A 72,089-nucleotide genomic window follows, 5' to 3' on the forward strand; every position below is an offset into this window, starting at 1 on the left:
AACTACTTATGGGGGTGGAATGATTAAAAGATAATGTTAGAAAATAAATTGATAGTAGTGATATAGTTTAAGGGAGTAAAGTGATAATAATCCTTAAAAATACTCCAAAGTTTTTAAAATATACACCCAAAATACCCCAAAGCATACAAAAAAGTCTTTTCCTTCTTTCCTTTCTTCCCCCCACCTCAACCTGCTATCACCACCATCGACCACCTCAGCCTCTCCTTTTTTTTTAATTCTCTCATTCTCTCTCCCTCACCTCCTCCCCCTCACTTGTCCTCTCCTAGTCTCGGGAAGGGGGGAGGGGGATGGGGTCAGGGAGAGGAGGGAGAGAGAGTGGCAGGGGAAAGGGAGAGGGAAGGTGAGGGTGGCGGTTGCACTAGGGAGGGTGGGAGAAGGAGAGCGATGGTGGTGTGGGGAAGGAAGAAGAAAGAGAAACAAAAGGAAAAAAAAAAGAAAGAAAAGGAAAAGAAAAAAAAGAAAGTTTTTAATTTTTCAAACTCTCAAATATACAAAGTTTTTTTACGAGTTCTACATTAAGTTTTATGATAAAATTTTATATAGACACCACAAAATACACCATCCAGGTGAACCCATTGTTTTTCTTGATCCTTCCCATTGAAATGGTTATTCTCATTTTTGTGCATCTAAATATATTTGTCATATTCAAAAAGTAAGAACATAATGTTTACTCTTTTTATGCTCCAAATCATTGTCTTTTTGTGGAAGACATGCATGTCGTTCCATTCAGATGTTCAATTCGAGAGCATAAACTTCGAAAAAGTTTAGCTAATTGTCTCTACCAAAAAGCAACAAAACACTAGCACGAAGTAATTGATGGGCTTGTATGGATGGAATTTATATATGAAGATAGCAAGATGTGTAACATGTGCATCTAATACAAGAATTAAATGAATTTAAGAGGTAATAAGACACCACATCACTACTACTGGATAGTCAAACTGGTTTTGCTTTACCACGCACTAACAGATGTCTGCCATTTACTGGTAAATTTACTAATCAAGAATGGAACATGAATTTTAAAGAAGAAAGAAAGCTATGGAAGTCAAAATTTCACGCACCATTTATTTATTGAAGTTATTGACAGATATCAGCAGTTTCGATCAAAGGAAATTAAGATCATATGCTGAACGAATTCTTGCAAAATTAATGTATGTTAGGTCTTGTCCTAGAAAATTGAACAAGAAGAACAAAAAGACTCTTGACAACCCAACAAAGGCAACTGCACAACAAATAAATCAAACAGAGAGATATCAAAATTTAAGTGGTTCAATAGAATTGGCCTACATCCACGGGTGAAAGAGAAACATAATATTACTACAAACTAGAGAGTACAAAAGAGAGAAAGTACAAAATCATAGAAAATCATTCTAAAATCTAAAGGCACCTAAAACTAAAAATACAAAAGAGACTAAATAGCACAAAAAAGTTTAATGGTCCAAAGGTTCACTAACTTGCTCTTTTAGTTTGACGCATAAACAAAATCTCTCTCGACTTGGGGCATGAGACCCCAAAAAACTTCTCTTGAATGGAGCCTTGAAACTTGGATTGGTACGCTTAATATATTTTAACTCATTAAGTCCATTGTATTTAGAACCACCAAGAGAGAGATTTCTTTGTAAATTTTTTGATAAGGGATACAAAGATAAACTCAACAAATCTCCACCTTGGCATGTATCCAACATCAACAAATGACAGACAAGTGGCAAATATGCTACACTTCCCCACAAAAGTTCCTACAGAACCCAATGAGTCACAAAAATCCCAAAAGATCCCAACGCACCATCAAAAAATCAAAATACAAAAGACTCAACGGATTCCAACTGGCAAAACACGCAAAGGATTCAACAGATCCCAAAGGGTTAAAAACATGAATATGATAATTTTGCTTTTCAAGTTCACTATGTAGGACGACTCCCAAATTGTCCTCTCTCGTGCTCAGGAAAGACCAATTTTTTTTTTATCATAGAAAAAAAGTGGGAATATGATATGGTGACAATTGAGATGGCATCTAGTAGGGCTCGTGGTCAATTTGGTGGTGGAAGTGCATCACCAAACTCGAAAAGTTGCTTTCATTCTTGCTGAATAACTGAACATCAATCTTTCCAAGATTAGAAACTCAATTTCCTCACGTTTGCTGCTACTGGAATTTTAATTTTCTTTGCATTTGTTGCTGCTGAAAATTGGGCTTCGCCAAACTTTAGTCGTTGGTGTTTGAATTCATTAGTGTAGCCTTGCACCTCAATTGTTTGTCAATTTGCCTCAACGAATTTTATGCCAAAATAGACATCAGCTCTACGTCCCTACTTGCCGGAGATGGCGGCCTGTGGGCCGTCTGACAAGCTTCCGGACAGTGGGACTTCAGTTTTGAGGTCCTTTGCATCAGTACTAGCAGATGGTACGAAACAAACTGATGCCTTAGCCTTGGGAGAGGTCTCAACCTTTAGAGGAGAGCCAGCCTTGCGCATCTCTCGCAGGGAAATAGAGCAGCTTTCTGTTCCATTTCAGAACTCTTTGGTGGGGCGCTTCTTGTTCAACAGACCACCCATGGAAGTTATTAGGAAATTCTTTCTTTCGCTGGGTTTACGAGGTGCTGTAAGGTTGGGCTCCTTGACCAGAAACATGTTCTGATCCGTCCGGTGTTGGAGGAAGACTACACCCGTCTTTTTGCACGTAGAATCTGGTATGTTAGCAGCTCGCCAATGTCAATTTCCAAGTGGTCGCTACATAAGCTTGTCAATTAAACTCATCTGTACACTCAATTGAAGATTTTTTTTTGTTTTTTGGTATTTTCCCCTCTTTGGCTAAATACATTGGGGAATAAAGGGAAGTGGTGAGTGAGAATGGAAGTGAGATATTTGCCTAAAAAATTAATGGTACTTCTGGCATTGGTCCAGCCATTGCTTTCTTGAACATCCTAATTGAACTTATTTGATGGGTGCTTGTCTGTGGTATGGTTTATTTCAACAAGTCTGTATTGAAATCAGTTTGAAGAGTTTGAAATTGCTGCAGGTTGTGATTGGGATGGATGTGGCTGCTTCTGAGTTTTCTGGTAAAGACAAGACTTATGATCTAAACTTCAAAGAAGAGGTATTGTTTTTTCACATTTTCTCTCCAGATTGTTATGTCAAACGTTCGAATTCATTGCTAAGCCAAAGGATAAAATTACATCTAGATTCATAAATTCTAGTCTTCTAAAGGGGGGTAATTTCAATCATGACATCTATCTTTTTGGTCATTCTTCTTCTTTATTTAGTATGTTTGCTGCTTTAGTAGTATGTTTGGTGATAGCAAGTAGAAATTTCAGTGCAATGATGGCAACTGGATCAGTGTGTTATTCCAAAACCTTTTGATATACAAGAAAATATAACTTGCGTTATCACCTTTGCTTTTGCCAGTTAAGTTTTGCAAACCTGCTTGGTACCAAAATTTGGCTATTCAGCAATCAACTTTATTTCGAATGAAATGAATCCTGTTTGGTATCGTTACTTTACATTAGAACATAATTACTAGGTGCTGATATCTTTAATTTATTTTTTTATTTCTGGTCTTTCTTTGCAGAATAATGATGGCTCACAAAAGATATCAGGTTATGACTGAAGGCTCTCATTTCATTGGAAAGTTTGGAAGCTACTGCAAGTTCTTTCTACTTGCTAGGGATGAGAATATTTTAGTTTGTGCACAAGAGAATCTTTTAAGTTTGTGCACATGAGAATCTTTCAAGTTTGTATTTGTTAGGGATTTGTTATGTTAGTACTTGTTACTGACTTTTAGTTCAACAAATTATATTTGAGTATTGACTTTTGCTTTTAGATTACTATATGGATTCTGTTCTTTGGGATAATTTTACAAGTCCTTTGGGTTTCTGATTGACGGAATGTATTGCAGGGAGCACTACCTGCAGGTTGCTTCTATATAAAAAAAAAAGAACAAAAAACTCCTGGCAGTTAAAAGTGTCAGCATAGAATTCGATATTCTAATGTTGTACTATACCTATCCTGACACTTTCAATTATCAAGAAAAGGGATTTTTGTTGGCAGATGGGATGTTATAATAGCATAGTTTTCCTGACATGTTGAATAGTATGAGTCAATCCCCACATTGGAAGGGACAACACTCGCCCTAGGTGTGAGGATAGATAAAGTGTCAGGTTAGATTATCTATACTGACGCTTTTAAATGCCGTTAAAGGCCATTTTTGTTGTAGTGCGGCCACTTTGTAAGCCAACTAACTATTGTCATATTCTGCTGTATTTCTTTTATTGGTCTAAATTACTGTCACTCTTGCCTACTTGGCAAGATTAAGAAGACAAGGCACACTATTATCCCAGAATTGGAATAGATATGATTGAGTTACGTCACAGTTAGGCATGGTTATTGTACTTTTTTCATAATTTAGTGTATATTTATTGACATGATTATATTTATGTGTTGAATTGATGTATATGAATAAATTTTGAATACAACAAAGTTATATAAAAGTATACCATATTATGGAGAAAGTACAAAATCGGACAATTGCACCAAAATTTCAATAGCACTTGTCCCTGGTCCCTATTATCCCAATAGTTTTCACAATTTGATCGATGTCTAAGAAACCACCCATGTAAAAGAAAAAATAATACTTCCTTCATTCTATTGGAAATGTCACTTCCCATTTTTTTCACAGCCCAAAATATTTGTCAAGTCCAAAAAGTTAAAACATAATTTTTGCTTTTTTTTTCTACTTTTATTCATTATCTTTTTGTGGAAGATGTTGCCAATTCAGGTTTTACTTCGGGAGAATAAAGTTGAGAAAGTTTAAACAATTATCAGTATCAGACCACTTTTATTGAAAGTTGGATTGCCAAAAAGTGACAAAAGTAGTAATTGCCAGACTTATATTGGAACTTTATATGATGATACAAAGATGAAATTGGTCCTGCTGCCAAAGCAATAACTGCCAAGCTATTTTTCAAAAAAAAAAAACACCAAACTATGGTAGATTACGCCTGGCATTTATTGGTAAATCTACCAGACCCTTATGGAATACTAGACGTTTAAGAACAAAAGAAAATTATGGGACATCTTTGTGATAGAAATTTTCCGCATGAATTATTTCTTGAAATTATTTATTGGTTACAGACATGAGAATGGCTACCAAAATGGACATTGAGATTTACTTTGAATATGTTCTTGCTAAATGAATATAAATATATATATATGTTGGATTTGTGGGCCAGCTTATTTATGGGACAAACTACAAAAACAAACCTTAGGATTCCATTCTTGTGAAGAAGGAAAAAAGTCAGCCATCACTTTTGCCTTTGGAGGAAAAACGAAGAGAGAGAAAGTGTGAAGAAGCTAGAGAAAGAGAAACTTCAAAGTCTTGATTGGAGGGTGATTCAAAATCCAATTGAGATGAAATTTTACACACGCGATCCTCTCATCAAGCCCTACTCATCTACCTATTCAGATTTTGGATTTTCTCTTTGTTTGGTAATACTTTTTCAAACTCACTTCTTTGACAATTGTAGTTTTTGGGAGTGATTTTGTAGCGATTTGACTTGATTGATATTGGCAATATTATTGTCATCTAGATGTTTCAAATAGACCTGTGTATTCCCATTATTATGATAGTGAAGATTTTTGACTGGATTAGGTCCCGTGATTTTTTTCAATTTGAATTTTTCACGTAAAAATCTTGGTGTTCTGTGTCTTTTATTTTTCTTGCATTCTATTTTTACTGTTGGCATCGTTGCTTGGTGATTTGATTTATTCCTATTTTAATTGGTACTTGGGAAAAGAAAAATTTATTCTACGCTAATTCTAATATTGTGTGCCTGTACCGGTACTCCTTTCCCAAAAAAGAGTATCAGAGCAGTCAGGTTAGGTTGCTTTTTCATACTAGTTAAAAATGGATGATTCAAATAGTGGTTGCATGACAAAATTGGATTCTAATAATTATTCGATTTGAAAGTCTAGAATGAAAAGCTACCTGTATTGAAGAGATTTGTTTGAATCTGTTTTATGGTATAAGGGTAGACCAAGTGATATGAGTGATAAAAAATGGGATGTTATGCACAGAAAAATTGTTGGTAATATTAGAAAATGAATTAGTCAGAGTATATGCTAATGACACCAGAACTGATATATTATGAAAAAAGCTTGAGAGTATGTATGAACGGAAGACCAGTTTGAACAAGGCTAGTTGTCTGAAGCAGATTACTCGGATGAGATATAAAGATGGGAAATATATGACTGAATATCTGAATAATTTTCAGGAATTGATAAACCAGACAACTACGTTAAATTCGAATTTGGATGATGAAGTGTAGGCTCTATTATTATTCAGTTCACTATCGAATAGTTGAAAAATCATGGTGGTCTCTAACAGCAATTCAGTTCCGAATGATGTGTTGACCATGGCTATTGCAAAGGAGGCCATGATGAATGAAGTGTTCAGGAGGAAGGAACGAGAAATTATCTATGAGTCACAGGCCCTGATGACAGAAAAAAAAGGAAAGAAGAGGGAGGAGCAAAAGTAGAGGACTCTACAATAGGAATGACAAATCCAGATGCAAGTTTGAGTCACGAAAAAATTTGCATGCAAATATTGTAAAAAAAATGGGCATTATATGAAGGAATGCAAAATTTTAAAATGGGAACAAGATGAGAAAAAGGGTAAGAGGAAAGAAAAAGGTGATAAAGAGACTACAACAGTTGTGGTAGCTCATAATGATATGTTTGTATTCTGTGATGATGGTCAGGTGAATATTATTCATTATGATAGTGATAGGGTAGTTGATTCGAGTGCATCCTACCATATTACTGCTCATAGGCATTTCTTCTCAATTTACACCGAAGAAGATTTTGGATACATTAGGATAGGAAATGAGGTCTCATTCAAAGTTATTGACACGGAAAACATATATTTGGATACAGATGTCGGGTGTCAGCTGATATTAAGAAATGCTTGACATGTCTATGATATTCGTCTTAATCTTATTTCTACAAGAAAACTTGACGATGAGGGTTATCATAACTTGCAAGGTGGATGCAAATGAAAACTCAACAAAGAAAATCTTGTTATTGCTAGAGGAAAGAAGCAGAGTACCCTCTACTTGATGCAAGCCAAGTTGGGGAAGGGAGAAGTGAATGCAATTCGTGATTCATCAATTGACCTTTGGCATAGGCGACTTGGACACATTGGTGAAAAGGAAATTCAGACACTTGTTCGCAAATAGTTTCTACTTGAAGTTACAGGTAATGTACTTAAACCTTGTGTTGATTGCATTTATGGAAAACAACACAGAGTTGCATTTTAAAATTTTTCTCGAAGTAGAAAACTGAATCCGTTAGAATTGGTGCACACTGATATTTACTATATGAAAGATAAGTCTCTTGATGGTGTTGTTTATTTTATAAGTTTTATTGATAACTTTGCTAGAAAGGTTTGGTGTTTTGTTTTGAAATCTAAAAATCAGGTTTTGGATGTATTTAAAGATTTTCATAACAAAATTGAAAGAGAAACTAGTAAGCAGTTAAAGTGTGTGCGTACTGATAATGGTGGTGAGTACAGAGGACCATTTGAAATCTATCACAAGTTCCGTGAGATTAGATTAGAGAAAACTATACCAAAAACTCCTCAAGAGAATGGAGTAGCAGAGAGGATGAATAGATCCATTACTGAGCGGATTAGATGTATGCTCTCTAATTCTAAGTTGCCAAAATCCTTTTGGAGTGAGGCAATGAGGACTGCAGTTGATTTGATTAATCTTTCTCCATTAGTTTCTCTAGATGATGATATCCCAGAGAAAATATGGACGGGAAAAGATATATCCTTCAAGCATTTGAGAGTTTTTGGTTGCAGGACATTTGTTCATATTCCTAAAAATGAGAGGTCAAAACTTGGTGTAAAATCAAAGTAGTGTATTTTTTTGAGTTATGGACATGAAGATTTTGGCTATAGGTTGTATAATCTTGATAAGAAGGTGATTAGGAGCAAAGATATTGTTTTCTTTAAAGATCAAACTATTGAAGACATTGATAAAGGTGACAATCCAAAATCCTCATATGACATTCCTGCTAGTTCAAATCTAGATCCAAATCTAGTTCTAGTACCTACTGATTTTAATCAATGGGGAGTTGAGACAGAGTAGAAAGAGGATGTTGATGATGGTAAAATCCTGCTGCTAATGAACCTGAGCATGAGGCGCCACCTACTCCACCACCTCCACCACAAGATGAGTTTAGGAGATCTACTAGAGAGAGGAGACCTTCTAACAGATATAATCCCCATGAATATGTGTTATTGACAGATAGAGGAGAGCCAAAGTCCTACTGTGAGGCTCTAGAGCATGAGAACAAAGAAGATTGGTTGCGAGTCATGCAAGAGGAGATGGTGTCCCTGCATGAGAATCACACTTATAAGTTAGTGATACTGCCTAAGGACAAGAGAGTTCTGAAAAACAAATAGATCTACAAGTTGACGATTCAAGAGTATAGCTCACAAGCAAAGTACAAAGAAATATTGGTTGTGAAGGGATTTAGTCAAAAGAAGGGTATAGATTTTGAAAAAACTTTCTCTCCTGTTGTAAAGATGTCATCAATTCAAATTGTTCTGGGTATTGCAGCCAATTTAAATTTAGAGATTGAATAATTTGATGTAAAGACAGCCTTCCTGCATGGTGATTTGGAAGAGGAAATCTACATGGAACAGCCAGAGGTGTTTAAAGAAAGTGGAAAGGAAAATCTTATATGTCGTCTCAAGAACAGCTTGTATAGTCTATAACAGACACGAGACAATGATACAAGAAGTTTGATTCCTTCATGATAGACCACAAGTACCACAGGACTACATTTGATCACTGTATTTATGTGAAAAATTTTTCAGATAGTGATTTTATTATTCTCTTGTTGTATGTTGATGACATGTTGATTGTTGGCCATGATACTATAAAAATTGATAGGTTGAAAAAGGAGTTAAGTAAATCCTTTGAAATGAAGGATTTGGGTCCGGTTAGACAGATATTGGAGATGAAAATCTCACGAGATGGGCAAAATGAAAAGTTTTGGTTGTCTCAAGAAAATACATTGAGAAAGTATTCAACAAATTTAACATGAACAAGGCTAAGTAAGGCTCAACTCCACTTGCGGGTCATTTTAATTTGAACATCAAGCAGTTGCTCATGCAGTTGGAATAGTCAGTCGGTATCTCTCTAATCCTAGTAAGGAGCATTGGAATGCTATCAAATAGATTCTCAGATATCTCAAGAGAACTTCCAAATTGTGTTTGTATTTCAACAATGGTAAAATTATGCTAGATGGGTACATCGATGCAGATGTGGCAAGTGATATTGATAATAGAAAATCCACATTTGGGTACTTGATGATTTTTGTAAGGGGAACAATGTCATGGCAAAATAAATTACAGAAATGTATTGCTCTTTCCAGTATAGAGGCAAAGTATATCGCAACCACTAAAGTATGCAAGAAGAATTTTTGATTGCAAAAATTCCTTCAAGAGTTAGGTATAAAACAAGAGAAGTATAGTCTTTACTGTAACAGTAAGAGCGCTATTCATTTGTATAAAAACTCTACATTTCACTCTTGGTACAAACACATTGATGTGAGATATCATTGGATTCAGAAAATAATGGATAACAAGTTGTTGACACTTGAGAAGATTCATACAAATGATAATGGTGCTGACATGTTGACCAAGGTATTGCCTAAGGAGAAAATCTTGTTTTTTAGATAGGAAGTAGGTTTGACTATACCCTCAAATGAGTTGGAGAGGGAAATTGTTGAATTTTTGGGCCAAACCACAAAAACAAATCGTAGGTTTTCATTCTTGTGAAGAAAGAAAAAAGTTTACCGTCACTTTTGTCTTTGGAGAAAAAATGAAGAGAGAAAGGGTGAAGAAACTAGAGAGAGAGAAACTTCAAGGTTTTGATTGGAGGGTGATTCAAAACCCAGTTGAGGTGAAATTTTACACACATGATCCTCTCATTAAACACTACTTATCTACCTATTCAGATTTTAGATTTCCTTTTCATTTAGTAGCATTTTTCCAAACCCACTTCTTTGACAGTTGTAGTTTTTGGGGGTGATTTTGTAGTGATTTGACTTTGTTGATATTGGTAATATTATTATCATCTGAATGTTTTAGATAGACTTGTTTTTTTCCATTATTGTAATAGTGGAGATTTTTAATTGGACTAGGTCGCCTGATTTTTCCCAATTTGAGTTTTTCACGTAAAAATCTTGGTGTCCTGTGCCTTTTATTTTTCTTGCATTCTATTATTACTATTGGCATCGTTGTTTAGTGATTTGGTTTATTCCTCTTTTAACTGGTACTTGGAAAAAGAGAAATTTGTTCTGGACTAATTCTAATATTGTGTGTCTGTACCGGTACCCCTTTCCTAACAATATATAATAGATTTGTAAGAAAATTTTCTTATAGTTATGTCATGTAATTTTATTTGCCCTTTTCGATTTCTTTATAGGTCTTTGTTGATCATCCCTGTGTGGCATTAAAGATGATAGGAAGCATCATGCAGTCACCTGCTGCTTCAGAATAGGGGTGGCTTTCCAATTTAGCCAATATAAAAGACCAACGCTGAAGATACATGAACAGAAGAATAACATAGAAGTCTCTTTTGATTGTGAAAGAACTATCACAGGAATGTGAATTATTAAGAGAAAATTGAAAATTAATCTTTAGTATATTCGTCTTGTGGTGTCATTATGACATTTTCTTTTATAGAAAAAAGAGAATTTTCATTACTAAATTTGCTAAAATCATCCAGCACAATTTATTTAATAAAGTTAGGAGGTCAATTGTTATTGGACTTAACATGATTTAATTTGCATGTCCTTATATTTGATGGATTATTCGAGACTTGATATTTGATTAGCTAGTGATGCATCAGGTCAAGGGATACAAACTAGAGGTACTCAAACCATTTCATTAGCAGGGTTAAGTTAGGTGATAGGATGAGAGGAATTGTAAATATAAGATATTGGGTACAAGACCTCCCACTTAAGAAAAAACGTTTCCATTACTGTTGCGATTGAAGCAGAATCAAAAGCCTCAAAATAACTCTTTACATTCAATTTGCCATAACACATGTAACTGGATGCATCCTAAACACTTGGGCTAATTCCTATGATTAAGATTTGAGGGAAAAAATTACAGAAAAAAGTAGTATTGTAAAACTAATTAACCATACCATCCAAATTCTACACGTTAGGGACAAAATATAAAATTAAATTTTTTACTAATGTAAATTTGATTTCGACTATTTGCCAAGCTTTTCTTCTATCTAAACAAGAAAATTTTATTGCCACATTTGTTTTGCATGAAACTTTAGAAATTAATTTTGCTCATAGTCCAAACATTAGGAACCAAAAATACATTTCTCCATTTTCTAGAAAAGGAAAGCAAAACTTCCTTCCGTTCAATTTTATGAACTTGTACTGGTGGACTTTGGTTGAATTGAATGTTGGTTTATGGTTGGACATTTGAGACAGTTTGGTCAGTTTCATTATGGTTGTATAATTGTCTTTTGGAATGAAAACTTCATTTGTTGTTTTAAATTCATTGTTGGATTGAGGATTTCTTAAATTAGGTTGCAAATATTGTGTGTTGGTAATAGGGTTTTGAATGGGATTAAACATAGGTTTAAATTTTAGACTAGCAGTACCAGTTTGAAAACTAGAAAAATGAGTTAAACCAAACTCGAGTTGGTTTGTCGAACTCACACAAATTGAACTTCATTGAGCCAAGCTCAAGCATAGGAATTTTTTTGCTGAATCAAACTCGAGCCTCATTTTTCTTGGCTCAGCAAGTTCAAGTTTGAGCTTGACCGCACACAAAATAATGTCAAGTTTGGCTCGATTAACAAAATGTTTGATTTGATGTGGATCATTTGCACCCCTATGTATGATTATGCAAGGGTAATTTGGAAAGAAAATCATTTTAGCATTTTATGTGAATTTTTTTGGATATATGGCCGATTTTGTTGCATTGAAATTCAAGATAAGGAAGCTAAGGAGTTAAGCATAATATTCCCAACCCCAGGGGAGCCAAGTGAAATTTTTAGAAGCTGAAGGAGGTTTTTGTATTTATCTCTGAAAAGAAGTACTGAGGAAATGAAGAATGGGGTTTATATTTAGGATTAACTATTTATGCACTACCATTGTAGTGATTTTTTCACATTAGTAGTTATGGATGTCTGCTATATGTTCATGATTTGAATTTCAAATTTGAATTCATGTTATGTGATAATTTAAACATGCTAGTGTAAAAAAAAAAGTACAATGATAGTATAAAAAAAACTTATCTTATATCTAAGGGCAAATTACATATAACCTTCCTATAGTTTTGCATAATTCTAGATGACCCCTCTAAAATTTTAAAATAGTCATATAACCTCCTGTAATTTTATGTAAAGCGAACAATGGATGGAATGCATAATCAATTATAACAATTAAACCACACACACTCTAGAAGTGCATGTCATGAAATCATAATATCCATTTACGCTATGATTTGTATAAATATCCACTTTATTCTCCTGTAATTATTACATTTATCCACATAATTCTCTTATGGCTTTATACAAGGTAGTATAAGTCATCATTTGATTTAGCATTTAAATAAGGGCACTGTTGGTATTTCAAATAATAACATTATATAGGTTATTTTCAATTAAAATTTTAGTTTACTAAAATCATAAGGGGTAAAGTGAATATTTTGAAATTTTATGGGAGTTATGTGGCAATAAATAAAATCATAAAGGGTTATTACTAGTTTACCCTATATTTAATAGGTGACAACTTAACCAAAAAAAGACCCTTATAATTATTTAGATAATTTATCACATTTCCTTCGTCCATTCTTGAAGTAGCTAGCTAACTAGGATGTATAATCGAACTTTCCTAGCCTTTGACTTTAATTAATCCCTGCTCACAAATTCTTAAAGTCTGTTTGTTAGGAACATGTTTATCTATCTTTTGCTTCTGTTGAAGTGGTATTTCCTTCCAACGAGCTAAACTAGATAAGTAAGGCGAGAGCTCAATCACATAAAGGCAGAACTCTCTAAAAAACCTATAAGGAATGGACCAATTTATGAGGAGTCTCGAGGTCAACCCCTCAAGGTCATTCCACATTCAAGTTAGTTTTTGACTTGAGGAGAAGGATATCCTTCTCGGTGGGTGTTAGGTATTTCTATATATAGGTTTTCGTACAAGAGAGTGATAAAGAAATTAAGAGATACTGAGATAAAGAGATAAAGATTACCTCTTTTTGTTTGGTACGATAGACATTAGTTCAAATGATGATATTTCATCATTTTTAAGATAAAGATAGTCACTATCATTAACCAACTAAGATCAACCGTATCTTCAGGTAGTCAAAATCTTATCCTATCCCCAAGGTTCGAGTTCAAGATCAACTCGATCTATCACTACAAGAAAATTGGTCATCAGTGACAACTTTTCTCTGTGACGAAAAAAAGTTGTCACAAAAGTGGATCCTTTATTGACGACTTTCTAACTCGTCACAAACCTCTAATGGGAGCCAACTCATTTGTGACGACTTTTCTAAGTCGTCACTAGTAAATTCCCGCCAAGTTTTAGCAAGAGCGCGGGAGTGTTTAGAACACACAATAGTGACGACATTAAGAACATCATCACTATTGCTTGGCCTATTTACGGACGACTTTTTGTTGTCGTCACTGATCACTAAAAAAAAAATTTATTAGTGACAACATTTTTTAGTGATGACAATAAGTCGTCACAAAAGGAGTTTCTTTAGTCGCGACACCTAAAGTTGTCATAATTGCATCAAAGCAACTAAATGTTTAGTGACGACCCGTTATTTTCGTCACAAACTACACTGCAAGAAATATGGTCATTAGTGACAACATTTTTTAGTGACGACAAAAGTCGTCACAAAACGTGGTTGTTTAGTGACGACAAGGAAAGTTGTCATAATTGCTCAAAGCAACTAAGTCTTCAGTGACGACCTTGAAAAAGTTGTCACTAAAATGATCTATATAGTGACAACTTCTAATATCGTCACTGTCACTCTACCGATTTGGATTTAGTGACAAGAATTAATCGTCACTGTTTAAAGTACTTATTTCTAAGTCACTTTCTGTAATTCTACTGTGCCACCCTAACTTTTGCGATTTAGCCCCAAATGTTGTAAAAAATTCCATTAATTCGATTATAATACCTTAACTTTTACAATTTAGCCCCATATGTAGTGCACCGATTTCTTTAATTCTATTATTACTCCCTAACTTTTGTAATTTAGCCCCATATGTAATTCACCAATTTTATTAATTCTACTATGGCACTCTAACTTTTGCAATTTAACCCCCATATGTAATACACCGATTTTATTATTTCTATTATGGCACCCTAGCTTTTACAATTTAGCCCCTATTTTTTTATTAGGAAATTGCGAATGGTATCTTGATAAACTATGCATAAATATTTTATAATTTTCTCAAACTTAAGTAATAATTTGTTATAAACTCTAAAGATATATCTTTCATTACAATAGTTATAAGGCAGGCATGTCTTTTTATCAATGGAATAAGAAATTTATGCCAGATTTATCCTTTGTACTACATGCCAAGTAGTATTAGCAAAGGAATAACAAAGTACTACAAAATAATTAACAAAATAGCCTTTAGGGAGTGTAGTTTATGGGCAAATGAGCATTATCTATTTAAAGTACCAACTTTTTATGGGCATTTTACTCTCAAACATATAATTTATGATAAATTTATAAATGTTTGTAAGTAAAATTCAAAAAGTATTACACTGATTTCTTACAAAACGAAAACTGGCAGGTTATCTTTTCAACATAAATTAAATTTTTTTAAAAAAAGAAATGGCCCATAAAGTACCAACTCTTTGTGGGTTTCCTCCATTACATGAATAAATATTCTGCTATTTATGGGCATTTCACTCTGAATCATTTAATTTACGTTAAATACATAAATGTTTGTAAGTAAAATTCAAAAAGTGTTGCACTAATATTTTTATGAAAGGGAAACTGGTAGGTTTTGTATTTAACATAAATTAAATATGTGAAAGCAAAAAAAAAAAAATTACCCATAAATCTATGTCTTGCAAATCTATACTAGTAAAATAGTTTCAAACAAAATTAAATATTAAAATAAACTGTAATTTATACACATTAAAATATCTGTAATTTATACACATTTTGCAACTACTACTTTGTGTTTTCTCTGTAATGAATTTTTTAACTATTGAGAACTTAAGTTTTGTTTTGCAAATCTATACTAGTACAATAGTTTTAAACAAAATTAAACATTAAAATAAATGTTTGAAAAAGAACAAAAGTACATTTATCACTTGCAGTAATGTAACAAAAATTTCTCAACCATTATCAATATTTTCACAAAAGTATTAAAAACTAGCAATTGACAATATTAAAAACTAGCAATTTAATTAGTGACGACTTTTCTTGTCATTATAATCTTGAATAAATCAGTGATAACATTATGTCATCACTAAATTTTCTTTGATTTTGACTTAACAATAATGTCTTATTAATAGCATTTGATTATTTTTAATGAAAGTCTGTTATAACCATAGAATTTGACTTTCGTTATTTTCAATTAATGATGTACTTTAGTGCTGCAATTATAAAAAATTGCAGGGCTAAAATATTTGCAAATTATAAAAGTATATTTTCACTTATATGTAATTAACAAATTTTGCCACCTATATTGATGAAAATTTGTGTTTTTGTACTAAAAAATAAAGAATAATACTATAGCAATAAAATCTATGCTTCAAACCAAATTAAAAATAAAAAAAGCATGATGATTGGTCTCAAATGTTGGGAAAATGATTATTTTTATTGAAACTATGTTATAACCATATAATTTGAGTTTAATTATTTTCAATTACATGATGTTCTTTAGTGCTGCAATTATAAGAAATTAGTATAAAATATTAGCAAATTATAAAAGTACATTTTCAATTATATGAAATTAACAAATTTTGCCACCTATGTTGATGAAAATTTTTACTTTTTTGCTAAAAAATAAAGAATAATACTATAGCATTAAAATCTATGGTTCAAACCATATTACAAATCCAGAAAAAAACATGATTTTTGGTATCAAATGGAGGGAAAATGAGCGAAGTCAAAATTTTGATCAAATCACAGTGGAAGTGCCGCGCAACAAAAACAATATCCAAAGCAAAGCAAAGACCAAAGCAGCGGAACACATTCTGAAAAGAAAAGCAACGGAACACTTGGTCTGAGTTAAAGCAACGGAACACTTGAGCAACACAAACTTTCACCGAGCTGAAACAAACAAGCTTCTGCACTGAGCACAAAACAGAGCTTCCGCACGGCACCTGATACCTTCACCCACACAACAAATCCGTTCTCTGGCTTCTCACTAGCATCACCATGGCTGTCCAGCATTAAAGGGCAAGGTTTTCATTGGAAAGGTTCGTTTTTCTCTCTCCTATACATTTTCCCCAATTATTCCAAATCCCTAATATTCTACAATATTTTTTGCAAATTTCTGCCCAAAATCTTTTAGCTGTCGAGGAAGAAAAGGGGGACGTCGGCAGGGGAACGAAGGAAAAGACTAAAGTTTCATTTGGGGGCTGGTGATTGAGGAAGTGAAACCAGAAACAGAGAAAGGTCTTGGCCTAGAGGGGACACAAAGAAAATACAGAGCAACAGCCGCTCATCGGCCATCACAGCGCGCAATCTCCATAGCTGCCGTCACTCTGCTCTCATCCAATTTCCGCCGCCTTCAAGTTCCGCCACGGCACCTCCATTTCGTGCGCCGCCTAGCTGCCTGACGCATCTCCCCTTCCCGCACGGCCTTTCTCTCTCACTGTCGCTCCTCGATTTCATGTTGCCACCCACCACTGGCGCCCAGCTCCAGCGCGGCTACCATGGCAGCTACAGCCGCCTGATCATTCGCACCTTCCTTCGACCATCACCATCGCCTGCAGACTTCGCCAAGCAAACGCTGTAAGCCGTCTGCCTTCTTTGAATTTTAGTTTTCCATTTTTAGTATGAACATTGAAAAGTCTCAAAGCATGTTTGCCGTGCGTTTGTTCAGTGCCAACTTCATGTTGATTGCTAACGATTTTAGATTGTATGCTATTGTATGTTGTTTGGACTGAAATCTCTTGTGTTTTGACAAATTTTGGGGGGCTAATTACAGTCCCAATTGAGCAAAAATTGCTGGATCCTTCTATGCCCATGTACTGTTTGTTAAAATGCCCGAGTGAAGGTCTAAATAGAAGATTGATGCGTAATCTGCTTGGGGAAGACGATCGTTTGCTTAAATTTGCAATTCTGGTCATTCCATTTTCTTTTTTGTAATTTAGCCCCAGAGTTCCTGAACTAATTTTAGGATTCCCAGTTTTGGAGGATGAAGTATGAGAAGACTTGTATGCAAAACAAAGGTCTCGTTCTTTCTTTATCTTACATCTATTCATATTCAAATATTTATAACCCATTGATATGCACATAACACGCTCATAAAAATATAGCTGGTTAGATGCTCTGAATTTCATTAGCCATAATGTTGACCGTCTGCCTGATGCATTGGATTGTAAATATTGTGAAGTGAAAAAATTCTACTTAGAGACAGCGAACTTTTACTATTCTGATGGCAAGGTGGTGCTCAATGAAAATAAGCTGCCTGATTATTCGATTCAGTGACTGTCTGCCTGATTATTGTTTTTGCCTGTTAATGTGCTAGATTATCACTGTATAGGCAGAAACTCTGGTAAAACAAGATTACACATCTGATATTATGCCTGTTGATGTTACAACAAAAAAAGCTCTCATAATTTCTTGATATTATGTCTGTTGATAGTCAAACAACTATAGCTCATTGATCAGCATTGGCCTAATTTTCAATGATAGAAGAACACATTTTTTTTACTAGCCATTGATGTCTATTTTCATTGTTTTTGTGCTATTATTTTTTCTATTTCATTTTCATAAATGAAATTTTTTTTATCTGTAAATTGGTTGGAAATGATTCAAATTAGTTCTCTCCAATTAAGCCAAAAAGTATATCAATTCGAAATGAGCCAAAAAACAAAGAGTTATTATCTGCCACGCCCTCCTCACGTAGCAAGTGACTAAAGATTTTTAGAATAACTATTATAGGATCTTCTTTAAACTAACTCAGTTCGCTAATTTGATAGGTACTATTTGATACTTTCAAAGCCATTTTTTAGCAAGGAAGGATTGGGAAGGAAGAAAAAAGGGAGATGGGAAAAAAAACCATTAACCACTAGGCTATCTATCAGATTGTTCTTCGCAGTTCATATCCTTCTTCTGTTCCTGCACTGTTTGTTAGTTTGATACTTGATGTTCATTTCATTTTCTTGAAATTAAATGAGTTCTTATTTTTTCCACTTGTTCTTGGGATGGTCACCACAATGTTTGAGCAAGCTGACGGGATTTTTTTTATCAATGCAAGTTTAATTCCGATTTTACACCCGTTGGACTGCAAGTATACAGGTCGCAATTGTAGTACAAGATGTGTATCGGGTCGATCCCACGAGGAGCAATTAAAACAATTATTAGATACTAATTTACTCTATTATTTAGACTTACAATTAATTTGAGCAGAAACTTCAGATTTTAATTCAACTACAAAAATTCTTAAATAGATAAATGCAATTTCACAATAGGAGTAGAATTCACTAAATATTAAGATCTAGGGATGTAGATTCCACTTATGACACAAAAGATCTAAAATGAATTAATTCAACACTTGTTACTGCTCTTGTTTAACCAAGGATTCATTTCCAGAAATACCAAAATCACATTCTCATGATAATAATGGGTTAAAACAGATTAGTTTTTCCTAATCTCTTGGTAAATACTAAATCTGTTCTTATTCACACATGAAATGCAGATTTCATCCACTTGAATGTATTTCTATTCTCATGAATATACTACTCAAGCTCTATTTATGTCATTCCATTATTTTTACCATTTCTCAATGAGTAAAAACAACTATAAACCTGCTATTGGCGATCAACCAACAACAAGTAATCCAACATACACAAGTAGATAAGTTAATACAAGACATAACAAGCATAAATCACAATCACTTCATATCATTTGGCCATAAGCTTCATCTACTCCCTAGATAAAGGAAATTAGCTACTCATGAATGATGAAACACTCATAACTTCATTAATGTAAATCATCATGAATTACAAATACAAACAGAGTAAAGAAAGTCTTAGCCAAGATATGGTGAAGCCTTCCAAAAATCTCCTTTGTCTTGAACTTAGATGATTACAAGATGAAACCTCAATTGTCCTTTGCAAGTACCTAGCTAGAGAGACTATGTTTTTCTGTCAGAAACTAAGCTACGAATGGTCCTCAGATCTCTCCCCATATCTCTGCATAAAAAACACTCAAATGCTCCATTTTTCCAAGTCAAATTCTATCCTTTGATTCCCAAATCTCCACTTTGTTAGCATAGTCAAAAACCAATATTTTTGACTTGAAAATAAGCCACTTTTCTTGCCCTTTTGTCTTCTGAAGCATGTGCACCGAATTCCCTTGCATCTTATAGCTGGAAAGTGGTATGAACACAAGAGAATTGGCTGAGTCAAATTGCAGAATTTCGGCTATAAAACGCGCCTACACAAAACGCGGTTACAAGTCACGTTTTGTGTACTCGCGTATTCACTTTAGCCTTACTTCATCTGCGATTTTCCCTATCATAAAGGCCGAACTAGCTTTTGTGCAAAACACAAAAGTTGTAGCCCTTTGAGTTAGCTTTCCAATGCTTCAAGAATCATCCAAATCGGAGCTTTGTAGCCTGAGATATGATCGAAATACTGTCACCTGTTCAAACCTCTATTTTAACTTCCGACCACAGGGTGCAGCTTCTGTATTCCAACGTTTTGCCCATGAAGATGGCAGAAATGGATTTCGATGTCTTCATACGAATTGTAGGTCTCTTTCTTAGCTTTAAAATGGTATAAAAATCACCTCAATCCGATAAGTGTAGCTCCAGATATGGTCAAAATACTGAAAAGTGTCAAAACTGACTTGTATTGCATTTCCTCACTTGAACGTTTTTCACTTCATTCTTCTTGTTGCCACTTAAATTCATCACCAAATCTCTATTTTTCACCTCAATTGACCTCCTTTGGTGATTGATTCATTATTCCTGCATAAAAATGAAGTTTTTACTATTAAAATCAATAGAAATGCAATATTATCCACTTTTACCAAAAATATATAATTTTACCAAAAACCTCTTTATTTTAATTATAAAACTAAATAATCAACTCAAAATTAACTAATAAAATGCACTTAAAAATACGTAAAATAAACTCTTATCAAATACCCCCACACTTGAATCATTGCTTGTCCTCAAGCAATATAAAATTCCAACCATCAATGATCCAAAAATTTAAAATAAACATATGTAGTATTTCAACTCCATTTCCTTGAATCAAGGTAAATAACCCTTATGTGATCTTTCCATTAAGTTCAAGTACTCATAATATCAAGCAAAGAAGAGCCAAGTATACCATAATTTTACCAATTCAACTCAACTTCTTATTTTTATCCAATTTCGCAAGCAAGCAACTCCTATAGTCAATAAAGATGCTAACTAATCTCATGATCAACTTCTTATTTTTCTTAAAGAGGGATTTAATTTACTTTTATATATATATATATATATATATATATATATATATATATATATATATATATATATATATATATATATTTTAAGGATTAAATATTACTTAAGTTGTGAAAAATGCCTTTTGACGCGAAGATCAACATTTTTAGATGCAGATCCCCGGTTACTCAACATTTCACATACTCAAGTTGCTTTGCATACTCTTAATTCAAGTACCTTTTTACGCGAATGTCGACATTTGTAGATGCCAACCCCCGGTTACTCGGTACGAGAATCATTGGAGCAGAATAACCATTTTTTTTTTTTTTTTTTAACAATATATAATAAAATTCCATCTAAGAGTAATCATGAGAAGAGTATGACACTTATTAACCATATTAATTTCTTATCTTATAAAATTAGATAAAAAGAAGAATTTTCATCAAATATACAAAATGTAGGCATAATTTTCTCCACTTTACTAGATATACTTTCCTATAGATGTAAAAATTATAATCACATAAAAATCATTTCCAAATTTCATGAGAAAAGAAGTATCAAAACCGCATATATTTATTTCAAAAGGATAAGTGACAAAATTTTATTTATTTATTATAGTTAATAACATATATATGTATAAGGTTTTGGAAAAATTTTGACAGAGTCTCCCCTTAAAAGTGGACTAAATCTCCCTGCCAGCAACCACAAGAAACACCATTTAAGCACAAGAATTATATCAAACACAACTAAAATCACAAGTACCACACATTTCTTCCCCCACACTTAGAATACACATTGTCCTCAATGTGTAGGGAAAGAAAAGAAAAGAAACAGAAGAAAGGAACAAGTGACTCCCCAAGTGAGATGACTGCGGTCCAGTGAAGCCTTGAATCATGAGTCATCGACCGCTCAACCATCCACAGGCAACGATCTACTAGTTACTGCCACAAGTTCCAATATTCAAAATAAGGAATGTAAGTTAACATTTTTCAAACAAAAGATAAAAATAACAAGCAAACAAGCAAACAAAAGAAAAGCCAGCCAAAGGGGCAGCCTCAATCATCCCCTTCATCGTCATCTTCATCATCATTGACAGGAGGTGGATGTACGCCCAGATGATGTTCAATGTGGTCTAGGCGAGTATCCAGTCGGGCTAAATGATGGTCGATGTCGTCCAAGCGACCGAAAAGCCGCTGCCAGTTGGTCTGTGGCGGAGGAGGAGGTGGTGCTGCAGTAGATGGTCCAGCTCCATCGCGACCATGTCTAGCCTTTTGTCTCCGCTCCTGAACAGGGCGTGGAATGTCTCCCGTGCCAATACCAAGGCGGCGAAGAGTAGTGATAGTCATCTCAGCACGTGGTGGAACATACTCCCGCCTCATTCCTTCCAACTGAACCTCAAAACGGGGAAAGATTAAAGTCAGTAGACGAGGAAATGATAGTTTGAAGGAAGTCGTCTTACGCCTCGCCGTAGACCGAATGTGGCTAATGATGATATTAGGCAGCGAAATACGAGCATATGGAGATGTCCGGTTATGGAACATGTAATCCAAGAAGTAGATATCGCTCTTGCGAACCTCCGTGTGCCCCGTCTTCTTTGGGATGACATTGTGAGCCATCATGTAAATGATAAGCCGATGACGAGGTTCGAAGACATTCGCCAAAATGGTCTCCTTCCTTGTAGAGCGAAAGGGTTGGTACTCGAGACCAAACCTAGCCATGGCCAATGATGGATCCCACCTCCTATTCGGGGGAACAAACTCCTTCTTCAAATCTACTGGACGTCCATCATCCATACACCCCAAAATAGCAGCCAAATCTTGCCGTGACAAGATGATTCGTCTTCCACGCACCCAGGACTCAACTATTTCTCCACTATGGCGCGCCTTACTTTCAATGTTGGCGTAAAACTCGCGCACCAGGTCTGGGTAGTAATGATTTGGAAGGGTGAGAATCGGAGCCCATCCAAGTTGAGCAAAAGCGTCCGAGATATTATACATCATTTCAACTGTCGGATTCACGTGCATCTCAAACAGGAATTCCAAATTAGCACGCGCCTCATGCCACTCCTGATTCCTGCGAGTGTTGAACCGAGCACTGTCAAATACAGACATTCCCGCTCCACGAGAAGTGCCCTCACCAGGTTGACGACTCACTGGCGGAGGAGAAGGTGAACTCTCCTCTTCAGATACTTCCATTTGTTCATTTTCCTCCCTCTCCTCACTGCTAGAGGACGAGGTTATTACACGTCTTCCCCTTGGCATAGTACCTATTGGAAAATATTGCAATTAAACTCATGTAATTGGACACAATTAAAAATTTAGCCATGAATATCCGAAAATGATCCAAATAATCTCTAATTGATTCCTTCAAGTGATAACACGTCCAATAACTAATATATAGGACCAAATAAGAGAACAAAAATTTATGCCCAAAAATTACTCAAAATCACCAATTGAAACAAGATATGCAATAATTATAACCCAATCGGTGAAATTAGCAACAATTATGATTATAACTATTGAGAATTAACAATAATAATATGCTTTTAGTTATAATCATGCTTAGGCAAAAATTAAGCTAACTAACTCACCAAATCAACCAAATTACTCACTATACACAATGCACATGCTTAAACATCATCAACTAACCCTTTTTAACCATAATTTAACATCACCAATGGCTCAAAAACATCCTAGTTCCTTTTTCCAATTTCATCTAAATATAGCAATTGTGAATTTTAAAGTACTTGAAAACCAATAAATTGCTACATTTAAACATTTAAACATGCTTAAACAATCATAATAATCATGAATAAAATCAAAAATAGCCCTGAACCTCATCAAATTTTCGAAATTAAAAGATGTCAGATAGCTCAGGATAAAAAATATGAACTTCTAAAATCAAAAGATTTGATGAAGAAACTTACCTCAATCACGTAGAAGGATGTTTGGTGATGCTAAAAATGCAAAAAGCCCTATGAAACAACCTCCAATTGACCTCCAATTGAAGAAATTAGAGTTTAAGAACCCTAACCTTCAATCCCTCAAAAACCTGATTTTAGGTGTTTTTCTTGGATTTTAATCGGTTAAAAAGGTTGTATGAAGCTCAAAAGGTGTTGGGGTGATGATTTCTAGCAAGATTATGGAGTATAAATGAAAATTTGTGAGTTGGGTAGAAGGAAGAGGGAAAAACGCGGCTGGAAAAATTGGAGAAGTGAAGAAGAAAGGCTGAAATCGCGTTTCTGAAGGCTATATTCAGATACGGAAAACGCGACTAAAAACGCGCCTTCAACTCGCGTTTTTGAAGTCGCGTTTCCTGCACAAATCTTGCAGGAATGAAAACGCGACTGTGATGGAAAACGCGACTTCGAGTCGCGTTTCTGAAGTCGCGTTTTTGAGTCTTGATCCAGGCTTGAAAACGCGAATTCCATTAAAACGCGACTTTGGGTCGCGTTTTGAAGGCGCGTTTTCTTTTCTGCAGGTGCAGAATTGAAAACGCGATTCCTAGAAACGCGACTTGTAGTCGCGTTTGCTTTGAAAACGCGTTTTCTGCTTCGATTTTTAGCAGAATTTCAACTTTTGAAAAATTACAAAAGGTACCCCAATGACTCAAAATGCATCATAGATCATTTGTTTGCCAATTTTAATGGCTGGAACAAATGTAAAACATTAAAAACATGCATTTTACCCCTTTATAATGAATCAAAAACACCTTTAACGCAAATCGAGGGGTTGAGTTGTTTGATCAAAGTTCGCCTTTTTTGTACTCAATTGGTCTTCCTTGCCTTCAATTGCCAACCCTACATTACAAAAACAACAATTTAGCTAAAACATTGATTCAAACCGCAAAATCACACCAAGTTAACAAATATAACCTAAATATTGGGTTGCCTCCCAATTAGCGCTTTTGTTTATAGTCGTTGGCTCGACTGAAAAAGTTGAATCACTTTAGAGCATTAGAGAGAGATTTTCTCCCCATGGGTCGAAACTCCCGAACCAATCCACCATGTGGTGAACCATGCATTGATCTTCATAGTCCAATTTCCTCAAATGCCAAGGAGGAATATTAGACTTGTCATAGAGAGGCTCAACTTCACCTTGGAGTGGATTTTGCTTGTCTTTTCTGAATTGGCTCAACTTTTCACCATTTTCTTCATGGAATGGAGAATTTATTAAGCCAACTTCCATCCTTATCTTCTCCTCCTTTGTTCCTACACCATGAAAGTTAGTACCAAGGACATTTATAAATTTAACTTCTTCGGTCCTTTCTTGGTTGACCTTTTCATCATATGGCATATTAGAAACAAGAGCAGTAGGCTCTATATTCCCTTCTTTATTTTCCAAATTGAATTCCAATTCCTCACCATTAACCCGTAATATAAGCTTACCTTTTTCTACATCAATTATAGTTCGTGCAGTGGCTAAAAACGGTCGTCCTAGAATAATTGGCATTCTCACATCTTCTTCAATATCTAAGACAACAAAATCCACAGGTATTATAGATTGTCTTACCTTTATGAGCACATTTTCCAAAATACCCGTGGGACGTGTGATTGACCGATCCGCCAATTGCAATGTAATATTGGTAGCTTTTAGCTCTTGAAGTCCCAATCTCCGGGCAACCGATAACGGCATAAGTGACACACTTGCACCTAAATCACATAAAGCATTAGAAAAATGCAATTGACCAATAGTGCAAGGAATAGAAAAACTTCCCGGATCTTTCAATTTAGGAGGGAGTTTATTCTTAATCAATGCACTACACTCTTCCGTTAATGCTATCATCTCATTATCTACAATTTTCCTCTTCTTTGACATGATGTCTTTCAAGAAACGTGCATAAGAGGGAATCTGTGTTATAGCATCAATGAAAGGAATGTTAATGTGCAATTGTTTAAACATTTTGAAGAACTTTTCAAACTCCCGATCCTGTCCATCTTTCTTCAACCTGTGAGGAAAAGGTATCACATTAGAATTTAAATGAGAATTTAATTTGGGATGAAGTGCATCAATATCAATGATAACATGATCATTTTGACTTTCTTGCTCCCCTTCAATTGCTTGCTTCTTGTCTTTTTCACCACCTGAATTTTCAAAATCGAATCCCTCAACCGTTTTACCGCTTCTAAGAATGATTGCATTGACATGCTCTCTCGGATTCACTTCGGTTTTACTTGGTAATTCACCAGGGTTTCTATTGTTAATCACATTGGCAATTTGACCAATTTGAACCTCCACATTCCTGTACATTGTAGTGAGTTGATCCAGTTTCCCTTCTACTCGTTCAAATCTGTCCGAAGTCACCTTAGCAAGTTTTTCCACCGCGATCTCCCAACTTGGTTTAGTTTCAGCCTGTGGTTGCCTTGGTTGAAATCCCGGCGGATTGGTTGGCCTTTGTTGATTGCCTTGATCTTTCCATCCAAAGTTTGGATGATTTCTCCACCCCGGATTGTAAGTATTCGAGTAGGGATTATTTGGAGCATTTCGGTTGTAATTATTGACAAATTGTACCTGCTCAGAATCAACACACTCATTAATATCATGTTCACCTCCACAGAAAGAACAACAAGCTACGTGAGCATTAGATGAACTTGGGCTAACTCCACCTTGTCTACTCAATAACTTCATCACGTTATTCATTTGGGCACTCAACATATTGAGAGTGTCCATTTCGATCATACCTGCGTGACGTCTCGTATTACCTCTTTCATTGGCCCATTGGTAGTTATTTGCGGCCATTTCTTCTATCAAATTTTGAGCTTCTTGGGGTGATTTACCCATTAAAGCTCCACCTGCGGCTGCATCAATAATAGTTTTAGTGGAGAAAGATAAACCATTATAAAAGGTTTGTATAATCAGCCATTCGGGTAGTCCATGGTGTGGACATTTCCGTAACAAATCTCTAAACCTTTCCCATGCTTCATATAATGATTCTCCTTCCATTTGACTAAAACCAGTGATATCCATTCTTAGCTTAGCAGTCTTACCAGGTGGAAAATACTTATTCAAAAATGCTCTTGATAGTTCATCCCATCCAGTGAAAGTATTAGGAGCATGAGAGTGTAGCCAAAGTTTGGCCTTATCTCTCAATGAAAATGGGAACAATCTTAACCTTATAGCATCATCACTAACTCCATTCATTTTAATTGTATCACATATTTCTAAGAATGTAGCTAAGTGTGTATTAGGATCTTCTGCTGCATTACCTCCAAATTGAGACTGTTGAACCATTTGGATAAGTGATGGTTTAATCTCAAAGTTGTTAGCATTTACCGTAGGCCTTGCTATGCTCGTTTGAGATCCTTGTGTTCCTGGTAGAGCAAAATCTCGTAGAACTCGCCTATTTGCTTCATTTTCAGCCATTTCTTCTTCAAATGGTAGTTCTATCAAAATTTCCTCTATAGGTTGCCAAATCTCTTGTTCCTCTTGCTGTGGTGGATGCCTCCTTTGTCTACGTAGTGTCCTCTCAATTTCTGAATCGAAAGGTGCGACTTCTCGAGACTCCCGGTGCATACACTACAAACAGAAATAAGGGATATTATGCAACTTCAATGGTAAAAAAACTGATTACAATATAAAATAAAGCTGTCTAAATTAATAAAGATGATTAGGCTCTAATATTGCCGCTCCCCGGCAACGGCGCCAAAAACTTGACGGGATTTTTTTTATCAATGCAAGTTTAATTCCGATTTTACACCCGTTGGACTGCAAGTATACAGGTCGCAATTGTAGTACAAGATGTGTATCGGGTCGATCCCACGAGGAGCAATTAAAACAATTATTAGATACTAATTTACTCTATTATTTAGACTTACAATTAATTTGAGCAGAAACTTCAGATTTTAATTCAACTACAAAAATTCTTAAATAGATAAATGCAATTTCACAATAGGAGTAGAATTCACTAAATATTAAGATCTAGGGATGTAGATTCCACTTATGACACAAAAGATCTAAAATGAATTAATTCAACACTTGTTACTGCTCTTGTTTAACCAAGGATTCATTTCCAGAAATACCAAAATCACATTCTCATGATAATAATGGGTTAAAACAGATTAGTTTTTCCTAATCTCTTGGTAAATACTAAATCTGTTCTTATTCACACATGAAATGCAGATTTCATCCACTTGAATGTATTTCTATTCTCATGAATATACTACTCAAGCTCTATTTATGTCATTCCATTATTTTTACCATTTCTCAATGAGTAAAAACAACTATAAACCTGCTATTGGTGATCAAGCAACAACAAGTAATCCAACATACACAAGTAGATAAGTTAATACAAGACATAACAAGCATAAATCACAATCACTTCATATCATTTGGCCATAAGCTTCATCTACTCCCTAGATAAAGGAAATTAGCTACTCATGAATGATGAAACACTCATAACTTCATTAATGTAAATCATCATGAATTACAAATACAAACAGAGTAAAGAAAGTCTTAGCCAAGATATGGTGAAACCTTCCAAAAATCTCCTTTGTCTTGAACTTAGATGATTACAAGATGAAACCTCAATTGTCCTTTGCAAGTACCTAGCTAGAGAGACTATGTTTTTCTGTCAGAAACTAAGCTACGAATGGTCCTCAGATCTCTCCCCATATCTCTGCATAAAAAACACTCAAATGCTCCATTTTTCCAAGTCAAATTCTATCCTTTGATTCCCAAATCTCCACTTTGTTAGCATAGTCAAAAACCAATATTTTTGACTTGAAAATAAGCCACTTTTCTTGCCCTTTTGTCTTCTGAAGCATGTGCACCGAATTCCCTTGCATCTTATAGCTGGAAAGTGGTATGAACACAAGAGAATTGGCTGAGTCAAATTGCAGAATTTCGGCTATAAAACGCGCCTACACAAAACGCGGTTACAAGTCACGTTTTGTGTACTCGCGTATTCACTTTAGCCTTACTTCATCTGCGATTTTCCCTATCATAAAGGCCGAACTAGATTTTGTGCAAAACACAAAAGTTGTAGCCCTTTGAGTTAGCTTTCCAATGCTTCAAGAATCATCCAAATCGGAGCTTTGTAGCCTGAGATATGATCGAAATACTGTCACCTGTTCAAACCTCTGTTTTAACTTCCGACCACAGGGTGCAGCTTCTGTATTCCAACGTTTTGCCCATGAAGATGGCAGAAATGGATTTCGATGTCTTCATACGAATTGTAGGTCTCTTTCTTAGCTTTAAAATGGTATAAAAATCACCTCAATCCGATAAGTGTAGCTCCAGATATGGTCAAAATACTGAAAAGTGTCAAAACTGACTTGTATTGCATTTCCTCACTTGAACGTTTTTCACTTCATTCTTCTTGTTGCCACTTAAATTCATCACCAAATCTCTATTTTTCACCTCAATTGACCTCCTTTGGTGATTGATTCATTATTCCTGCATAAAAATGAAGTTTTTACTATTAAAATCAATAGAAATGCAATATTATCCACTTTTACCAAAAATATATAATTTTACCAAAAACCTCTTTATTTTAATTATAAAACTAAATAATCAACTCAAAATTAACTAATAAAATGCACTTAAAAATACGTAAAATAAACTCTTATCACAAGCTCTTCAAACTCTTCAATCCCACGGTTGCTCGAGTAATTGTGGATTTCATCATGAGTGTGGAATTGCTTCATCCTGCAGTGTTTTAGTTTTTTTCTCTCAAAAACTATACATAAGAGTTTTACTTTTTCCAATAATATTTTTCGGTGCAAAAGGCTGTCTATCTACAATTTCCATCACCAAAGAATAAGCTGTAAAATTGGGAATAGTCATTGGAATAGATCTTGGAACTACCTATTCATGTGCTCATATTTACAAAAATGGTCATGTTGAAATCACAGCAAATGACCAAGGAATCGTATTAAGCCATCATGGATTGCATTTGCTGGTAGCGAAAGACTGATTCGATGTTAATGTTGAAAGAACTATCTTTGATGTCAAGAGACTTATTGGATGAAAGTAAGGCACACTCGTGTATTTATCATTTTTGCTGGAACATTTTGGTGTGTATACATATGCTCACTGAAGTCTTAACTGTTATATAACAGGATTGAGACTAATGAAGTTTAGACGTTCCTTGTAAGATTGTGAACAAGGATGGAAAACCTTATATCTAGGTGAAAATTAAGGATAGTAAGGTTAAAGTCTTCAGTCTTGAGGAAATTAGTGTAATGGTTTTAACTAAGATGAAAGAAGCAGCTGAAGCTTTCCTTGCAAAGAAAATTAAGGATGTTGTGGTAACTGTTCCCGGTATAGTTCAATTTCTAGAGTTATTCGTTGAATCATATTTTACTTCAATGATGCCCAGAGGCAGGCAACAAAGAATGCAGGTATTATTGCTGGGCTGAATGTTGCTAGGACTATCAATGAACCCAGAGCAGCAGCAGTTGCCTGTCTAACTACGAATTAAAAAAGTTTATCTAACTACACTAATTAACTGTTGATTTTGCAAAATATTGAACAATGATTAAAGCAACCAATTTCTTGTATAAGTTTTATTAGTTACATTTCTTATAAAAAGCTTTCATATGGTTCTAATTGCTCTATTTTATTGTAGGCAAAGGCTTTCATCAAAGGATTATAGAATATTTCATCAAGTTGATTAACAAGAAACATGGAAAGAACATCAGCAACCACAATAGACCACTTGGAAAACTGAGGGAAGCTGAACGTGCCAAAAGAGCTTTAAGCAGCCAGCAGCAAGTTAGGACTCATGCTTGATTTGACGAGTTGAACAATGACCTCTTTAGCAAAAACATGGGACTTGTCAAGAAGGCTATGGGGGATGCTGGTTTGGAGAACCACCAGATGCATGAAATTGTTCCTGTTAGTGGGGCTACCAGGATCCCAAAAGTCCAATAACTTCTCAAGGACTACTTTGATGGAAAGGAACCCAACAAGAGTGTAAAACCAGGTGAAGCAGTGGCTTATGGGGGTGGTGTTCCAGGAGGTATTCTAAGCCGGAAAGGTGGTGATGAAAGCAAAGGTACTTTTTAAAATTTTTAATGGACATGTAAAACTTGATATTTTGCAAACTTAAGATGCAACTTGATTGTCTCAAGAAAGTTGAAACTGTTGGTATTGAAACTGTTGCTGTGGTAATGACCAAGTGATTGGTACTTGTGAATTTATTTTGCTGCTTCATAATTTATAAATTCATTCCTTGTGAACCCAGAACAAAAAAAAAATTTGCATGTGACCAAGTTGTAGCAATATCTTGCTACTTCCATTAACTGTTACTGCAGTAATGACCAAGTGATTGGTACTTGTGAATTTATTTCATTGTCATCTGAGTTGTTGTTACATGTTAATGGAATGTATTTGAATGTCAAAGGAGCCTCTTTCTTTTGAATCATCTATACTAAATTACTGCTGTATATGTAAATATCATGCTTTCCTTTTTCTTGTGAATCATCATTACTGCATTGGCTGTATCCTTTGTATTAGTACATGACTACTCTTTGAACTAATATATTTTTGACTAATACTCCTTTTCACTCCCAGCCCAAGTTCACGATACACACCACATCACTCTTTTCATCACCTAAAATATTAAAAATATTACAATAACAAATACAACCTTACTAACAGGTCTAAAGTTCCCACGCCTTGCGTGGGAAGCAATCACCTAGTTTTAATATATAAACAACCAAAAGCATAAACATTAAACAATAATTACTGTGGGAGTCCAATTTAATTGTTCAATAAGTTGAGCTATTTAAAGAAGAAGAAAGAAAATTAAAAAAAACTGTTTTAGAGAGCTCTTTAGTTGAGCTTATGCAGTGTTGTATTTGTATAGATTGGACTGTGATTTCTAACTTCTTGCTGGTGTTGTAATATGTGGGCCCAAATTATATGAGGTTCTTAATGAATTGTAATTTTTGTCTTAATAATCTAAGTCTCATTACTTGTTCTTTATTATTGTACTCCTCCCCTTACCTACTTCTTTTACTCTTTTATGACAGATAAATGCTATTCATACTAGCTTTTGGAAGATATCTATGGTTATGGTTGAAGAATGTTGAAGACAAAATTGCCTTTTGCTCATGGAGTGGTTCATTTAGATGTTCTTCAATTTCTTAAACTGTGATTGCTTTTGTAAATGTACCTTATGTACAAGTGATATTTTGGACAAATGTTATTTTTGTAGGCATTAGTTGGGCAATGTACACTTGAATTTGGCATTTGAGAATGCTATATTATTACCATGTAATCTAATGCAAATACTTTTGGTTATCAATCGTTTATGTTTATTTGTATGGTTTGTTCAAAATCAATGATTTAGCAATGATTACAGGCCAAATTATGACTATTAAGCTATTATGAAATTATCTAATGACAAAAAAAAGTTGTCACAAAATAGAAAATAAAAACTCCTTGTCACAACAGAGACTGTCACTAAATCTAAGTTACATTTGTGACGACAATTGTTGTCAGTAAAATAGTTATATACAATGGCTTTCGGTGCTTTTTAGTGACGACTTTAAGTAGAGCATTTTTGACAAAAGGTCAATTCGTCAATAAAACACTTCCAGATTGTCGTCACTAATGACAACTATTTAGTGACGACCAAATAGTTGTCACTAAATAGTTGTCATTAGTGACGACAATCTGGAAGTGTTTTATTGACGAATTGATCTTTTGTAAAAAATGCTCTACTTAAAGTCGTCACTAATGAGAACTATTTAGTGACGACATTTTAGGTCGTCACTGTTTACTTTTATCGACGGGGATTTAGTGACGACTTTGTGACGATCAAAAAGTCGTCAATAAAAGGTATTTGTGACGATATTTGTATGTTCTGTGATGACTTTGTGTTGTCACTGATGAACAATTTTCTTGTAGTGTATACCAAGTTGGGATAGTTTGGGTGGCCACATGGCATACATGCAATGCATAGCCCTGAAGTCAAATTTTATTCTTATCTGAATAAATCTTACCTTTAATGAACTAGATACGTAGCAATCTATCATTAGCCAAGCTAGATCACCATTATTTCCTCGATGCCTGAATCGACATTCCAACCACCACTTCGCTAAGAAATTGTGTCCACCAATCATGTCATCCCTAGAAATTCATAATCCTTTTCAAATTTTACATGCAACTACCTTTATTGAATTTTCAAAAGTCCAGAAAAGTCCATATTCTTCCCCCATCTTCGTTCTATAAATAGAAGACTTCTCATATCTATTTTACTCTTTTTTGCTTCCAATATTCTTCTTCCAGTTTTAGGTTTTCAATTTCGAAAAACCATCTATCTAGGAAATTTTGTCTTTTCTCCTCCAGTGAATACTCCCTTCTATAATTTTTTTAGGCAATCTTATTTCTGCATCTTAATCAGTAAGTCTCTCTTCCGATTTATTTATCGCTGATCACTCCAATATCTCTATATCTTTATTGAAGCATAGGTAGATTCCTGTGATTATTAGAGTAGAAATCGTTTCTTCTTCTTCCTCTTCTTCATCGTCGCCCTTTTCTTCATTTGGTCAAAATTTTGGTCCTAAGTATCTCCCAGAACTATTGGAACCCATAGAAGTTATGAGTTCTCATACTTCTTCTAGAACCCCATCTACTAACCTTCGAGTAGATCCTGTAGAGCAGGCTAACCCTTCCGAGTAGCTCCCTATTGTATAACATGCTTCTTCAGAAAAGTTTGGTACCAAGTAAGGAGAAGGTGAGGTCAGTGTTAGTGACCAATGTCACCACCCATATGCTCAGGTTTACCTACCTGACCATGGCTTCAGTGACTTTAGCTACATCCCCAATTTCTCCTTTACTCTTTCTCAAGGGGACATGGACGAGTTAGCTACCACTTATTCCATCTCAGAATCCTTTGAAGCCCAAGCAGCTAGCCTTAACAAAAGGGTCAATTGACTTTCTCCTAACTATGTTGCCATTTATAGGGAACAGGTTCTCTCGGGTATAAGACTTCCTACTTCTATGGCCCTTTTCAACATCTTGGCCTACAAGAGGATTAGGATTATTTTACTTTAACTCCATTAAAACCACTATAGGCTTCCTAATCTACTGTAGTCTTTGTGTAATTTCTTATTCTCTTTCCTTATTCTGAGCATACCATATGCGTAAGACTTCTCAGCTTGGGTGGTTCTACTTTGCTAGGCGTTCCTCTAGTAAAGATAGTAAGGGCACCCGTGATATTTCAATTGAGTTCTTTATTTCATTAAAAGGTGAAAGAATGAATTCTTTTTTGTAAAAATCGACTTCTCTCCTCCTAATTTTTGGAAGGTAGGGGAAGTCAAAACTGATCCATATCATGTCGATCTAGACATGGATGCCTTTTGACTTACTCTTGAGACCTATAGCCAAATTACTTACCAAGAATTTCTCCTCTAGTCAAATTGCAACAGTCGGACTAGTCAATCCTCTATCCAGTGACTAGGATTGGGATTTACACTAAGAGGAATACAAGAATTGTAATTTTTCCTTTCTCTTCCTTCCTCTCTCTCTCTTTACGTAGAGCTCTAACCCTTATTTTTCTTCTTTATAGTGAGATAATTCTCTCAACTCTTATCCTTTGAGACTTCTGCTCAACTCTTCAGAGGCTAGTAGTAGGGTGGTTCTCTTACTCAATAGGTCAGCTCTCCTCCTACCTAGACCCCTACGGACACCAAGCAAAGTAAAGGGGCAAATTAAGGGCAAAAAGGCGGCACCTAAGAGGGATCGTTGTGCGAAGTTCTGATGCAAGGGAGACAGTCCATTGTGGGCTTAATTCGGCTGAGCAGCAGGCAGACCATGTATCACCACTATTAACATGGAATTTCAGATATGCAGTGCCACTGAAACCTAGCCAATATCACACTATCCATGACCCCTATTACTTTTATTCATAATAGGGTCTTTTCATCAATGATCAAGCTCAGTATCCATATGTTGTCCACGAGTTGACCCGCAGTTCACTGTTGCCAAGGGATAAGAGATTCATGGAGTTGGCTTCCAACTTCAAGTTGTTAGACGTCTTTTATTCTTTCTAAGCTCAGGTAGGAAGCCAAAGCCTTTGAACCTCATCTTTTTTTTTTAAGCAAGTTTCCCTTTAAGAAGAGTGTTTTCTTTTTTTACTAATTTAATCACCATGTTTCTCTTCTAAGGAAAATGAATCAGGTATGGAGGTGGCCTACCACTTTGAAAAGCTAATGCTTGATCTAGAGAAGGCAACCAAGAGGAATCAGACCCTTGAAAAGTAGCTCAACACTGCATAAAAAGAGCTTGATTCTCTTTAGGCTCAGCTCCAGAAAGCACAGGATTGGCTACTTAAGTTGCCTTGCTTCAAATTAGCTTGCAAGAGATTCAAAAGAGTCATGCCAAACTAGAAGGGAAACACAATGTCAAGTTGATTAAGTCTTTCCAAAAAGGGGAGAGTAAAGCCGTCAGAGAGTTCATTTGCTCCCCCAAATTTGAGGAAAACTTAGTCACACTCAGTAGACCAACCTTCCAGTATGGCTATTCTAGCGCTTTACCTAAAGTCGAGGCAATGAACCTCCTTGGAATCAACTTGTCAAAATTTTTGGTTTACGATATCAAGGCTAATAAACAGATCAACAAGTTGGTTGATGGTTACATCAAAAGCTACAAACTGGAGGAGGTTATTGCCAACCTTGAGCTAGAGCTAGTTGAGCAACCGGAGCATAATTCAGAGAAATAAGCTGACCAGGACAGCACTATCTCCAAGAAAGAGATTACTAACAACGCTAATAACAAACAAACTATAGTCTAGGGCCTTCTTCCTTTGTACTCAACAGTTTTTTGTATAAAATATTTCACATTTTAATGAAAATCTTTCAATGAATTCCTCACATTGCTGTCTTCTTTCAATGAATTCCTCATATTGCTAGCTTTTTTCAATGAATTTGTCATATTTTTGTAATATGTCTTGATATATCTTGCCCCCTAATGTACTTAGAAAATTTTTTAAAGTATACTAAGTTAAAAGCATAGCGTCACCTATTTATTGGATAATTAAAAATTATCCAATTTAAATGACGAGTGTTCAAATACAATAAGAATTTAGGCCAAAAAAATATTTTTATTTCAAACACATAGAAAGTACAAAATCAAAGTTCCGATTACTTATTACTGGATAAAGAGTTTCAAATTAGTTGTGTGCCAGGGGTGCGGGATCTCTTCTCTACTGAGATGAGATAGTTTATAATATCCAACTTGTCTAGCCTCTATAATTGTGTACGGACCATCCTAATTAAGATCTAATTTATTAGTTGCATGTGCGTGGCTAATTAAATTTTTTTCTTAGGACAAGACCTCTTACCTTAAATCTCCTTTGCAGAACTTTAATGCTATAGTACTGAGCTACTTGTTCTTTATATTTTGCCATTCTTATTGTGGCTTACTCCCTCTTTTTGCTCTATCATATCCAAGTTATATTTTATTTCTTTATTATTGACTTCTGAAATAAAATTCTGAGTCCTAGATAAGGGGACACCCACTTTTGTTGGTATAACTGGTCTTACCCCGAAAGTCTGTGCAAATGGAGTTCCCTGAGTTGTTGTCCTTTGAGTAGTTGTTTGATAGGCCCATAGGATGTTAGGCAATTCATCCAATCATTCCGATTGTACTTGCTTCATCTTGGTTTTCAACTTGTGCAAAACCGCCATATTCATATTTTTCACCTGCCCATTAACTTACGGATGTTCTACTAAAGTGAAATGCTATTTTACTTTCAACTCTTCATACCACTTCTTAAAGGGATTTTTCACAAACTACTTTCCATTATCCGATATCAGTACATATGGTATCCTAAAGCGACACATGTGAGAACTCGAGAATTTATAGTTATACCTTGAATTTATTTTTTTATTTTGTTTTTAGAAATAATACATATATTATACAATTGATTAAATTAAGTGTTTAATTGATTTCTTATAAATTGAAAATAAAAAAAATCCCAGAATGGTGTAGAAAAAATTCTTATAGGGGTATGTAAATTGGAACAAACTAAAGTTTGGGGCAATATTTGAAGTTGATAGAATAACAAATTCTTAACTAGTAAATAAACCAAAGCTAAAAGACCAATTTAACCCTAAAACTTCAGCAATCAACCGTGTAACCAAGAGGACCACCTTCTGGAATAGAACCGAAAGAAAAATGATAGGTTCTGCCAATGCATTTGGGCGGTGAATTGAGATAGCTGCCAGGAAGGAAATGTTACTAAGCCAGCTGAGTAAGCAATAACCAAATAGAGAGCAGCTTAAAAGAAACAAAAACTGGGCGGTGGCCGAAAGGAAACAATCTAATCTCCTTAATCAATAAGGCCGAGAGAGTTGAGAAGAAAAGTTGTCTTCCTTTCTTGCTTCTTCCTAAAGCAGACTCGAGTGAGTGAGATGGAGTGTGAGGGAAAAGAAAGTGTAAGCTTCACCAACAGCTAACTATGCGAACGAAAACAGAAGGGAGGTCGAGTGAGGAGTTGTGATAGCAAACTTGAGCAGCCTGCAACATCGAACTTTAAGGGAACAGGTAAGAGCTATAACCACTCTCTGTTTAGTTGATTTAATCCATTAAACATAAGCCTTATACGTTGAATTTAGCTAGAGGCTTAGTTCTGGTTCAAGAAAATGTTATGCAGAATTTGTAACTAAGAGCAGAAATGAGGTATGGTTTTGTTTAGTTCTTGAATTTAGTCTAACATTTGTTAAGGACAACCTGTAACCGAAGAGATGTTCCCTGCATGCTAACTGGAACCTGAGATTGAAGGGGGATCCTAAGGAACTAACAAATGATACCTTGTTGCTATACGCATGTGAAAGCATTCAAATCTGATGCATGCTGCAATGCACCAGATTTGCAGCTAGCTGCAGAAACGAAGCAGAACTCAGTCTTTTTTCCTTTGAACCCTGGTCATGAACGACCTTGTTTAGCTTAGAGTAACCCGCAGTAGGTTAAGTGTCCTCTGCATAAATGATTGAGACCAAAACTCAGGAAGCTTAACTAGTTGATGCAACCTGCTGTGAATCCGAGAGGGAGGAAATTAACCTTGGAAAGAAAAGCTGCAAACCCTTAAACTTCTAAACTAACTTACAGAGTTGAACCTGTTATAATGCCTCTAAATCTCCACCAGAAAGACAGAAATGAGTAGGAACTAAACTGATTGTTGAAGGCAGAATAAGTTTAGTGATGGCAGGTAACTTGTCCGAGAGAATGAAGCAGAATGTGCTTCTGATCGGCTATTTTTTACCCTGAAAATGTGAGAACTGGGTGTCGATGCCACCATAAGAAATGTAGGTTCATGTCTTAGTTTCGAAACATTATAAAATTTACCTCAATCCGATAAGTATAGCTCCAGTTATGATCAAAACACCAGAGGTTGGCAAAGCTGCCTTTCTCGTTGCCTTTCTCTTGTTTTTCCGAATGCATTCTACTTGATGCTGGCCGTGAAGAAACTTATTTTTTTAACAGCATTTCATCTAATTCCCAACCCTGTAAGCATTCATAAATGATAGTTAAGGTTGCTCTGAGATTTAACGACTATATCTAGTTCACGAGTAGAGTTAAATTAAAGCAAATGAGAGGAAAACTCATGATAGTTATATACCTAAATTGGCTTCTAATCACTTAATATTGTCTTTACAAATATGTTAAAAACTATAAAATTTGAGGGACGAGTGTAGTGGAATAAAATTTAATTTACAAATAACTTGGAGTTTAACTAATTTAAAAAGGGGACCAATGGAATATTCCTAAGCTTTAAACTTAGAATCTTGAGTAGAAAATGATTAATCCTAATGTAAACATTTTATAAATTATTAACTTGAAAAGTATGTATAATTCGTGATTTAAGATAATAAAGTCAATAAGTCTCGAAATAAATTGGGGAATAAATATTGCGTATATTTTATATTTTAAAGTCAAACCTAATTCGAATAATTTAAGTAATAAGTGAACATATACAAATTATAAATTTATCATGAAATTATATATTTATCTCAGGAAGTAGCTGTGAGCCAGGAAACAAACCCGAGACTCGAGAGTAAATTATTTGGATAATTGGTGAGTGTTTTCCGAATTTATGTGTTTAACTGTTTATGTGTATCTAAGTGAAATTATGTGACAAATGTGCTTATCATGAATTATTACTAAATGATTCCTTGTGAAGTGTATCTCAATTGTCCCTCACCTTCTAAGTCGAGAGTGTACTTTATCACACTCGGCTTAGTTGAGTTTGAGGTCAATAATTGGCTGAATGTTATTGTAAGTGTGCATGAATGTAAGTCGTATATGTGCCTCACCGCATCGGCTGAATTGGGCCCCAAAACTCTCTGTTCAACGGACTATTCGGGCCAGCAAAGGGCTTGGTTGGGTAGGACCGTAGTTTTGAGTAAATGTTTCGGTATACTCGAGTATTACCATGAGGTTGGGAGTTATTGAACTAATTATTGAATATAGGGGATTGTTTGTTGTATTGGAGGACATAAAGAGGTGAATCAGCGGAATGTGCAATGATATTGAAATGAATGTACAATGATGGTGAAATAAGTGTCTCTTGATACTGAAATGAATGCTCAATGACCTTGAAGTGGCTCTAATGCGAGCACCGTATCCTGTTGAAAGTGATTGTTTAGTGAAGTGTTTTTTCGATTGCTTAATGAAAGTGATTGTATAATAAAATGTGCACTACTTGCTTAATTGTACTGATTTAAGTGTTTATTAAATGTTGCCTACTAGGCAAACCTCACTGAGGTTTAGCTCAACCCTTTAGTTTTGTTTTCCTTATAGGAGCTGGTGGTAGGGGAACGAACGAGGGATCTTAGGGAGTTAACGTGAAGATTTTTGTGATTGTAAATCCTTTAGTTTCATATTATGGTTGAAACTTTTGTATTGAACTTGGTATTGTAAAAGATTTGAGCGTTTGGTTTTGGTTATCAAAATGTTATTTCTGAAGTTAATGTAAGTGAGTGCGCCCTGGCGAGAGCCAGGCAGGCGATCCGCTAACTTTTAGGGTATGCCCTAGAAGAAGGTGAGGCCGTCACAACACATGATATTCTTTCAAAAAAAATTTGAATTGTTCTCCCTGTTATAGAACTCAAGGGTTTGGTCTCTATCCAATTAGTAAAATAATTTATGGTTACCACCAAGTATTCATAATCTCAAGAGCTCTAGGAAAGGATCTAAGTAGATCTATTCTCTATGGAGCAAAAGGCCAACAGCTTTGAATAAGGATTATATCCTAAGTAGGCTAATGATGAATTGATGTATGTATTTGGTAAGCTCTTCATTTCAACACCAGTTCAGAAGCATCTTTGAAGATTGTGGGCCTATAATAACCCATTAGCATACATTTCTTTGCTAACATTCTTGACCCAATGCGATTTTCACATATCCCTTCATAATTTTCTTGGAGTACATGCATAATCTCCTTCTTTTGGGGTGATACACCTTAATTGTGAAAATAAATAAGACTTCCTATAAAGAGTTTCTCGAAAGCAGACATACCTAGTAGTTCGGAGTTTTATTTATATGCTTTCTACTTATTTCTGGTAGCATTCTCGAGTTGAGGTATTCAATTATGGGTGACAACCATGAATCCGAGTTATAAATCGCTTGAACCTCTTGCTATTCAAAACTATGCTATTTGACCACTTTTACTAAGATTTCTTTATTGAGATGTATAGAGGATGAAAAAGTTAATTTAGATAGAGCATTTGCCCTCTTGTTCTAGGAACGCAGAATTTGCTCCATCTCTACTTTCACAAACATCATTACCATTTTCCAAACTCTTGCCGGGTACTTCTTGATCAGATCTTCCTTAGCCTCATAGTTCCCTTTTACTTGATTGACTATGAGTTGAGAATCACCATGAATCTTTAAGGAAATCACTCCTACTTGCCAAACTAACTTCATTCCAAGCATTAATGCCTCATACCCTACTTCATTATTGGATGCTTTAAAGTCAAACCTTAAAGCATATATCAGCTCTTCTCCTGTTGGACTGATCAACAGTAGCCCTGCTTTACATCATTTCTTACTAGAGGACTCATCCATGAATAAAATTCATGCTGATCTAGTTTTATCCAAGCCATTTACTTCAATTTGAGATATAACTACTCCTTCAGTTATGAAATCGGCTAAAACTAGTGCTTTTATCGCTGTTCTTAACTTATAAGAGATATCATGCTTAGCTAATTCAATAGCCCATTTTGTCATCCTTCCTGATACCTTTGATTTTGTGAGTATTTGCTTAAGTGGTTGATCTGTTATGACTATTATACTGTGAGATTGAAAATAAGGTTTGAGTTTTTTAGTTGCATGAACAAGATCCAAGACAAGCTTATCTACGGATATGTATACCACATCTTGACTCCATGAAATGTTGTATAACATAATATACTGGTTTTTGAATACCTTGACTTTCTTGAACTAAGACAACATTGGTGGCTTCTTTGCACAAATATAAGTAGACGAGCAGGATTTCTCCCTGTTTTAGTGAGATAAGAGTGGGCAGGTCAACCAAATACCTTTTCAGCACTTCAAAGGCCTTCTGGCTGTCCTTAATCCATTCAAAATTGATACTTATTTTGAGTATCTTGAAGAAGGGAAGCTTTTTGGTATTCATAATTGATACCTAGATAGAGACTATTCAATGCTACCATCCTTCCCATGCACTTCTTTGACATTTTTTGAAAGAGTCATTTTGATGATAGCATTGAGTTTATTCGAATTAACTCATATTCCATCTTTGGATACCATGTATCCTAGGAATTTTCTAGACTTCACCGCAAATATACAGTTTTTTGGGATTAAATGCATCCTGCTATCATGCAAGATCTCAAAAACATTCCTTAAGTCAGGAATGAGCTGTTAAGTAGTTCAACTCTTTACGAATATATCGCCTACATAGACCTCCATGTTCTTGATGATCTGCTTTTGAAACAACTTGTTTACTAGCCTTTGTAGGTAGATCCAACATTTTTTAATCTAAACAGCTATAACAATATATACCTCCTTCTTTAATAAAAGAGGTCTTTTCCTTATCGCTTTTCTTCATTTCTATCTGGTGATAGCTCTTAAAAGTATTCAGAAAAATAATATCACATCCAATAATATAATCTACTGGCCTGTCCACCTGAGAAAGTGGGTAACAATTCTTTAGAAATGCCTTATCCAGATTGGTGAAGTCTACACACATTCTCTAGGATTTGTCTTCTTTTTTCACCAATACTGGATTAGCTAGCCAGTTCGGATAGCATACCTCAGTTATGATCCGAGATTCTAAAAGTTTTTCCACCTCCTAATTAATGATCTCATTTCTTTCCAAGGCAAAATTTTGCTTCTTCAACTTTACTGGTTTAGCACTTAGGTCTGCATTTGGTTTATGGACAACCAGCTCTACTAGTATTCCCTAAACAGCTCCTTCAACTATTCCTTCTCACGCTAGAGTAGAGAAAACCCAATTTTAATCACCTGAACTTGTATTTTCTCTTCCACTACAACAAAAATGGCTTTTCTTGACACATGTATAAGGACACTTGTTGGTTTGTATCATTATAGCACTTCTATCATGACATTTGTTATCAAATCAATAATATATACTTTAATTTTTTTTTATTTTATCTGATATAAAAATAATAATGTGTCTTTAGATTTCCTATCATGACACTTGAGAAAATGTGAGATACACCAAAAAAATTAAAACATAAAACGATGTCGTTTGATTTTGGCGGAAGATTCCTTTGCCAAAACACTTATAGTGAAATCTCAAAATTTCATTTTGCCGGCCAGCAAAATTTTGGCTCTTCTCATCTCTCTCGGCAAACTATCTCTCAAAGCTCTCTGCCAAAATTTTCCTTTCCCCACAAAGTTTTTTCTGCTGAATCTCTCCGCAATCAAACTACTTTTGCTTCCCTATTGAAGGTATGTAATTGCATGGTTACTTTTTGCCCTAAATTGTACAATTTTCTGATTTCCTGCTCCTGCTCTGTAAACCAACTGATGTGAAAATAATTAACTCCTGTAAGCTGCAATAAGATTCTGTGGTATGCTAGTTCAAGTTCGATACTGATTTTTCTTCTAAAAGTTGCTTCATTCTCAATCTTGTTTTCATGATTTTCTGTTTCGGCTGACAGGTAAGAACTATATATTAGTTGGCATGGTTCACAAGCCCAATTAATTATAATAGATGCAGAGCTAATCAAAGAATTACTAACCAACAGAGAAGGCGCTTACCAGAAAATGGATATGGAAGGCATTGCAAAGAAATTATCAAATTAATAGGTGAGCCGCTTATAACAAATGAGGGTAAAAAATGGGCAAAAGTACACAAACTGGCTAACCACTCATTCCTTGCAGAGAGCCTAAAGGTAAGCCTTCTTCTATGTTAATCACATCACGAGTCAAGAATAAGAAAGTTCGTTGTCCCATATATGAAAATGGGAAGTGAATTTGGCATATAATATTGCTCGAGTAATTCCCTATACATGATTTGCTTCTCATAAGAATAACCTTTTGCATAGAGCAAGGTACCAGAAATGATTGCTAGTGTCGAGGCGTTGCTGGAAAGCAAAGGTATCAGCCCTCGTCTTATGCCAAAAAATCTCCTCTTGCCCCCTGCCCTGTACCCCGGCTTCTCCCACATAAGTGACCACTACCCTTTATACTGGATTTGTTGTCCATAACCTGTTCGATAAAATGTCAACCTTCTTTCCTTTGGTACTGATATTAATTTACTCAATAATATATAAACTAATAGAATTATTGTAATTAAGATGCTTTATCCTCTTTCATATCTGTGAGCGCATTTGATGTGTTTCTGTTGCTTTGACATATGCTTGTTTATTGCTGATCTCTTTCTTCAGTCTGTAATTAAGAAGAAGTATGGCCAAGATGCAACAAATGTTGGTGATGAGGGTGACATTGCTCTAATATCCAGGTTAGTTCATGGCATTTTGCTAATATGCTTCCTGTTCATTGTTCAATTCGGTTGTCATATGTTTTACAACTTTGTGACTTTGACATTTCAGGAGAACAAGGAAGGTCTTGAATTGCTTAAAACAGCTATTGCTAAAGCTGGTTACACTGGTAAAGTAAGTATTGGAATGGATGTTTATACTGGTTACACTGTTCTTGAATGCTATGGGTATATGTTTTGCTGGTGAAAATGGAGCAGATGTCAAAGGCGGATGTTTGTATGGAAGCAGGCTGCATCCAAGCTTAGGGGTGTACAAGTTTTTACTTACACAGAGCTTGAGATTGCAACAAACAAATTTAGTGCAGCAAATGTGATAGGAAATGGAGGGTATGGGGTAGTGTATAGAGGGATTTTGAGTGATGGCACTGTGGCTGCAATTAAGATGTTGCACAGAGAAGGGAAACAATGAGGAACGTGCCTTTCGGTTAGAGGTTAGTGGACTTCATTTATTGCTAGTTTTCATATTATCCAATTTTTTAAGCTACATAAGCTTGTCAATTAAACTCATCTGTACACTCAATTGAAGATTTTTTTTTGTTTTTTGGTATTTTCCCCTCTTTGGCTAAATACATTGGGGAATAAAGGGAAGTGGTGAGTGAGAATGGAAGTGAGATATTTGCCTAAAAAATTAATGGTACTTCTGGCATTGGTCCAGCCATTGCTTTCTTGAACATCCTAATTGAACTTATTTGATGGGTGCTTGTCTGTGGTATGGTTTATTTCAACAAGTCTGTATTGAAATCAGTTTGAAGAGTTTGAAATTGCTGCAGGTTGTGATTGGGATGGATGTGGCAGCTTCTGAGTTTTATGGTAAAGACAAGACTTATGATCTAAACTTCAAAGAAGAGGTATTGCTTTTTCACATTTTCTCCCCAGATTGTTATGTCAAACGTTCGAATTCATTGCTAAGCCAAAGGATAAAATTACATCTAGATTCATAAATTCTAGTCTTCTAAAGGGGGGTAATTTCAATCATGACATCTATCTTTTTGGTCATTCTTCTTCTTTATTTAGTATGTTTGCTGCTTTAGTAGTATGTTTGGTGATAGCAAGTAGAAATTTCAGTGCAATGATGGCAACTGGATCAGTGTGTTATTCCAAAACCTTTTGATATACAAGAAAATATAACTTGCGTTATCACCTTTGCTTTTGCCAGTTAAGTTTTGCAAACCTGCTTGGTACCAAAATTTGGCTATTCAGCAATCAACTTTATTTCGAATGAAATGAATCCTGTTTGGTATCGTTACTTTACATTAGAACGTAATTGCTAGGTGCTGATATCTTTAATTTATTTTTTTATTTCTGGTCTTTCTTTGCAGAATAATGATGGCTCACAAAAGATATCAGGTTATGACTGAAGGCTCTCATTTCATTGGAAAGTTTGGAAGCTACTGCAAGTTCTTTCTACTTGCTAGGGATGAGAATATTTTAGTTTGTGCACAAGAGAATCTTTTAAGTTTGTGCACATGAGAATCTTTCAAGTTTGTATTTGTTAGGGATTTGTTATGTTAGTACTTGTTACTGACTTTTAGTTCAACAAATTATATTTGAGTATTGACTTTTGCTTTAAGATTACTATATGCATTCTGTTCTTTGGGATAATTTTACAAGTCCTTTGGGTTTCTGATTGACGGAATGTATAGCAGGGAGCACTACCTGCAGGTTGCTTCTATATAAAAAAAAAAAGAAAAAAAAAACTCCTGGCAGTTAAAAGTGTCAGCATAGCTCAGTTAAAAAAACTCCTACTTGTTACTGACTATAACTATCCTGACACTTTCGATTATCAAGAAAATGGAATTTTGTTGGCAGATGGGATGCTATAACAGCATAGTTTTCCTGACACTTTGAATGCTACGAGCCTATCCCCACATTGGAAGGGACGACACTCGTCCGAGATGTGAGGAAAGGTAAAGTGTCAGGTTAGATTATTTATACTGACACTTTTAAATGCCGTTAAAAGTCATTTTTGTTGTAGTGTTCTAATGAAAATTCTTTTACAATGTCCTCAGTTCTGAGTTGATTTGCTTTTTCCTTGGGTATAAAGGGATCCAAATTGGTTGCTTGAGCCACCAATTTTTCTTTCCCTTTGAGGATGGCTATATAACATGTCCTAACCACCTCAAGATCTCCATGAACCTCTGCTGTCCCACTGGAAGTCAGAAACTTCATGCTCAAATGTAAAGTTGAGGTATTGGCTTTTAAAGAGTTATGAGTAGATTAGCCAAGGAACATATTGTATGATGAAGGTCCTTTAGCAACCACGAAATTGACTGGAACAATTCGATATCTAGGGACTTTTCCATTAGTTACCATTAGAGTAATCATCTTTCAGGTTTTATAGGAGGGCTAAAATATCCTACCTATGGCCTCCTTACTAGAGTAAATTGCCTATCTTTTAACTTAAGGTTCTTGAAAGTTTTGTAATATGATACATCTACTATGCTTCCTGGATCTATAAACACTTATCTGAAATTATTAGTGATCACATCTAGATAATTGGCTCTTGATGGCTTGATGCCAATGAGACAAAATCCTCAGGTCCATTTATGATTTCTCATATATGTTCAATTCATTGGGTAGAATTATCCTCTTCTAGTAGAGTTTGGTTATTTTTTTGGGTTGAATGACTATTCTCACTAGTAGGTCCTCTAGCTATTGCATTGATGACTCGAACTAGATTTTGTGAATCAAGGTCAAGTGAACGATCTCGAGGTGATCTCTGTTGATCTCGTTTGTCGTTTTCTCCTTTATCATTTTGATTGTTCGGACTATAATCTTTTCTTTCTCCCTAGGAAGCTTGGTTATTTTGAACGTACTCTTTCAAGTTTCTCATTTGATCAACTCCTCTATTTCTTTTTTTTAATCCTTGCATTTCTCAATGTCGTGACCGATATCCCTATGAAAGTACAATAAAGGATTTTATTCCTTTATTTTTGGAACCAGACATCCTAGGAGACCTTCTTTCAATATCTTTTGCTTCCATTACTGCCAAGATTTGAGATCTTGGTATTGATAAGGGCGTGAAATTCTTTTCCTGAGATGGACTCTTCCTTTTAGAAAGTTGGTCAAAAATGTTCCTCTTGATCTGCCCAACTTTAAGGTCAATGGTTCCATTCTTTCTTCATCTGTCTTCAAAGTCTTTCTCAGATTCTTGTTTAAGACGAGTAGCCTTCTCGGCAGTTCCATCTACGTGAGCTCTATTCAATAGTTCTTCCAATGTCATAGGTGGTTTCTTGGCAAATTTATAATATAACTCGTTACTTCTCAAGCCATTTATAAATGCTACCATCATCACCTTATCATCTTTATCTCAGGTTTGGAGACTCATTATTAAAATTAGTCATATAATTCCTAATAGATTTATCATGCCTTTGTTTTATCACCATTAATGTGCTGCATTCTTGTAGTAAACTTTGGAAGAGACGAATTGTGCTACAAATTGCCTAGCTAGTTCAAGGAAAGACTTGACTAATCTTAGTGGTAATAGTGGAACCAAAGCTGAGCCCTTTCCTTCAAGAACATAGGAAAGGTCTTGCAATGATTCTCATCTATAGTGCTTTGCAGTCATATATGAGTAAGAAACACAAACAGGTGATCCTCTAGATTTGTAGATGCATCATACATATCCATGAATTTTAAATCTTTTTGGTGGAGGATATTCTTCAATTTCCTTGACAAAGGGAGAAAACTATGTAAAGATCTGCATATTGATTTGGCTGCAGGATTAGATCGAGTTCATCCTGAATTGGATCCTTAGGCATATGGTATTCCAAATAACTTTTATTAACCGAGGATGAGAGCAATGAGAGTAGTGCTTACTAGTTTTTGAGATAAAAATATGCTTCCTAAAGGGAGAATAAACCCATTTCCTCTTAGGGGGATGATCATCATCAGAGCTATTTTAGGACGACAAAGCTTGCCTTTCTATCATCTTTATCAGAGCTTTTGAATTTTACACCTCTTCTGCCTTATTTTTCCTTTCACCAGGCTGACAATATCATCAAATAAAGGGAAATTATTTGGTACAAAATTCATAATTTTCTCTTTCTTCTCCTCTAAAATCTAATAGTCATTGTTACCCTAAGTTTGCCCAGGGATGTCATGAGGTTCTTTGGGGTAACTTTAATTGGTATTGCCTATAGATTACTTGGAGGCTGTCTTTGTCATAAGGAAGTTATATTACTCCACTTCCCATAGAGAGCGCAAATTGTTGAAGCAGTATTTCCTTCCACTGAGTTGGACTAGACAGGTAAGAAGGGAGCTCAATCGCATAAAGGTAGAACTCTCTAAGAAACATACAAGGAAAGTACCAATTCATGAAGATCCTCGGGGTCAAGTCTCTAAGGTCACTCTGATTCTCAAGTCATTTTTTGACTTGAGGAGAAGAATATCCTCCTAATTAGGTGTTAGGTATCCCTATATATAGGTTTTCGTACAAGAGAGTGATAAGAGATTAAGACTAACAAGATAAAGAGACAAAGATTACCTCTTTTTGATTAGTTGAATAGACATTAGTTCATATGATGATTTTCTTAAGATTAGGATAGTTATTATCACTAACCAACTCAGATCACCCTTATTTTAGGAAGTCAAAAACTTATCCTACCCCTAAAGTCTTCAGTGTCTGAAATGGAAAAGTCAGACGTTGTTGTTTCTCTTCTTATGATTCTACTATTTCATGTGGGAATAGCAATAGCTGCTGGAAGTCAAGATGGATCAGAAGCGTGAGGATATGTTCAAATCAGGCCAAGTATGTTTCTGATGTTTTAAGTGCCCATTACATGTATTACTTGTCAATGTTGATATTGAGTTCTTGTGTATGTTTCAAAGGCTCACATGCTCTGGTGGTACTATAGAAGTCCAAACATGATTCAAGATCTCGAAAAGCCTTGGCCAATTATTCTTTGGCTGTAGATAGGGCTACAAATGAGCTAAATCGAGTCAAATGTTGATTTAATTTTAGCAAGTTCGAGGTTGAATTCGAGTTCGACGAGCTCTCAATGTAAAGGTCGAAGTCAAACTTGACCTCAAATTTGAACCAAGTCGAGCTCGATCTCGAGTTTAAAAAATAAAAAAAAAATTATCTTATTTTTAAAAGAATGAATAAAATAATAATTTTTCTTAATAAATAACAAAATATTATGGATATATACATGTAATTTTATTATGTAAATAATATATATATATAATTGAGTCAACTCACGAGTTAACAAGTTGATTATCTTTGTATTCAAGCTTGACTTAGTCAGTTCAAACTCGACTCAAGTTCAGTGTTGCCCGACCTCGAGTTGAATATTGATTCGAGTTACTCGTGATCAGTCATGAGTGGCTCTACTTGTATGCAGCCTTAGCTGCAAAGTAGACCTGTGAGTATCAGAATTCCCATAGGGTTCCCTCAAATTTCAATCTTGATTATTTTTATGATAAAACAATCTGTTTTTGTAGTGAAGGGAGCTTCAGGTGTGGGAATTGGTAACTTTGAGGAGATTGGGCCTCTAGATGTTTTCCTAAAGCGAGGAAATTCAACATGGTTGCAGAAAGTTGATCTCCTGTTTGTGTAGGTAATGGTTGGTACATTAATGTTAGTGAATTATCTCATTAATATGCAGCTTTTTCAAAAATCAATATGAGATTTTCCTGGAGGGGTTTTTTGTATTTTCTTACCTGATTTTGTTTTCTAGTAATTGTGCATAGAATTATCTAGTTGGGATGGTCATAGTTTTGTGGAAGACACGGAAGACACCACATTGTTTGTGAAAAGTGATTTTGAGGCAACAACTGACGAAACTACATTCTTGATCGAATTTTTCAAAGGGAATGAGATCCTTTAGAAGAGTCCTCTGTACATTATAGAAGAGTTTTATGGAGGCAAATTTGCTATTAAGGCTTTATCTGCTTTAAAGGCTATTAAAGCTAGAAAATTGAAGCTAAATCTTGGACTTAAAAATTGAATTTAGAGCCCTAAAATTGAATATGGAGTACCTTTTTTCTTAAATCCCAAAGTATTGAGCTATTACCTTTATAAATATAAGTTGCATTAAGGGATAGTTGGATCTCACTAGAAGATTCTTCAGTTTGTAGTCAGTATTTTTTTTCTTTACTTGTTCACTAGTGTCATGATTAGGGCAGCTGAATTGAGTCTTATATTGAAATGCAGTCTTCATGGGTCCTCTTATAAAAGATGTCTCGTTGCTTGACAGCAATGATTTGAAGAAATCAAACAGGTCTTCAATGTTTATGCTTTAAACTAGTAGTACATATTAGCATAATTCTCTAATCTAATCAAGCTCAAAGATTTTGGTTCTCTAATAAGTCTATATTTAATGTAGGGTAGTTCTTCAAATTAAGAAGCAAATTGCAGCAGGTAAGTTTGCAGAGGCCACAGAAACATGGAAGGAATTGATAGCAGTCATTAGCCATTATAGTAATAATATGGTATGAATTCTTTTGACTTTTTTCCTAGCCTATCTAAACTTAAAGGTAATCACAATAAATTGGTAAATTTATGCTTGCCGATTTCATTTGTGTATAAATAGAGTATTTCTACAATTTCCTCTCAATTTTACATGAGGATGAGCCTTTATCATTATCAGCTGAATCCAAACTAAAACACAAAATTGCAGTAAGAAGGTACTCAGTATACCCTCAAAGATTGAGGTGCCCTTCCGAAGGTGATGGTAATGATGATAATGTTACCTAGATGAATGGTTATATTAGAAAGAAGTTAAGGACTATATCACTGAATGTCACGTGAGTTTTTCTCCTTAGAAAATTTTTTACTTCTCAGAGTTGGAGAAGTAATAATGGCTAGAACAGATGGGAATTTTCAACTTGTTGCTAGAGCCATCCAAGGTGATTTCATTAGGACATGGATTAGGGAGGCAAATATATCAGCTTTTGTGTTTTAGTTGAGAACGAAAAGTCGGGAAGTTTTCAGGAACTATATCAGTTTGTAATTTTGAATTATACCAAAAATGATTTTTTTTCCTCATTTGATCAGCATTCTTCAATCACATCTCAATTGAGATAAGACCAGCTTATCCAATTACATGCAGTAAATTCTCAAGCATTTGTTCAACTACTTTTTGCAGGTCGATGAACTTTGAGCAAATGGAGTAAATGTTAATATCTAAAATGGACAAGCACAATTCTGCAATGGTTTAAGAAATATAGAGCAGGAATGATGCTTTATTTTCCATGCTATCAATTTGACTTTCTTTAGTTTGATTAGAATGTTATTTATTGTTGCTGATAGCTTCATCTCATCTGTCCAACCAACGTATCCAATGCCCACATGGGTTGAAAAGCTCAAGTAGGAATTAATTAATCCCACAAGTAATTGAGAACCCAAATCCCTCTTTCTAAGAAAAACACTCTCTTATCAAAATCAGTAACTTTTTTCCTATTTCATTGGTGGGATGGGATCACATTTTTCTTGAACATGGATAGAACTCCTGCGTATTTTGAAGATGACAAAGAGTATAAAGGGTTTCACCAAATCATACAGAAATTTACATTTCTACTGGATTCTTAATGCTGGCCACTTTGTAGGTCAACTAACTATTGTCATATTTCTGCTGTATTTGTCTCTGTTGGTCTAAAATTACTATGACTCTTGCCTACTAGAGGCAAGGTTGAGAAGACAACACATCCAATAGTTTTAGTACGTCATAGCCAATCTCCTAATTTTGGAAGGCTAAAGTTTTGCACAATTTTATCATGAATGTTGAAGAAAATGTAAGGTTTGCTTGGCATCCATGCTTTTTGCTAGTTTATTTTGGACAAATTTTTTCCCCAACTTTAAGTTACACTTTTAAAAATAGGGTTATTATCACTTTAATGGAGTTTGTTAATTCAATTAAAAAGACATGTTTAGCCCTTAAAATTATTATCATTTTCCTTTCATAAACTATAGCTTTATTATCAATTTACCCCCTAGAATTATTTTTTAGACAATTTATCCCACAATTAAACCAATTTAGTGAGTTAAAAAACTTTAGAAAAAAAGTATTCTCCTCTTTAAATAATAAAAATAATAAAAAATTTAGAGTGGTTGTTCTCTTTTTTAGTATCAAGAGAAAAAGTCAAAGTATTAATCTCTTTCTTCTTGGTAATCTTATTAATACTAAAAAAAATAGAAAGGTTGGGAAAAGAGAGAGAGAGAGAGAGAGAGAGAGAGAGAGAGAAAGAGCTCAATTCTTATTTTAAAAAAATACAAATAAGAAAGAATTCAATATTTTTATTTTTTTTAAAGTTACTTTACTTTTTTGTTTACTATCCAATTCTAATCCTAATCTCGGTGATGTTAAAGTAATACGATAATATTAGATTCTTTCTTATTTTTTTCTTTGCAAAATCTAATTTTTTCTGTCTCCTTTTCTCCTATCTATTTTTCTTTTCTTAGTATTAATAAGTATGAAAAAAGAAATTTGAAAAAAATCATTTTTTATGTTTTTGGAACTCTTAGAGTGAGAAAAAAAGGACGAATAATCATTCCAATTTTTTTTTAATTATATATAGAAAGAATAGATACATTAATATTTTTTTGAACATACTATTGTGGCTAATAATGGAGTAAAATGCCTAGAAAATATTGTTAGGAAGTAAAGTGATTGTATCACTGTAATTTAAAGGGGTGAAATGATAATGATAATGTAGTAATGCTAATAAATAAAAGGGTATTTTTATCCAAAATTTGTTAACATGTTGAGTTGAACTACTTATGGGGGTGGAATGATTAAAAGATAATGTTAGAAAATAAATTGATAGTAGTGATATAGTTTAAGAGAGTAAAGTGATAATAATCCTTAAAAATACTCCAAAGTTTTTAAAATATACACCCAAAATACCCCAAAGCATACAAAAAAGTCTTTTCCTTCTTTCCTTTCTTCCCCCCACCTCAACCTGCTATCACCACCATCGACCACCTCAGCCTCTCCTTTTTTTTTAATTCTCTCATTCTCTCTCCCTCACCTCCTCCCCCTCACTTGTCCTCTCCTAGTCTCGGGAAGGGGGGAGGGGGATGGGGTCAGGGAGAGGAGGGAGAGAGAGTGGCAGGGGAAAGGGAGAGGGAAGGTGAGGGTGGCGGTTGCACTAGGGAGGGTGGGAGAAGGAGAGCGATGGTGGTGTGGGGAAGGAAGAAGAAAGAGAAACAAAAGGAAAAAAAAAGAAAGAAAAGGAAAAGAAAAAAAAGAAAGTTTTTAATTTTTCAAACTCTCAAATATACAAAGTTTTTTTACGAGTTCTACATTAAGTTTTATGATAAAATTTTATATAGACACCACAAAATACACCATCCAGGTGAACCCATTGTTTTTCTTGATCCTTCCCATTGAAATGGTTATTCTCATTTTTGTGCATCTAAATATATTTGTCATATTCAAAAAGTAAGAACATAATGTTTACTCTTTTTATGCTCCAAATCATTGTCTTTTTGTGGAAGACATGCATGTCGTTCCATTCAGATGTTCAATTCGAGAGCATAAACTTCGAAAAAGTTTAGCTAATTGTCTCTACCAAAAAGCAACAAAACACTAGCACGAAGTAATTGATGGGCTTGTATGGATGGAATTTATATATGAAGATAGCAAGATGTGTAACATGTGCATCTAATACAAGAATTAAATGAATTTAAGAGGTAATAAGACACCACATCACTACTACTGGATAGTCAAACTGGTTTTGCTTTACCACGCACTAACAGATGTCTGCCATTTACTGGTAAATTTACTAATCAAGAATGGAACATGAATTTTAAAGAAGAAAGAAAGCTATGGAAGTCAAAATTTCACGCACCATTTATTTATTGAAGTTATTGACAGATATCAGCAGTTTCGATCAAAGGAAATTAAGATCATATGCTGAACGAATTCTTGCAAAATTAATGTATGTTAGGTCTTGTCCTAGAAAATTGAACAAGAAGAACAAAAAGACTCTTGACAACCCAACAAAGGCAACTGCACAACAAATAAATCAAACAGAGAGATATCAAAATTTAAGTGGTTCAATAGAATTGGCCTACATCCACGGGTGAAAGAGAAACATAATATTACTACAAACTAGAGAGTACAAAAGAGAGAAAGTACAAAATCATAGAAAATCATTCTAAAATCTAAAGGCACCTAAAACTAAAAATACAAAAGAGACTAAATAGCACAAAAAAGTTTAATGGTCCAAAGGTTCACTAACTTGCTCTTTTAGTTTGACGCATAAACAAAATCTCTCTCGACTTGGGGCATGAGACCCCAAAAAACTTCTCTTGAATGGAGCCTTGAAACTTGGATTGGTACGCTTAATATATTTTAACTCATTAAGTCCATTGTATTTAGAACCACCAAGAGAGAGATTTCTTTGTAAATTTTTTGATAAGGGATACAAAGATAAACTCAACAAATCTCCACCTTGGCATGTATCCAACATCAACAAATGACAGACAAGTGGCAAATATGCTACACTTCCCCACAAAAGTTCCTACAGAACCCAATGAGTCACAAAAATCCCAAAAGATCCCAACGCACCATCAAAAAATCAAAATACAAAAGACTCAACGGATTCCAACTGGCAAAACACGCAAAGGATTCAACAGATCCCAAAGGGTTAAAAACATGAATATGATAATTTTGCTTTTCAAGTTCACTATGTAGGACGACTCCCAAATTGTCCTCTCTCGTGCTCAGGAAAGACCAATTTTTTTTTTATCATAGAAAAAAAGTGGGAATATGATATGGTGACAATTGAGATGGCATCTAGTAGGGCTCGTGGTCAATTTGGTGGTGGAAGTGCATCACCAAACTCGAAAAGTTGCTTTCATTCTTGCTGAATAACTGAACATCAATCTTTCCAAGATTAGAAACTCAATTTCCTCACGTTTGCTGCTACTGGAATTTTAATTTTCTTTGCATTTGTTGCTGCTGAAAATTGGGCTTCGCCAAACTTTAGTCGTTGGTGTTTGAATTCATTAGTGTAGCCTTGCACCTCAATTGTTTGTCAATTTGCCTCAACGAATTTTATGCCAAAATAGACATCAGCTCTACGTCCCTACTTGCCGGAGATGGCGGCCTGTGGGCCGTCTGACAAGCTTCCGGACAGTGGGACTTCAGTTTTGAGGTCCTTTGCATCAGTACTAGCAGATGGTACGAAACAAACTGATGCCTTAGCCTTGGGAGAGGTCTCAACCTTTAGAGGAGAGCCAGCCTTGCGCATCTCTCGCAGGGAAATAGAGCAGCTTTCTGTTCCATTTCAGAACTCTTTGGTGGGGCGCTTCTTGTTCAACAGACCACCCATGGAAGTTATTAGGAAATTCTTTCTTTCGCTGGGTTTACGAGGTGCTGTAAGGTTGGGCTCCTTGACCAGAAACATGTTCTGATCCGTCCGGTGTTGGAGGAAGACTACACCCGTCTTTTTGCACGTAGAATCTGGTATGTTAGCAGCTCGCCAATGTCAATTTCCAAGTGGTCGCTAGAGTTCAAGGCAGACCAGGAATTATCGATAGCTCCAATTTGGGTTTGTTTCCCAGAGTTGCCAATTCCATTTTTTCAGCAGACCCAATTATTCAAGCTTGCGTCTACTTTGGGAAGGCCTCTTAAGATTGATGCATCAACTAGTGACATGCGTCGTCCTTCTGTAGCCAGAGTTTTGGTGGAGCTTAACTTTGCATCTAATCCTGTGCGGCGTATTTGGATAGGTGATGAGAACTTCGGGTTCTGGCAGCCTGTTGAGATGGAAACGTGGCCATCTTACTATGGGTTTTCCAGTAGGTTTGGCCCTGCAGAGGAGCAATGCTTTCATAAAAATCCTTTCTTGCGATCTGATCCGCCAATTCACAAAGTCCCTTCTAAAACACAGAAACAGCGCCAAATCTATGTTCCAAAAGTAGTGAATGAGAAGGAGAAGGAGTTGGAGGTGACGACAGTCCAGAGCAAACCGGCCGCAGATGTCAACAAGGAACAAGGAATGTCTGCTGCTCATGCTCAGACAATTCCGGAGGCTGCCACTTTAGGGAATAATTCGCAGTTTGTTTTGGATAGTATTAATCCTGATGATTTTCAATTGAATATTGGGCAAAATCATAAGGGTAAGGAAAAGATGTCTGATGTTCAATCTTTGGTTTTACCAAACCTGCAAATGAATAAGCCGTTGGTTATACGGGAGCCTCAAGAGTCTGGTGTGGATTGAAATTTGAGTGGGGTTGTATCTCGGATAGGAAAAGCTGCAAAGTCTGTTATTGTCACAGATCGGGTTGTGGTGCCGGAGCATGGAACAGATGTTGGGCTGCAGACTTCGACTTCGAATCCACTTGAGGATGGGGAATTCACTGATCCGGAGTCTGAGAATGACCATTCCATTCAACCAGCTAATGGCGCATTCACAGAGGCTGCTTCGGAAGAGAAGGCGATGGAGGTTGGCGACTCCTCATAGCAAGGTAATGGAATTACGCCTGATGTGGCTAACGATGCGCTCGTGAAGGTAGACCAACTTCATGACCCACGTGATATGGTGTCAGTTGGAGACACACCCCTTGTGGGTACAAGTACAAGTACAAGAACAGACACGAAATCCTCTATGCCTCAAAATCCATGGTTTAAAAATGTGCCACAATTTAAAGATGTGTTCGAAGAGCTTAAATGGAAGAAATTACATGGTAGGATCCCCCTCGTTGATAGGTTGCAATTTTATTATTAATTTTCCCTATTACCTGACTCGATGTGGATTAATTGTTGGATTCTACTCACTTTTAATATTTTGCATTTATTTCAGGGAGTAGAACAAAAATATGATAACAAGTGCCGATTTGACAGAAGAGGAATCCAAATAATAGAACTTATCCCAGGGGCATTTTTGGAAAAGAAAAACTTATCCCCATTTTGGTAATTACTGCAAAGGCAAGGATGAAGGCAGGGCTTCCTTTTTGCTGATGGGGAGCCGCCGCACAATAGTTAGGCATTAGATAGGATTGCAATTAGATAGGAATAAATAGAAAATGGGAGCAGAGGGTTTTCTCTCCTTTACCTTTAGTTTATAGCTTTGACTTTTCTTTTGGTTCTTAGTAGCTTAGCTCTCGTATGTCAGAGGCAAATAAGAGCAATTGAATGATTCCTTGTAGTTTTTTTTCTTTTGACTTTTCCTTGTGGTCTGTGGTGGATTCCTCCTGCCGCATGATGGCCGCGACTATTGCTTCAGCTTTACATGGGTTTTTTGCAACGAATATGAACTAATTTCCTTACTCTAGCCAAGGAGCAACGGAGGCCTTGGTTCGCCTAAGAATTGTGAGATCGATTTAATTTAATCTTTTCCTTTTATTTATTGGTATTCGCATATTTCTTGATTGCTAAGCTTATGCTTATTTAATTAATTGATTGTCTTGGATCCGGATAATTAGTTAATTTGGTAATCTATTGTCAATTAGGGCATTTAAATCCGTAATTGTTTAATTGCCTTGAATTAGTGACAATTGGCACGATTGGATTCGTGTCAGGGGGATACGCGGGCTAATCTAAAATAACCCTGGTAGTGCGTTATTTGGTTAGAATAGGGCTCCTCTAATACGTAAGGCAATTGGGGAATTAAATCTTACGGGCGTACCTAGGATTATTTCTCAATTAGAGCAGTGATTAATGGGCGTACCTTAATCACCGACACAGTAAGGAGGGGTTGACTGTCATCGCTTGTTTGGCAGTTATAACCTATTTATTAATAAATAATTGAAATCGCTTGTGCATCGATGATCAATTAGGTGAATCATTGCCGAAGTTATTTCTTGGTTAGATCCTTAATTATCACCCATTTGACTTTAGTAATTTGTTATTTAATTTTTAGTAGTTTTTTAGATTTTATTTGAATTTCTTTGATTGTCACCTTCTGCACAAAAACACCCCCTTTGTTACTGTGAATTTGAGAAGAAACAGTTACACCCAGTCCCTGTGGATTCGACCCTACTTACCACTATCTATAGAAATTAACTTTAGTTGAGCAGGTTTTTGTTATTGCACAGGCTGACAACCTGGCACTCGTATATCAAAAGCCTTTTCTTCATTCAAATACAACATGCAATGGTGACAAAATTGAAGAAGAAGAAGATGATTCACAACGCGATAAAGACAAAGACCAAGACCAGAAACTAGTTCACGAGCAATTTACCCAAGTGATTTCAAAGAAAGCGAGGAAGCAGCTTTCAAAAAAAGGTAAAACAATGCAAACACGTCAAGATGTTAAATCAAATTCCCATGCTCACTCACAATCCCACAAATGTGGGGCACCATCATGTGGATGATTCGTTCGATTCATCTGTTATGTATTTAGATTCGCAGATTTTTTCATATGTGCGTATTATTGTTGATCCTTAGCTGTCCCTTTTACTTTAACAGAGGTCAGGTTTGGCCCCCCTCTAATTCGTTGTACTCTTTTCGGATATAAATAAATTAAGGGATGGATCTCTATTTAAAAAAAAAAAAAGTTCACTATGTAGGAAAGTTGTCTTAACATCAAGCTGTTCCAACTCCAAATCATATATGACAACTAAAGTAAGTAAAATACGAATATAGCTATGCTTAACAACAAACGAAAATACATAATTGAAATCAACAATTTGTACCCAACTGTAATCCTTTGCAATCAATTGTACTTTGTACATTGCATTTTCAACTACTGAAACACCTTCATTCTTCTTGAATACTCATTTGCATTCAACTTCTTATCTAAAGATAATTTTACAAGAACCCAAGTTCCATTTTGGTAGAGACTCAATTTCTTCATTTATTGCAATATATCACTAAGTAGAATCATCACAATAAACTAACATCTAAATAGGTAAAAGACTTGTAAACTCCATCATTCTGTTTTGTAATAGACAAAGCATATGCAATCAAATTTACATATCCTTGAGGTAGTCGAAGATCCCTCCTTGAACTATTTTTGGCTATTGAATATTGCTTCTCTTCTGGATTATTTTCATTAGTAGATTCAAGTGCATCTACTAGCATTTGCTGAATAGAAGAACTAGACTAAGAAAGAACAAAACTGCCAATTTCAATTTTCACCTATTTCTACATACTATCATCTGTACCACAAGAACTGGAAGACTCCTTGGAAGACAGTATAGAGAATATATCGGAAATAACATCTCTACTGATCATAAATTTTGGGAATTTCAGATGAAGAAAACACAATATATGCACTTTTACCCCAAAAGCATACCCAAGAAAAGTACTTTTTTTTGCTCAAAACTTCAATTTTTCATTATTCACATGCATGTGTGTTGTACACCCAAAAGCTATTAAATTAGAGTAGTTAGCAGTAGTGCACAACCAAACTTCCTCAAGAGTTTGAAAATCAAGAGATGTAGAAGGAACGCGATTGACAATATAACAAGCCATATAGATAGCCTCTGCCCAAAAATCCTTTATCAACTGTGCATTAAAGATCATACATCTATCTCTTTTCAAAAGCGTTCTATTTATGTGTTCTACCATACCATTTTATTGAGATGTCATTCTAACAATGCGGTCTTGAATAATTCCTTCATTCTTGTATAATTCATCAAATTCACCTTCACAGAATTTCATGTCATTATCTATTTTAAGCCCTTAATGTGTTTATCTATCTGTTTCTCAATCAAAACTTCTATTGTTTGAAAGTTAGGCAAACATGATTCTTATGTTTAAGAAAATAAACTCAAATTTTCCTTAAATAATCATCAATGAAAGTCAATATATAGCTTGCACCACCCTTAGATGAAACACGAATTGAACCCTATAGATCTAAATAAATATAATCAAGACCTTTAGTCTTGTGAATTGTTGATGAATTGAAACTGACCTTTTTTCGTTTTTCGAAGACACAGTGTTCATAGAATTCCAATGACTCAATACTTTGTCCACAAAGAAGTCCCCTTTTGTTTAGTATGTCCAAGTCTTTCTCACTTGCATTTTAAATGCATATGCTACAATTTGATGATGTCAAAATCAAATAAAGATGATAGTAGATCCTGTGCTAATAGATCCTTGCAAAATATACAAATGACTAGACTTGCAAGTTTTTATAACAACAAAAACATCTCTAGAAACCTTCAAAATGCCATTTTCAGCTGTGTATTTGAATCCAAGGGCCTCCTAGATTCGTCAAGAGATGAAATTCTTTTCTAAATCAAGAACATGTCTAACATTAGTGAGTGTTCTCACAATACATCATGCATTTTAATTCAGACTGTACTCTTACGAATAATATCATAAATGGCATTATTGCCCATTAAAACAAATCCACCATTACCAGGCTCATAAGTAGAAAGCAAATCCCTATTGAGACACATGTGATAAGAACACCTTGAATCTAAAATTCTTTCTTTTTTAGACCTTGTTCTATCATTAGTCACAAAGAAAATATTTCTATCACTCTCATTAGCTGCAACACAAGTTTCAACAATGTCAATATATTCCTTACAATGTTTTCCCTTTTTCTTTAGTTTATTTTTCAATATAAAGCAATTAGCCATAATATGCCACATTTTGTGACAATAATTACACTCCAAATTTCTATGTCTGGATTTAGATCTAAATTTAGACCTACTACTAGCAGATTCTTTTTTATCAATTCTGCCACTAAGGCCTTTTGCCTGACCCCCCATTAATTTTTCTAATGATATCTCTGTCTATCTACTCCTTAGTTTTTAATGCAGATTTAAGTTTTCAATATGAAACTGTTTCTTTTCCATAAACCATATTATTGTGAAATACTTAAACGATTGGGGAAGGGAACACAACAATAATAGGATCTAATCTTCATTATCAATTTTCGAATAAATATTCTCCAAATCCATAATAATGATGTACCTTCAGTCATCTAAAATATATATAGACTTTGCCTTAGATAAACTTGATTCTCAACTATCTTCTTCGTATACAAAACTTTAATCTTGTCCCAAATGGCCTTAGTTGAAGTCTTAGCGGCTATCTCCCATAAAATCTCGTCATAGAGATTTAAAATAATACTTGATCTTGTCTTCTTATCCATTTTAGCAAAATTCGCATATGTCATATTCTTTAATTTTTTTCAACTTCCTGTATCACTAGATCAACTCCGTGTCGAACCAAGGTCGCCTCCATCTTAAGCTGCCACAATCCGAAGTTGACACTCCTGTATAATTTTTCGACTACCGTCTTTATTATTGTCATTGTCGCCACATAATCTAGAGAGAAATTTTGATACTAGTTCCTCAGGTCTAATCCCATGAAATTGACCAACAAAAATAATAGTACTCTTGGCAATCTAACAAAGAGAATAACATAGCAAATAAATCAAATAGAGAGATATCAAAATTTATGTGGCTCAGTCAAATTGACTTACATCCAAGAGCGAAGGAGTAATATAATATTACTATGAGTAAGAGAGTACAAAAGAAAAAGTACAAAACCGTAAAAAATAATTCTAAGGTCCAAAGGTACCTAAAACTGAAAATACAAAAAAGACTAAAACTGAAAGTATAAAAGAGTCTAAATAGTATAATAGACTTAATGGTTCAAAGGCCCACTAATTTGTCCTTTTCATTTGATATTTAACCAAAATTTCTCTTAACATAGTACATTTAAACTCATTTAAATCCATTGTAATTAAAACCACTAAGAGAAGAGATCTCTTTATAAAATTCTCAATATGGGATATAGAAACAAATTCAACAATATATATGTGCTGAATCTATGGCCCCATTTGGTAAGTGAGTTTTTTAGCTATTTGTCTAAAACTTTACTGTAGAAGTTGTAAAAAAAAAATTTTAAATGTGTCAATTTTTGGATATTTTGAAGTGTATAGTTTAAAAATTTTAAGAAATTTTTTGAGATTATTTAGTTAAAGTTGTTAAAAAACTTGTAGCAGACAAACTTTGCCAAAAACTTGCCTGCCAAACAAGGTATATTAAAATTTCTTCTATTTGTCCCACTATTTTATTTTCCCTTCTTGTTTTCTTTGTAGGTTCTTATTGACCAGCCGTGCGTAGCATTGAAGATGATAGGAAGCATCACAAATCACTTGCAGCTTTAGAGTAGACATTGGCTTTCCAATTTAACCCCACACGAGACAGACTCTGAAGAAATAAGAAGAGAAGAGATGACCTATAGATAGCCTGCTCAGGGAGGGGAAAAGAATAACAGAAAAGAAGTCCATTGATTGCCAAAGAAAAATATCACAAGAATGAGAATCATTTCAGAAGAAAAAGGAGATTAATCGGGACCTTGTTTTTCACATTATTGTGTCACAGTAGTTTTTTCAGTTTATGACGTGATTTTAATTTGCTTGTGCTGATAGAGATTAACTCTGAGGCGTTATATTTGACCAGCTGGTGAATGACATTGGGTTCGGTGCACAAATGCACATTAGGGGTATTAATACCTTTTCATTGTTGGGCAAAAAAAAAAAACATTTCATTAGGGTTGCAACTCAATAAAAATTAAAAAAGAAATGCACAGATGCTTCCTAGCGTTTCACGCAATTATATGCCTAAAATCATATGCTGAAACAAGTTCTATTTTTAAGATTTGGAGATTAAGTTGCAGCAAAAAGTAGCCTCAATTTCTGTCTTAAGAGAAAAAACATAGAATTCTTTGAAATCCAAAATAACTGTAAAGCTTCTAAAATTCACCCAGAGAATGAATATTTGTACATAATTGAACACCACATATCTAATTTTAATCATAAACGGAAAGTATTTTGCCAAACTCAGACTCTTTGAAATATTTAGAGTCAACTAAACCATACTCCAAACTTTGGGAGTTATGATGTAAAGTCAAAACGTTGACTAACATCAATTCAATTTCATTGTAAGCCATTGTTAAATTTCTGTCGATTATACCTAAAATTAAAGATTTTAAGAATCATATTTATTACCCTCGAAAGATTATAAACGAGTTTTGCTTATAAGGCAAACGTTGCAAACTACAATTGCATTTTTCCCTTCTCCAAAAAGGAAAAATGAAAAAAAAATCCCCCCAGTCAGTCCAGGTGAATAATCTAAGGTGTTTTCTCTTGCATTCAACTTCTCTAAATTCTAATTCACGCTTACTGCTAATCCTCGATTCATGTCAGTTGAAGACCCATCGCAATATTTTGACTGAACCATAATTTTCTTATAATTCCTCGAGTTTTAGCAATGAGTTCTAAAATTTGAACTAACCTTGTTTAACATGAAGAGACATTTCACATAATTATCTGTTGCTTTTGACTTTGAAACTAAATGATAAAAATTAACCAATTGAATAATTTGTTAGAAGCACAGTACAATTTTATTTTAAAAATTGTCGTAGATTATCAATTCAACTTATCCTTGTCCTGTTCTCCAACTTCTAAAATGCCTATTTTTTTGATACAAAGAAAATAAATAGGCTTTTTTTGTTCTAAAAAGCCTATTTATGAAACGGGTATAAAAAATTTGAAGCAATTTGTAATAAGTATATGAAACGGTGACTCAATAACGCTTATTTGATTTATTTCATTTAATAACAATAATTTTCTGGTTTATTTGAATTGTGAACCTCCCCACTGTCCTCAAAAAAATATTGACTAACAATACGATATGAAACAATTTACCTGGGTCCGTGATGGACTAGAGTCCTAAACAAGTTTAATATGCTTCAAGCTTTTTACATTTTAGAAGGATACAAAAGATTTATTTTACAAAGACTTGCCAGAGTAAAGAAGAAGTGGGGAACAAGCACACTTGGAGAGCGCAATACAACAGAGAGTTGTATGCTGCGTTCGGGAAGGATGAATTACTCCCGAAAAGGAATCTATTAATTCGTTATTATCACTTTACTCCTATAATAACGTCTTGTTTAACTATCATTATTCCCTTTATTATTATTTTCTAGTTATTTTACTCTCAAGACTAATGGCAAATGTAATAAAGTTTATTGACTCAAGTGAAAGATATGTTTAGCTTTATGATTATCAATTTACTCTGTTAAACTATAACATTATTATCAATTTACCCCATAATATTATTTTTAGACACTTTACCCTATCATTAACTAACTCAGCAAGTTAAACAAATTTAGATGAAAGTGTGTTCGTTACTTGCATAGTTAAAAAATAAAGGAAAAAATATAGAAAAGCCCCTTGAGGTTAATTGAACATAAACTTTAGTACCTCGTGATTTAAACTAATTTAAAATAGCTACAAAAATTGTTTGAATTAACGGGTTTGAAATACATGCGTTTTTTTTTTTGCAAGTATTTGTAGTGGAAACAAACAAAATTTCAGTTGATATATCTATTATACCCTTAGAGTTATAATACAGAAAAGTTTCATGTGGTTAAGCAAACCTACACAAAAAGGCCCTTGTAGTTTCAAATCATGTAATCTAGTACCTCATGGTTTGAACTAATATAAAAATCAACAAAAATAATTTAAATTAACAAGTTTGAGGTTGCTTGATGTGAAAAATAATTTTTTTAAATCAAATTTTTAGCTAATGTAGAACTTTCAAAAACAACCCAAAACTCCCAAATACAACTCACCTTATTTCTATACATAAAATAAATAAATAAAAATTCCTAAATAAAGCTCACCTTATTTCTATACACAAATTAAATAAATAAAAACTTTCAAATACAACTTACCTTATTCCTATGCACAAAATAAATAAATAAATAAAAATAACATGTAACCATATGGGCTTTTTCATTGGCTTAATCATAGAGGATTTTTCCATGAGTTTGCCTAATAGGATGATTGCTAGAAGGTCTTTTATTACTTATATATATTAGGATAATTGTATCATTTCACCTGTCTTTGTTAGTTTTGATGATTTCCATTACTATTTCAAATTAGTTCAAACATGTTGAGCCGAAATGTACGATTTGAAACCAAAAAGGGCTTTATTGTAAGTTAGCTTAACCACCGGGGACTTTCTTGTATTTTATTGATAGGGTGTTAATTGTTAGTAATTTTATTGTTAATTTCCCCTTTTATTCTTGCCAAATATTGTTTTAATTATTAATATTTACTTATATTTGGTATTGGGGTTTAATTTCAGGAACAAAGCAGAAAATTACCAAAAAGGAGGGACTTTTATGGGAAAATGGAGACTTCTAAGGACCTTGGACTCTTGAATTGGTGGGGACCACAAGCTAGTGCAAGGCATTTAGTCATGTGGGCTTTTCAAAGAAAGTTACGTAAGAGACTTGGAGCAAGAAGTACTTTGGAGGTTTTGTCCACATGTGCGGGGACCACGGATAAGAAGCATGAGTCATTTGGACTCTAGGAAAAGAAACGTACAAGACTTTGAATTTGGTGTGGGGACCACTAGAGATAGCATTAGACTTCCTTTTGGCTTTAAAAAGGGAGAAACGTACGAGAGATGGGGAATCAATAGTTCTTAGTTTAGTTTTAGTTTTCTTTTCTGGGCTCTTTCGCATGGTTGTTCTCCATTAATGGAGAACTAACCTCTTAATTCTAGTCAAGGGGACAACTGAAGATTTGGTTCAACAATTACTGTGAGATCGAATTTATTTTAATTGTTTCCTCCATTTATTGGTATTCATATGTTTCCTGCTTTTAACTGTTATAGCTCTTGTGTATGATTGATTAGTGCGCAATAATTAATTATTCATATGGACTATTTTGCTAAATAGGGGTAATTGAATCCGTAATTGTTCGTTATCTCTACCTCAGTAGCAACTGGCGTAATCGGGTTTATGTCAGGGGAGCATATGATCTAGCTTAAACAAACCCTCGTAGCGTGTTTGTTGGTTAGGATTGGGCCTTTCTAATTATTAATGCAATCTAGAAATTAAATTCCACGGTCGTACCTGGGGTTATTTTTGGGTTAGAGAAATAGCTAACGGTCGTACCTTAGCTATCGAGAAATTAAGGAAGGGTTGGTTGTTTATCGCGTGCATGACAACTATAACTAATCTATTACTAAATGTTGGAATTATCTGTGAATCAATGATCAGTGCCCGAACCATTTCTGAAGTATACCCTTGGCTAGAGCTATCTTAATTATTTCTTTTACTTATTTTCTGCAGTTAATTTATTTAGTTAGCATTTAATCCAAAACCCCCCATATCTTGAACTCTAGAAGAAACGAATTATCCCCAGTCCCTGTGGATTCGACCCTACTCACCGCTATATACAAAATCTGTATTTTTCTTGAGTAGGTATTTATTATTGTACAGGTTCGGCACCTGTCAATTTTTGGCGCCGTTGCCGGGGACTGGCGCTAGTTATTTGTTTCTTTTTAAGTTCATCTTGTTTTCTTTTTTTTTTTTTTTTTATAGTTTATGGCTGCTAGCATTCCATATTTTGATGATAGACCGGACTTTGTTCCTGAATGGGGTTATGAGACTCATGTTTTTCCTAATGATCAATGGGCTGTTGCAAATTGTGGAACTTATTTTGACTCAGGTTATTCAACTGACACATGCCCCGCATTTCAAGACAATCTAAGTGCTCCAATTGATACTTTCGGAGATTTTCCACCCCAATATCAAATGCAGTATGACCCTTATTCAAACGGGTATGATCAAGGATGGTGGGATAATTCCAGTTTTGATTATGCGACCGGGCCAATGGATTTTCAACAGCAAGAGTCTCAACAACCATCGTCCCTGTCAGGGTACCAGCAGCAATACCAACCCCGACCACCTCCGCCCCCAAGCTCTGGTCCATCTTTGGAGGAGATGATAAAACAAGTGATGACAAACATGGCGCAAAATCAGCAAAGGACGGAGGCAATTCTTATGCAAAATCAACAAAGGACGGACTCCGAAATGCAGGATATAAGGAATCAGATAAGTCAAATGGCTACAACAATCAATCGTTTGGATTCCCAGAACCAAGGTGAATTGCCATCTCAACCTGAGTTGAACCCGAAGAATGTCAGCGCCATGACCTTGAGGAGTGGCAAAGAGGTTCAAGGGCCTGAGCTTGTAATCCCTAAGGACAAGGATGAGGAGATGCAAGAATGTCAAAATGAGAAATCTACAGATGCAGTTGAAAAAGAAGCCGAAAATGAAGAAATGGAACCCCAACCGCAACCCATTGAAGTGAAAGAATCCAGTGAAGAATCATCAAATGTGGTGACACCACCTCCATTCCCTAACCCGCATTTTCTTAACTTTTATTCCATGATTTCTGTTAATGAGATTGATTTTGTTATACCGGAAGTTTTTGAGTCTCATGGCAGAAATAAGTTAAGAGTAGCTATGGTCAAATATCTTGAACCGTTGAGTGCTCTTGATGGAGGGGTGGAGGAAAAATTGAGATCACTGCTTGATTATTTGGCACCATCAACTAATCCATGGAAGACCGTAGCTCGTGTGCTCAAAGATTACTCCATCTATGAGGGTTACCAGGATCATATAGAGGATGAAGCATTAAGACGAGCTACACGATTTTATCCTCCATGAACAAAACATGATAATGTCTAGCCAAAGACATTAAAGAAAGGCGCTCATTGGGAGACAACCCAATTTCTTTTAGTTGTTTGTTTGATTTTATTTGTTAGTTTAAATCTGTCTTCCTTGAATTTGATTGATTTTGGGTGTTAATTTTCGTTTTTTGCTGATTTGTAGGTGATCTTCAATCATGACGCGCCCGTGTGGTGATGTGCAGGACGCTCACGATCAGAAAATTCTGAAACTTCTGGGAGCTCTCTTACCCTCATGACGCGCCCGCGTCACGTTCGCGGGAAAGGTAAGGATTCAAAAAAAAAAAAAAAAAATCTTTTAACCGTAGCTACCTCTTTTCTTTTTTGTTACAAAAGAAAAAAAAATAAAAAATAAAATAAAAAAATAAAAATAAAAAATTTTTGAAAAATAAAAAAAAAAAAAGAAAAAAGGAAAAAAAAGAGGAAGTAATACGGAATCAAAAGGAAAAAATTTTTCTTTCTCCTTAACCGTAGCTAGTTCTTGACTTGTCAACGTAAAAACAAAAAAAAATAAAAAATAAAAAAAAATCCTTTCTTTTTCTTTCTTCTTTCTTTCTTTTCTTTCTTTCTTTCTTCTTCTTTCTTTTTCTTTCTTTCTTTCTTCTACTCTGTTCTCCTGCTGGTCCGTCGCTCCTGCTACACGCGCACCTCCAGCTCAGTGCCGCCCTCAGCCCTCTCTCCACCACCAAATCTGCCCCCACCGCTCGTCACTGCCGACGCGAGAGTGACGCGGCCGCACGCTGCCGGCTCCAACTACACGGCTCTCCTCCATCTCCCTCCAGCTCCTCTGAGCTCTGTTGCTCACCCGGCGTCGACCACCACCACAAGCCGTCCCTCGCAGCAGCTTCCTCTTTCTGTCCGCTGCTTCTTCCTCTCGCTCGATTGGACCCATCGAGCGCCGCCGCTGCTGAAGCTTGCCAGCCGCCCCCTTCGCTGTCCGCGCGCCAAGTTCAGCCACGCGACGCAGGCCACGGACAGGGCCCGCACGCCACTTCGCGAAGGCCCAGCTCATCTGAGTTCCGCCGCCCGCAGCTCCACCTCCGACCGCTGCTGTTCACGACACCAAACGCTGCACCTCCTCTCTCTTCGCCGCACGCCACCCGCTGCTGTCCCCTTTCATTTGGTTGTCATCCAAGGTGGAGGTAATTGGAACTTGTCCCCCATTCTCTTAATAACTAATTGGTGCTGCCTGGGTTGCTCAATAGTTAATGTTGTTGACGATTGAAGTTTATTTTCTCAATTGGTGAATTCCACCAGTGGTACTGGTCGGACTATTTTCGCTTGGAATTGCTATTTCTTTTGGGTTGGGTGAAATTGTGCAATTAATTGGCCAACTGGAGCCATTTGTTGGGACTTTGGGTGAGCTGAAATATTGCAGTTGTTTGTTAAATTGGGAGGCCTCTGTACCATTTACATTGCTTATTCCAGTTCAGTGCATCTAGTTGAAATGCTGGGGTTCATTATTAGATTTGACTGAGAATCCTGTGGATACATTGCTTGTTGTGTGAATTGAGCTACATTATTTGGGGGATCTCACTAGTGTGGGTTAGTAGCCGTTGAACTTGTTTCATCCATTGTTTGGGTATTTTGGCTTCGCTGGGTCACTTCTACTCTTTTGGCTGACTGTTGGAGGCTGGGCACTTGGAGTTACTCTGCTACTGTCGAATTTATGAGTTATTATTGATTGCATTGTTATTTCTTGGGGCTGTTGCTACAATTTCAGTTGATTGAGTTGTGCATTTCATTTTCCGCCAGTTGTACTAGTTGGAGTGTTTTCCCCCGAATGTGTTTCCTCTAGCTGGTTAGATATTCGATCAAACTGCCAGGATCTTGTGGCTGTGTTGCTCTTGATAAACTTTAGGGTTGCTATTGCTAGATTTAGCATATTACTGGGGTATTCGTTAAAATTTTAGAGTGCATTTGTTGAGATTATGAATGGCCAAGTTTGCTTGTTGACTGACTGAATTAGGTAGTCCCTGTGCTTATTGACGTGACTTTGCTAGTTCCCAGTTATTGATAATAGTTTCTGGTTGTTGATTTGGGAGTGCAACTATTGCTTTATTGACCATATTTGGGCTTGAGTGGCCCGTGTTTGCTTTTGCATTTGACTATTGAGTTGGGGAACACCAGTGACTATGGATTTGCATTTGTTGGTTGCTATCTTTGTTGGATATTCTGTCTTTTGTTATTTGGGGTGATAATTGGCGTCAATGGTGAGTGGCGCCACTTACAAGTACAGGTTCACAACGGAGATGAGCGAATGACGAATATCACCCGCCAAGTGGCAAGGATGTCTCAGAACTCGGCTTCCCTCCACTGTTCCCTCCTATCCCTTAGCTGTTCAACAGGGAAGTTTCATTGTTCTCTTCGTTTTCATTACTTTATTACCTCCATTGAGGACAATGTAGGATTTAGGTGTGGGGGGAGCAGTTATGGTGCTAGTGTCTTTCATTCATTTTTTTTTTCTTTTTAGTGATTGGCTCGTAAGTGCATGCCAAGGTTTGATGTTGGATTATTACCTCTATTTCTACTATTGCCAATTTTAATAATAAAAGGGTATCAAGTTAATGTGGTTGAATCCAAAAACATCTCTTTGGTGAATATCGATGATTGTTTTACTCTTATAATTTTTGGTTAACTTTCCTAGGCATAGGGAATGATTATTGGCATTTTCATGTGAATTGGTCCGGTTATTAACTTTAGTTCTCCATGTTTGAAAATGAGGCTAGCTGATGCAAGTTTTCTTTTGGTTCTTGTGTTATATTGAGTTTTTGTGATTTTTAGCTATGAATAAACTTGACTGTACTCCGCTATTAGTTACTACTGAGTAACCGGGGATCTGCACCTAAAAGTGTTGATTCTCGCGTCAAAAGGTAGTAATTCCTATGAGTACGTGGTCACGTGGCGATAGAAGCTGAGTAACCGGGCTCCTTCATATGGCCAATGTTGGAGTTCGCGTCAAAAGGCTCTAAGGGCTATAGACTAAGTCTTTTGTTCCTCAAAAAAAAAAAAAAAAAAAAAAAAAAAAAAAAAAACAAAACAAAACAAAACAAAAAGAAAAAAAGAAAAAATAAAGATTGTATTAGTATGTGAATAAGTCAGCTTGCCGGTTTGTGATCTTAATGTCGAGATTTTGGTTAATAGTTGGACCATTTGCTGATAAATGTGAGCAACCATTCCTTTTTCTTAGATTAGTTTGCTTTAAATTGGAGGAGTTGGTAGTTCAGATGCTAACCGGGGTGATTTTTCTTGGATCTTGACCTGTGTCGCTTGATATATGATTTTCTTGGTGTCCTGGCAATATGGTAGTTGGAGTAACAGCCATGGTCAAATTTTGGTATTCAATTGTTGTTCCCATGCTTGAGGGCAAGCATGATTTAGGTGCGGGGGGAATTGATAGGGTGTTAATTGTTAGTAATTTTATTGTTAATTTCCCTTTTTATTCTTGCCAAATATTGTTTTAATTATTAATATTTACTTATATTTGGTATTGGGGTTTAATTTCAGGAACAAAGCAGAAAATTACCAAAAAGGAGGGACTTTTATGGGAAAATGGAGACTTCTAAGGACCTTGGACTCTTGAATTGGTGGGGACCACAAGCTAGTGCAAGGCATTTAGTCATGTGGGCTTTTCAAAGAAAGTTACGTAAGAGACTTGGAGCAAGAAGTACTTTGGAGGTTTTGTCCACATGTGCGGGGACCACGGATAAGAAGCATGAGTCATTTGGACTCTAGGAAAAGAAACGTACAAGACTTTGAATTTGGTGTGGGGACCACTAGAGATAGCATTAGACTTCCTTTTGGCTTTAAAAAGGGAGAAACGTACGAGAGATGGGGAATCAATAGTTCTTAGTTTAGTTTTAGTTTTCTTTTCTGGGCTCTTTCGCATGGTTGTTCTCCATTAATGGAGAACTAACCTCTTAATTCTAGTCAAGGGGACAACTGAAGATTTGGTTCAACAATTACTGTGAGATCGAATTTATTTTAATTGTTTCCTCCATTTATTGGTATTCATATGTTTCCTGCTTTTAACTGTTATAGCTCTTGTGTATGATTGATTAGTGCGCAATAATTAATTATTCATATGGACTATTTTGCTAAATAGGGGTAATTGAATCCGTAATTGTTCGTTATCTCTACCTCAGTAGCAACTGGCGTAATCGGGTTTATGTCAGGGGAGCATATGATCTAGCTTAAACAAACCCTCGTAGCGTGTTTGTTGGTTAGGATTGGGCCTTTCTAATTATTAATGCAATCTAGAAATTAAATTCCACGGTCGTACCTGGGGTTATTTTTGGGTTAGAGAAATAGCTAACGGTCGTACCTTAGCTATCGAGAAATTAAGGAAGGGTTGGTTGTTTATCGCGTGCATGACAACTATAACTAATCTATTACTAAATGTTGGAATTATCTGTGAATCAATGATCAGTGCCCGAACCATTTCTGAAGTATACCCTTGGCTAGAGCTATCTTAATTATTTCTTTTACTTATTTTCTGCAGTTAATTTATTTAGTTAGCATTTAATCCAAAACCCCCCATATCTTGAACTCTAGAAGAAACGAATTATCCCCAGTCCCTGTGGATTCGACCCTACTCACCGCTATATACAAAATCTGTATTTTTCTTGAGTAGGTATTTATTATTGTACAGGTTCGGCACCTGTCAATTTTTGGCGCCGTTGCCGGGGACTGGCGCTAGTTATTTGTTTCTTTTTAAGTTCATCATGTTGAGCCGAAATGTACGATTTGAAACCAAAAAGGGCTTTATTGTAAGTTAGCTTAACCACCGGGGACTTTCTTGTATTTTATCCACAAATAAAATTTTGGAAAGGTTTTTCTCCTCTTTTTCATCCTTTTTAATATCAAGAGAAAAAGTCAAAACTGTTCTTCTCCCTTTTATTTTTTTGAATCTTTTTAATATTTAGAGAGAGAGAGAGAGAGGTAAGGGAGAGAGAACTAAATTCTTAAAAAAAATATTGAAACATAAGAAAGTATCCAATGTCCTCATTGTTTTAAAATCATTCCTTACTC

The 72,089-nt window shown here is 35.3% G+C and overlaps 1 protein-coding gene, 4 long non-coding RNA genes, 1 other non-coding gene and 1 pseudogene across 22 annotated transcripts; all 7 read left to right on the plus strand.

Annotated features, from left to right (window-relative positions):
* Window positions 1-1,730: 1,730 nt before the first annotated feature.
* Window positions 1,731-3,817, plus strand: LOC113711965 (uncharacterized). Its single transcript, XR_003453199.2, has 3 exons — window positions 1,731-2,704; window positions 3,034-3,111; window positions 3,583-3,817. It is a non-coding gene; the product is annotated as an uncharacterized lncRNA (long non-coding RNA).
* Window positions 3,818-16,286: 12,469 nt separating this feature from the next.
* On the plus strand, window positions 16,287-30,622 carry LOC113737430 (uncharacterized). The gene is made up of 3 exons (XR_011825121.1): window positions 16,287-16,514; window positions 16,610-17,052; window positions 30,272-30,622. It is a non-coding gene; the product is annotated as an uncharacterized lncRNA (long non-coding RNA).
* Window positions 26,573-26,679, plus strand: LOC113743752 (small nucleolar RNA R71). The gene has a single exon (XR_003461191.1). It is a non-coding gene; the product is annotated as a small nucleolar RNA R71 (small nucleolar RNA).
* A 37-nt stretch (window positions 30,623-30,659) lies between the features above and the next one.
* LOC140021245 (uncharacterized) lies at window positions 30,660-31,954 on the plus strand. The gene is made up of 2 exons (XR_011825122.1): window positions 30,660-30,700; window positions 31,680-31,954. It is a non-coding gene; the product is annotated as an uncharacterized lncRNA (long non-coding RNA).
* Window positions 31,955-36,866: 4,912 nt separating this feature from the next.
* LOC113712020 (uncharacterized) lies at window positions 36,867-45,220 on the plus strand. Of its 17 annotated transcripts, XR_011815914.1 has the most exons (10): window positions 36,867-37,200; window positions 38,671-38,730; window positions 39,457-42,591; window positions 42,891-43,037; window positions 43,191-43,242; window positions 43,533-43,606; window positions 43,698-43,760; window positions 43,844-44,076; window positions 44,416-44,493; window positions 44,965-45,220. XR_011815914.1 is itself a non-coding variant. In XM_072053132.1 (4 exons), exons 1-3 carry the CDS (start codon window positions 43,479-43,481, stop codon window positions 44,052-44,054), a joined length of 402 nt encoding a protein of 133 aa, XP_071909233.1. In that variant the 5' UTR covers window positions 43,250-43,478; the 3' UTR covers window positions 44,055-44,076; window positions 44,965-45,220. The 17 variants fall into 17 exon arrangements, 1 of the variants encoding a protein (XP_071909233.1); XR_011815912.1 differs by having other exon boundaries at window positions 43,698-44,076; XR_003453233.2 differs by lacking the exon at window positions 43,844-44,076.
* Window positions 45,221-48,274: 3,054 nt separating this feature from the next.
* On the plus strand, window positions 48,275-50,395 carry LOC113737435 (serine carboxypeptidase-like 51; annotated as a pseudogene).
* A 19,743-nt stretch (window positions 50,396-70,138) lies between these two features.
* Window positions 70,139-70,611, plus strand: LOC140021250 (uncharacterized). Its single transcript, XR_011825123.1, has 2 exons — window positions 70,139-70,439; window positions 70,566-70,611. It is a non-coding gene; the product is annotated as an uncharacterized lncRNA (long non-coding RNA).
* The last annotated feature ends 1,478 nt before the right edge of the window (window positions 70,612-72,089 follow it).

The sequence above is a fragment of the Coffea arabica genome, chromosome 1e, assembly GCF_036785885.1.
Source record: "Coffea arabica cultivar ET-39 chromosome 1e, Coffea Arabica ET-39 HiFi, whole genome shotgun sequence".
Classification (NCBI taxonomy): Eukaryota; Viridiplantae; Streptophyta; class Magnoliopsida; order Gentianales; family Rubiaceae; genus Coffea; species Coffea arabica.

Excerpts from the sequence above, each read along its gene's own strand:
- LOC113712020 (XM_072053132.1), top strand. The coding sequence starts at position 43,479 with ATGTGTTTCTGTTGCTTTGACATATGCTTGTTTATTGCTGATCTCTTT. Across the intron at positions 43,607-43,697 it reads GACATTGCTCTAATATCCAG|GAGAACAAGGAAGGTCTTGA; the intron begins GTTAGTTCATGG and ends TTGACATTTCAG. Across the intron at positions 43,761-43,843 it reads AAGCTGGTTACACTGGTAAA|ATGTCAAAGGCGGATGTTTG; the intron begins GTAAGTATTGGA and ends AAAATGGAGCAG.